Below are 70,355 nucleotides of genomic sequence, written 5' to 3'. Positions count from 1 at the left end.
CACCTCTCTGGTTTCACAGAGAGGGCAACTTTTGGCTGTCCCTGCTGTGGTGTCCCAGAGACGGGAATATTGGAGCTGTCACTGCTGTGGTGTCTGAGAGAGGGAAACACTGGGCCTGTCATTGCTGTGCTGTCATGGAGAGGAGCACGTTGGAGCTCACACTGCTATGATGTCACAGGTAGGGTAACAGTGGCTCTGACATTGCTGTGGTGTCCCAGAGAAGAGGAAATTTGGGCCCTCACTGCTCTGGTGTCACAGAGAGGGGGAAAGTTGGGCTCTAACTGCTATGGTGTCTCCAACAGGGTAATCCTGGGCCTAAAATTGCTGTCCTTTCACAGAGAGGAGCAATTTTGGGCTGTGGCTGCACTGCTGTCCCAGAGAGTGGAACTTTGGGGCTCACACTGCTCTGGTGTCCCAGAGACGGGAACATTGGAGCTGTCACTGCTGTGTTGTCACAGAGAGAGGAACACTGGAGCTCTCCCTGCTCTGGAGTCACAGAGGAGGAGGAAATTGGGCATGTCACTGCCCTGGTGTCACAGGGAATGGAAGAGTGGGGCTGTCACTGCCGTGGAGTCTGAGAAAGGAGGAAATTTGGTGTGTGACTGCACTGCGGTCACAGCGAGTGGAACTTTGGGGCTCTCACTTCTGTGCTGGAAGAGATGAAGAAATAGGTGCTGTCACTGCTGTTGTGGTGTGACGGAGAAGAGGAAATTTGGGCCTGTCATTGCTGTGGTGTCACAGAGAGGAGCACTTTGGAGCTCACACTGCTATGATGTCACAGATAGGGTAACACTGGTTCTGATATTGCTGTGTTGTCACAGAGTGGAGGAAATTAGGCCTCTCCCTGCTGTGTTGTCACAGAGAGGGGGAAATTTGGGCTCTCACTGCTGTTGTATCAGTGAGGGCATAACACTGGGGCTGTCATTGTTGTGGTGTCCCAGTGAGGATTAAATTGGAGCTCACACTTCTATGGTGTCCTAGACAGAGGAACTCTGGGCCTGACATTGCTGTGGTGTAACAGAGAGGAGGCAATTTGGGGCTGTCATTACTGTGATTTCACAGAGAGGGGAAGAGTCGGGCTGTCACTGTTGTGGTTACAGCGAGAGAATGAAATGGAGGTAGTTAGAGCTGTGATGTTACAGACAGGGGAATACTGGGACTCGGAGTGCACTGCTGTCACCGAGAGCGGAACTTTGGGGCTCTCACTGCTGTGGTGTCACAGAGAGAGAAACAGCGGTGTTGTCGCTGCTGTGGTGTCAGAGAGTGGAACACTGGGCCTGACATTGGTGTGGTTTCCCAGAGAGGAGGCAATTTTGGCTGTCACCTCTCTGGTTTCACAGAGAGGGCAACTTTTGGCTGTCCCTGCTGTGGTGTCCCAGAGACGGGAATATTGGAGCTGTCACTGCTGTGGTGTCTGAGAGAGGGAAACACTGGGCCTGTCATTGCTGTGCTGTCATGGAGAGGAGCACGTTGGAGCTCACACTGCTATGATGTCACAGGTAGGGTAACAGTGGCTCTGACATTGCTGTGGTGTCCCAGAGAAGAGGAAATTTGGGCCCTCACTGCTCTGGTGTCACAGAGAGGGGGAAAGTTGGGCTCTAACTGCTATGGTGTCTCCAACAGGGTAATCCTGGGCCTAAAATTGCTGTCGTTTCACAGAGAGGAGCAATTTTGGGCTGTGGCTGCACTGCTGTCCCAGAGAGTGGAACTTTGGAGCTCACACTGCTCTGGTGTCCTAGAGACGGGGACATTGGAGCTGTCACTGCTGTGTTGTCACAGAGAGAGGAACACTGGAGCTCTCCCTGCTCTGGAGTCACAGAGGAGGAGGAAATTGGGCATGTGACTGCCCTGGTGTCACAGGGAATGGAAGAGTGGGGCTGTCACTGCCGTGGAGTCAGAGAAAGGAGGAAATTTGGTGTGTGACTGCACTGCGGTCACAGCGAGTGGAACTTTGGGGCTCTCAGTTCTGTGGTGGAAGAGATGAAGAAATAGGTGCTGTCACTGCTGTTGTGGTGTGAGGGAGAAGAGGAAATTTGGGCCTGTCATTGCTGTGGTGTCACAGAGAGGAGCACTTTGGAGCTCACACTGCTATGATGTCACAGATAGGGTAACACTGGCTCTGATATTGCTGTGGTGTCACAGAGAGGAGGAAATTAGGCCTCTCCCTGCTGTGTTGTCACAGAGAGGGGGAAATTTGGGCTCTCACTGCTGTTGTATCAGTGAGGGCGTAACACTGGAGCTGTCATTGTTGTGGTGACCCAGAGAAGATTAAATTGGAGCTCACACTTCTATGGTGTCCTAGACAGAGGAACTCTGGGCCTGACATTGCTGTGGTGTAACAGAGAGGAGGCAATTTGGGGCTGTCATTACTGTGATTCCACAGAGAGGGGAATAGTCGGGTTGTCACTGCTGTGGTTTCAGCGAGAGAGTGAAATGGAGGTAGTTAGAGCTGTGATGTTACAGACAGGGGAATACTGGGACTCGGAGTGCACTGCTGTCACCGAGAGCGGAACTTTGGGGCTCTCACTGCTGTGGTGTCACAGAGAGAGAAACAGCGGTGTTGTCGCTGCTGTGGTGTCAGAGAGTGGAACACTGGGCCTGACATTGGTGTGGTTTCCCAGAGAGGAGGCAATTTTGGCTGTCACCTCTCTGGTTTCACAGAGAGGGCAACTTTTGGCTGTCCCTGCTGTGGTGTCACGGAGACGGGAATATTGGAGCTGTCACTGCTGTGGTGTCTGAGAGAGGGAAACACTGGGCCTGTCATTGCTGTGCTGTCATGGAGAGGAGCACGTTGGAGCTCACACTGCTATGATGTCACAGGTAGGGTAACAGTGGCTCTGACATTGCTGTGGTGTCCCAGAGAAGAGGAAATTTGGGCCCTCACTGCTCTGGTGTCACAGAGAGGGGTAAAGTTGGGCTCTGACTGCTATGGTGTCTCCAACAGTGTAATCCTGGGCCTAAAATTGCTGTCGTTTCACAGACAGGAGCAATTTTGGGCTGTGGCTGCACTGCTGTCCCAGAGAGTGGAACTTTGGGGCTCACACTGCTCTGGTGTCCCAGAGACGGGAACATTGGAGCTGTCACTGCTGTGTTGTCACAGAGAGAGGAACACTGGAGCTCTCCCTGCTCTGGAGTCACAGAGGAGGAGGAAATTGGGCATGTGACTGCCCTGGTGTCACAGGGAATGGAAGAGTGGGGCTGTCACTGCCGTGGAGTCAGAGAAAGGAGGAAATTTGGTGTGTGACTGCACTGCGGTCACAGCGAGTAGAACTTTGGGGCTCTCAGTTCTGTGCTGGAAGAGATGAAGCAATAGGTGCTGTCACTGCTGTTGTGGTGTGACGGAGAAGAGGAAATTTGGGCCTGTCATTGCTGTGGTGTCACAGAGAGGAGCACTTTGGAGCTCACACTGCTATGATGTCACAGATAGGGTAACACTGGCCCTGACATTGCTGTGGTGTCACAGAGAGGAGGAAATTAGGCCTCTCCCTGCTGTGTTGTCACAGAGAGGGGGAAATTAAGCCTCTCCCTGCTGTGTTGTCACAGAGAGGGGGAAATTTGGGCTCTCACTGCTGTTGTATCAGTGAGGGCGTAACATTGGAGCTGTCATTGTTGTGGTGACCCAGAGAAGATTAAATTGGAGCTCACACTTCTATGGTGTCTTAGACAGAGGAACTCTGGGCCTGACATTGCTGTGGTGTAACAGAGAGGAGGCAATTTGGGGCTGTCATTACTGTGATTTCACGGGGAGGGGAAGAGTTGGGCTGTCACTGTTGTGGTTTCAGCGAGAGAGTGAAATGGAGGTAGTTAGAGCTGTGATGTTACAGACAGGGGAATACTGGGACTCGGAGTGCACTGCTGTCACCGAGAGCGGAACTTTGGGGCTCTCACTGCTGTGGTGTCACAGAGAGAGAAACAGCGGTGTTGTCGCTGCTGTGGTGTCAGAGAGTGGAACACTGGGCCTGACATTGGTGTGGTTTCACAGAGAGGAGGCAATTTTGGCTGTCACCTCTCTGGTTTCACAGAGAGGGCAACTTTTTGGCTGTCCCTGCTGTGGTGTCACGGAGTTGGGAATATTGGAGCTGTCAATGCTGTGGTGTCTGAGAGAGGGAAACACTGGGCCTGTCATTGCTGTGCTGTCATGGAGAGGAGCACGTTGGAGCTCACACTGCTATGATGTCACAGGTAGGGTAACAGTGGCTCTGACATTGCTGTGGTGTCCCAGAGAAGAGGAAATTTGGGCCCTCACTGCTCTGGTGTCACAGAGAGGGGTAAAGTTGGGCTCTAACTGCTATGCTGTCTCCAACAGGGTAATCCTGGGCCTAAAATTGCTGTCGTTTCACAGAGAGGAGCAATTTTGGGCTGTGGCTGCACTGCTGTCCCAGAGAGTGGAACTTTGGAGCTCACACTGCTCTGGTGTCCCAGAGACAGGAACATTGGAGCTGTCACTGCTGTGTTGTCACAGAGAGAGGAACACTGGAGCTCTCCCTGCTCTGGAGTCACAGAGGAGGAGGAAATTGGGCATGTGACTGCCCTGGTGTCACAGGGAATGGAAGAGTGGGGCTGTCACTGCCGTGGAGTCAGAGAAAGGAGGAAATTTGGTGTGTGACTGCACTGCGGTCACAGCGAGTGGAACTTTGGGGCTCTCAGTTCTGTGCTGGAAGAGATGAAGCAAATGGTGCTGTCACTGCTGTTGTGGTGTGAGGGAGAAGAGGAAATTTGGGCCTGTCATTGCTGTGGTGTCACAGAGAGGAGCACTTTGGAGCTCACACTGCTATGATGTCACAGATAGGGTAACACTGGCCCTGACATTGCTGTGGTGTCACAGAGAGGAGGAAATTAGGCCTCTCCCTGCTGTGTTGTCACAGAGAGGGGGAAATTTGGGCTCTCACTGCTGTTGTATCAGTGAGGGCATAACACTGGGGCTGTCATTGTTGTGGTGTCCCAGTGAGGATTAAATTGGAGCTCACACTTCTATGGTGTCCTAGACAGAGGAACTCTGGGCCTGACATTGCTGTGGTGTAACAGAGAGGAGGCAATTTGGGGCTGTCATTACTGTGATTTCACAGAGAGGGGAAGAGTCGGGCTGTCACTGTTGTGGTTACAGCGAGAGAATGAAATGGAGGTAGTTAGAGCTGTGATGTTACAGACAGGGGAATACTGGGACTCGGAGTGCACTGCTGTCACCGAGAGCGGAACTTTGGGGCTCTCACTGCTGTGGTGTCACAGAGAGAGAAACAGCGGTGTTGTCGCTGCTGTGGTGTCAGAGAGTGGAACACTGGGCCTGACATTGGTGTGGTTTCCCAGAGAGGAGGCAATTTTGGCTGTCACCTCTCTGGTTTCACAGAGAGGGCAACTTTTGGCTGTCCCTGCTGTGGTGTCCCAGAGACGGGAATATTGGAGCTGTCACTGCTGTGGTGTCTGAGAGAGGGAAACACTGGGCCTGTCATTGCTGTGCTGTCATGGAGAGGAGCACGTTGGAGCTCACACTGCTATGATGTCACAGGTAGGGTAACAGTGGCTCTGACATTGCTGTGGTGTCCCAGAGAAGAGGAAATTTGGGCCCTCACTGCTCTGGTGTCACAGAGAGGGGGAAAGTTGGGCTCTAACTGCTATGGTGTCTCCAACAGGGTAATCCTGGGCCTAAAATTGCTGTCGTTTCACAGAGAGGAGCAATTTTGGGCTGTGGCTGCACTGCTGTCCCAGAGAGTGGAACTTTGGAGCTCACACTGCTCTGGTGTCCTAGAGACGGGGACATTGGAGCTGTCACTGCTGTGTTGTCACAGAGAGAGGAACACTGGAGCTCTCCCTGCTCTGGAGTCACAGAGGAGGAGGAAATTGGGCATGTGACTGCCCTGGTGTCACAGGGAATGGAAGAGTGGGGCTGTCACTGCCGTGGAGTCAGAGAAAGGAGGAAATTTGGTGTGTGACTGCACTGCGGTCACAGCGAGTGGAACTTTGGGGCTCTCAGTTCTGTGGTGGAAGAGATGAAGAAATAGGTGCTGTCACTGCTGTTGTGGTGTGAGGGAGAAGAGGAAATTTGGGCCTGTCATTGCTGTGGTGTCACAGAGAGGAGCACTTTGGAGCTCACACTGCTATGATGTCACAGATAGGGTAACACTGGCTCTGATATTGCTGTGGTGTCACAGAGAGGAGGAAATTAGGCCTCTCCCTGCTGTGTTGTCACAGAGAGGGGGAAATTTGGGCTCTCACTGCTGTTGTATCAGTGAGGGCGTAACACTGGAGCTGTCATTGTTGTGGTGACCCAGAGAAGATTAAATTGGAGCTCACACTTCTATGGTGTCCTAGACAGAGGAACTCTGGGCCTGACATTGCTGTGGTGTAACAGAGAGGAGGCAATTTGGGGCTGTCATTACTGTGATTCCACAGAGAGGGGAATAGTCGGGTAGTCACTGCTGTGGTTTCAGCGAGAGAGTGAAATGGAGGTAGTTAGAGCTGTGATGTTACAGACAGGGGAATACTGGGACTCGGAGTGCACTGCTGTCACCGAGAGCGGAACTTTGGGGCTCTCACTGCTGTGGTGTCACAGAGAGAGAAACAGCGGTGTTGTCGCTGCTGTGGTGTCAGAGAGTGGAACACTGGGCCTGACATTGGTGTGGTTTCCCAGAGAGGAGGCAATTTTGGCTGTCACCTCTCTGGTTTCACAGAGAGGGCAACTTTTGGCTGTCCCTGCTGTGGTGTCACGGAGACGGGAATATTGGAGCTGTCACTGCTGTGGTGTCTGAGAGAGGGAAACACTGGGCCTGTCATTGCTGTGCTGTCATGGAGAGGAGCACGTTGGAGCTCACACTGCTATGATGTCACAGGTAGGGTAACAGTGGCTCTGACATTGCTGTGGTGTCCCAGAGAAGAGGAAATTTGGGCCCTCACTGCTCTGGTGTCACAGAGAGGGGGAAAGTTGGGCTCTAACTGCTATGGTGTCTCCAACAGGGTAATCCTGGGCCTAAAATTGCTGTCGTTTCACAGAGAGGAGCAATTTTGGGCTGTGGCTGCACTGCTGTCCCAGAGAGTGGAACTTTGGGGCTCACACTGCTCTGGTATCCTAGAGACGGGGACATTGGAGCTGTCACTGCTGTGTTGTCACAGAGAGAGGAACACTGGAGCTCTCCCTGCTCTGGAGTCACAGAGGAGGAAATTGGGCATGTGACTGCCCTGGTGTCACAGGGAATGGAAGAGTGGGGCTGTCACTGCCGTGGAGTCCGAGAAAGGAGGAAATTTGGTGTGTGACTGCACTGCGGTCACAGCGAGTGGAACTTTGGGGCTCTCACTTCTGTGGTGGAAGAGATGAAGCAATAGGTGCTGTCACTGCTGTTGTGGTGTGACGGAGAAGAGGAAATTTGGGCCTGTCATTGCTGTGGTGTCACAGAGAGGAGCACTTTGGAGCTCACACTGCTATGATGTCACAGATAGGGTAACACTGGCCCTGACATTGCTGTGGTGTCACAGAGAGGAGGAAATTAGGCCTCTCCCTGCTGTGTTGTCACAGAGAGGGGGAAATTAAGCCTCTCCCTGCTGTGTTGTCACAGAGAGGGGGAAATTTGGGCTCTCACTGCTGTTGTATCAGTGAGGGCGTAACATTGGAGCTGTCATTGTTGTGGTGACCCAGAGAAGATTAAATTGGAGCTCACACTTCTATGGTGTCCTAGACAGAGGAACTCTGGGCCTGACATTGCTGTGGTGTAACAGAGAGGAGGCAATTTGGGGCTGTCATTACTGTGATTTCACGGGGAGGGGAAGAGTTGGGCTGTCACTGTTGTGGTTTCAGCGAGAGAGTGAAATGGAGGTAGTTAGAGCTGTGATGTTACAGACAGGGGAATACTGGGACTCGGAGTGCACTGCTGTCACCGAGAGCGGAACTTTGGGGCTCTCACTGCTGTGGTGTCACAGAGAGAGAAACAGCGGTGTTGTCGCTGCTGTGGTGTCAGAGAGTGGAACACTGGGCCTGACATTGGTGTGGTTTCACAGAGAGGAGGCAATTTTGGCTGTCACCTCTCTGGTTTCACAGAGAGGGCAACTTTTTGGCTGTCCCTGCTGTGGTGTCACGGAGTTGGGAATATTGGAGCTGTCAATGCTGTGGTGTCTGAGAGAGGGAAACACTGGGCCTGTTATTGCTGTGCTGTCATGGAGAGGAGCACGTTGGAGCTCACACTGCTATGATGTCACAGGTAGGGTAACAGTGGCTCTGACATTGCTGTGGTGTCCCAGAGAAGAGGAAATTTGGGCCCTCACTGCTCTGGTGTCACAGAGAGGGGTAAAGTTGGGCTCTAACTGCTATGCTGTCTCCAACAGGGTAATCCTGGGCCTAAAATTGCTGTCGTTTCACAGAGAGGAGCAATTTTGGGCTGTGGCTGCACTGCTGTCCCAGAGAGTGGAACTTTGGGGCTCACACTGCTCTGGTGTCCCAGAGACAGGAACATTGGAGCTGTCACTGCTGTGTTGTCACAGAGAGAGGAACACTGGAGCTCTCCCTGCTCTGGAGTCACAGAGGAGGAGGAAATTGGGCATGTGACTGCCCTGGTGTCACAGGGAATGGAAGAGTGGGGCTGTCACTGCCGTGGAGTCCGAGAAAGGAGGAAATTTGGTGTGTGACTGCACTGCGGTCACAGCGAGTGGAACTTTGGGGCTCTCAGTTCTGTGCTGGAAGAGATGAAGCAAATGGTGCTGTCACTGCTGTTGTGGTGTGAGGGAGAAGAGGAAATTTGGGCCTGTCATTGCTGTGGTGTCACAGAGAGGAGCACTTTGGAGCTCACACTGCTATGATGTCACAGATAGGGTAACACTGGCCCTGACATTGCTGTGGTGTCACAGAGAGGAGGAAATTAGGCCTCTCCCTGCTGTGTTGTCACAGAGAGGAGGAAATTAGGCCTCTCCCTGCTGTGTTGTCACAGAGAGGGGGAAATTTGTGCTCTCACTGCTGTTGTATCAGTGAGGGCGTAACATTGGAGCTGTCATTGTTGTGGTGACCCAGAGAAGATTAAATTGGAGCTCACACTTCTATGGTGTCCTAGACAGAGGAACTCTGGGCCTGACATTGCTGTGGTGTAACAGAGAGGAGGCAATTTGGGGCTGTCATTACTGTGATTTCACGGGGAGGGGAAGAGTTGGGCTGTCACTGTTGTGGTTTCAGCGAGAGAGTGAAATGGAGGTAGTTAGAGCTGTGATGTTACAGACAGGGGAATACTGGGACTCGGAGTGCACTGCTGTCACCGAGAGCGGAACTTTGGGGCTCTCACTGCTGTGGTGTCACAGAGAGAGAAACAGCGGTGTTGTCGCTGCTGTGGTGTCAGAGAGTAGAACACTGGGCCTGACATTGGTGTGGTTTCCCAGAGAGGAGGCAATTTTGGCTGTCACCTCTCTGGTTTCACAGAGAGGGCAACTTTTGGCTGTCCCTGCTGTGGTGTCACGGAGACGGGAATATTGGAGCTGTCACTGCTGTGGTGTCTGAGAGAGGGAAACACTGGGCCTGTCATTGCTGTGCTGTCATGGAGAGGAGCACGTTGGAGCTCACACTGCTATGATGTCACAGGTAGGGTAACAGTGGCTCTGACATTGCTGTGGTGTCCCAGAGAAGAGGAAATTTGGGCCCTCACTGCTCTGGTGTCACAGAGAGGGGTAAAGTTGGGCTCTAACTGCTATGCTGTCTCCAACAGGGTAATCCTGGGCCTAAAATTGCTGTCGTTTCACAGAGAGGAGCAATTTTGGGCTGTGGCTGCACTGCTGTCCCAGAGAGTGGAACTTTGGGGCTCACACTGCTCTGGTGTCCCAGAGACGGGGACATTGGAGCTGTCACTGCTGTGTTGTCACAGAGAGAGGAACACTGGAGCTCTCCCTGCTCAGGAGTCACAGAGGAGGAGGAAGTTGGGCATGTGACTGCCCTGGTGTTACAGGGAATGGAAGAGTGGGGCTGTCACTGCCGTGGAGTCAGAAAAAGGAGGAAATTTGATGTGTGACTGCACTGCGGTCACAGCGAGTGGAACTTTGGGGCTCTCAGTTCTGTGCTGGAAGAGATGAAGCAATAGGTGCTGTCACTGCGGTTGTGGTGTGAGGGAGAAGAGGAAATTTGGGCCTGTCATTGCTGTGGTGTCACAGAGAGGAGCGCTTTGGAGCTCACACTGCTATGATGTCACAGATAGGGTAACACTGGCTCTGATATTGCTGTGTTGTCACAGAGAGGAGGAAATTAGGCCTCTCCCTGCTGTGTTGTCACAGAGAGGGGGAAATTTGTGCTCTCACTGCTGTTGTATCAGTGAGGGCGTAACATTGGAGCTGTCATTGTTGTGGTGACCCAGAGAAGATTAAATTGGAGCTCACACTTCTATGGTGTCCTAGACAGAGGAACTCTGGGCCTGACATTGCTGTGGTGTAACAGAGAGGAGGCAATTTGGGGCTGTCATTACTGTGATTTCACGGGGAGGGGAAGAGTTGGGCTGTCACTGTTGTGGTTTCAGCGAGAGAGTGAAATGGAGGTAGTTAGAGCTGTGATGTTACAGACAGGGGAATACTGGGACTCGGAGTGCACTGCTGTCACCGAGAGCGGAACTTTGGGGCTCTCACTGCTGTGGTGTCACAGAGAGAGAAACAGCGGTGTTGTCGCTGCTGTGGTGTCAGAGAGTAGAACACTGGGCCTGACATTGGTGTGGTTTCACAGAGAGGAGGCAATTTTGGCTGTCACCTCTCTGGTTTCACAGAGAGGGCAACTTTTTGGCTGTCCCTGCTGTGGTGTCACGGAGACGGGAATATTGGAGCTGTCAATGCTGTGGTGTCTGAGAGAGGGAAACACTGGGCCTGTCATTGCTGTGCTGTCATGGAGAGGAGCACGTTGGAGCTCACACTGCTATGATGTCACAGGTAGGGTAACAGTGGCTCTGACATTGCTGTGGTGTCCCAGAGAAGAGGAAATTTGGGCCCTCACTGCTCTGGTGTCACAGAGAGGGGGAAAGTTGGGCTCTAACTGCTATGGTGTCTCCAACAGGGTAATCCTGGGCCTAAAATTGCTGTCGTTTCACAGAGAGGAGCAATTTTGGGCTGTGGCTGCACTGCTGTCCCAGAGAGTGGAACTTTGGGGCTCACACTGCTCTGGTGTCCCAGAGACGGGGACATTGGAGCTGTCACTGCTGTGTTGTCACAGAGAGAGGAACACTGGAGCTCTCCCTGCTCTGGAGTCACAGAGGAGGAAATTGGGCATGTGACTGCCCTGGTGTCACAGGGAATGGAAGAGTGGGGCTGTCACTGCCGTGGAGTCCGAGAAAGGAGGAAATTTGGTGTGTGACTGCACTGCGGTCACAGCGAGTGGAACTTTGGGGCTCTCACTTCTGTGGTGGAAGAGATGAAGAAATAGGTGCTGTCACTGCTGTTGTGGTGTGACGGAGAAGAGGAAATTTGGGCCTGTCATTGCTGTGGTGTCACAGAGAGGAGCACTTTGGAGCTCACACTGCTATGATGTCACAGATAGGGTAACACTGGCTCTGATATTGCTGTGGTGTCACAGAGAGGAGGAAATTAGGCCTCTCCCTGCTGTGTTGTCACAGAGAGGGGGAAATTTGGGCTCTCACTGCTGTTGTATCAGTGAGGGCATAACACTGGGGCTGTCATTGATGTGGTGTCCCAGTGAGGATTAAATTGGAGCTCACACTTCTATGGTGTCCTAGACAGAGGAACTCTGGGCCTGACATTGCTGTGGTGTAACAGAGAGGAGGCAATTTGGGGCTGTCATTACTGTGATTTCACAGTGAGGGGAAGAGTCGGGCTGTCACTGCTGTGGTTTCAGAGAGAGAGTGAAATGGAGGTAGTTAGAGCTGTGATGTTACAGACAGGGGAATACTGGGACTCGGAGTGCACTGCTGTCACCGAGAGCGGAACTTTGGGGCTCTCACTGCTGTGGTGTCACAGAGAGAGAAACAGCGGTGTTGTCGCTGCTGTGGTGTCAGAGAGTGGAACACTGGGCCTGACATTGGTGTGGTTACCCAGAGAGGAGGCAATTTTGGCTGTCACCTCTCTGGTTTCACAGAGAGGGCAACTTTTGGCTGTCCCTGCTGTGGTGTCACGGAGACGGGAATATTGGAGCTGTCACTGCTGTGGTGTCTGAGAGAGGGAAACACTGGGCCTGTCATTGCTGTGCTGTCATGGAGAGGAGCACGTTGGAGCTCACACTGCTATGATGTCACAGGTAGGGTAACAGTGGCTCTGACATTGCTGTGGTGTCCCAGAGAAGAGGAAATTTGGGCCCTCACTGCTCTGGTGTCACAGAGAGGGGTAAAGTTGGGCTCTGACTGCTATGGTGTCTCCAACAGTGTAATCCTGGGCCTAAAATTGCTGTCCTTTCACAGAGAGGAGCAATTTTGGGCTGTGGCTGCACTGCTGTCCCAGAGAGTGGAACTTTGGGGCTCACACTGCTCTGGTGTCCCAGAGACGGGAACATTGGAGCTGTCACTGCTGTGTTGTCACAGAGAGAGGAACACTGGAGCTCTCCCTGCTCTGGAGTCACAGAGGAGGAGGAAATTGGGCATGTGACTGCCCTGGTGTCACAGGGAATGGAAGAGTGGGGCTGTCACTGCCGTGGAGTCAGAGAAAGGAGGAAATTTGGTGTGTGACTGCACTGCGGTCACAGCGAGTGGAACTTTGGGGCTCTCAGTTCTGTGGTGGAAGAGATGAAGCAATAGGTGCTGTCACTGCTGTTGTGGTGTGAGGGAGAAGAGGAAATTTGGGCCTGTCATTGCTGTGGTGTCACAGAGAGGAGCACTTTGGAGCTCACACTGCTATGATGTCACAGATAGGGTAACACTGGCCCTGACATTGCTGTGGTGTCACAGAGAGGAGGAAATTAGGCCTCTCCCTGCTGTGTTGTCACAGAGAGGGGGAAATTAGGCCTCTCCCTGCTGTGTTGTCACAGAGAGGGGGAAATTTGGGCTCTCACTGCTGTTGTATCAGTGAGGGCGTAACATTGGAGCTGTCATTGTTGTGGTGACCCAGAGAAGATTAAATTGGAGCTCACACTTCTATGGTGTCCTAGACAGAGGAACTCTGGGCCTGACATTGCTGAGGTGTAACAGAGAGGAGGCAATTTGAGGCTGTCATTACTGTGATTCCATAGAGAGGGGAAGAGTTGGGCTGTCACTGCTGTGGTTTCAGCGAGAGAGTGAAATGGAGGTAGTTAGAGCTGTGATGTTACAGACAGGGGAATACTGGGACTCGGAGTGCACTGCTGTCACCGAGAGCGGAACTTTGGGGCTCTCACTGCTGTGGTGTCACAGAGAGAGAAACAGCGGTGTTGTCGCTGCTGTGGTGTCAGAGAGTAGAACACTGGGCCTGACATTGGTGTGGTTTCACAGAGAGGAGGCAATTTTGGCTGTCACCTCTCTGGTTTCACAGAGAGGGCAACTTTTTGGCTGTCCCTGCTGTGGTGTCACGGAGACGGGAATATTGGAGCTGTCAATGCTGTGGTGTCTGAGAGAGGGAAACACTGGGCCTGTCATTGCTGTGCTGTCATGGAGAGGAGCACGTTGGAGCTCACACTGCTATGATGTCACAGGTAGGGTAACAGTGGCTCTGACATTGCTGTGGTGTCCCAGAGAAGAGGAAATTTGGGCCCTCACTGCTCTGGTGTCACAGAGAGGGCTAAAGTTGGGCTCTAACTGCTATGGTGTCTCCAACAGGGTAATCCTGGGCCTAAAATTGCTGTCGTTTCACAGAGAGGAGCAATTTTGGGCTGTGGCTGCACTGCTGTCCCAGAGAGTGGAACTTTGGGGCTCACACTGCTCTGGTGTCCCAGAGACGGGGACATTGGAGCTGTCACTGCTGTGTTGTCACAGAGAGAGGAACACTGGAGCTCTCCCTGCTCTGGAGTCACAGAGGAGGAGGAAATTGGGCATGTGACTGCCCTGGTGTCACAGGGAATGGAAGAGTGGGGCTGTCACTGCCGTGGAGTCAGAGAAAGGAGGAAATTTGGTGTGTGACTGCACTGCGGTCACAGCGAGTGGAACTTTGGGGCTCTCACTTCTGTGGTGGCAGAGATGAAGAAATAGGTGCTGTCACTGCTGTTGTGGTGTGACGGAGAAGAGGAAATTTGGGCCTGTCATTGCTGTGGTGTCACAGAGAGGAGCACTTTGGAGCTCACACTGCTATGATGTCACAGATAGGGTAACACTGGCTCTGATATTGCTGTGGTGTCACAGAGAGGAGGAAATTAGGCCTCTCCCTGCTGTGTTGTCACAGAGAGGGGGAAATTAGGCCTCTCCCTGCTGTGTTGTCACAGAGAGGGGGAAATTTGGGCTCTCACTGCTGTTGTATCAGTGAGGGCATAACACTGGGGCTGTCATTGTTGTGGTGTCCCAGTGAGGATTAAATTGGAGCTCACACTTCTATGGTGTCCTAGACAGAGGAACACTGGGCCTGACATTGCTGTGGAGTAACAGAGAGGAGGCAATTTGGGGCTGTCATTACTCTGATTTCACAGGGAGGGGAAGAGTTGGGCTGTCACTGTTGTGGTTTCAGCGAGAGAGTGAAATGGAGGTAGTTAGAGCTGTGATGTTACAGACAGGGGAATACTGGGACTCGGAGTGCACTGCTGTCACCGAGAGCGGAACTTTGGGGCTCTCACTGCTGTGGTGTCACAGAGAGAGAAACAGCGGTGTTGTCGCTGCTGTGGTGTCAGAGAGTGGAACACTGGGCCTGACATTGGTGTGGTTTCCCAGAGAGGAGGCAATTTTGGCTGTCACCTCTCTGGTTTCACAGAGAGGGCAACTTTTTGGCTGTCCCTGCTGTGGTGTCACGGAGACGGGAATATTGGAGCTGTCAATGCTGTGGTGTCTGAGAGAGGGAAACACTGGGCCTGTCATTGCTGTGGTGTCATGGTGAGGAGCACGTTGGAGCTCACACTGCTATGATGTCACAGGTAGGGTAACAGTGGCTCTGACATTGCTGTGGTGTCCCAGAGAAGAGGAAATTTGGGCCCTCACTGCTCTGGTGTCACAGAGAGGGGTAAAGTTGGGCTCTAACTGCTATGCTGTCTCCAACAGGGTAATCCTGGGCCTAAAATTGCTGTCGTTTCACAGAGAGGAGCAATTTTGGGCTGTGGCTGCACTGCTGTCCCAGAGAGTGGAACTTTGTGGCTCACACTGCTCTGGTGTCCCAGAGACGGGGACATTGGAGCTGTCACTGCTGTGTTGTCACAGAGAGAGGAACACTGGAGCTCTCCCTGCTCTGGAGTCACAGAGGAGGAGGAAATTGTGCATGTCACTGCCCTGGTGTCACAGGGAATGGAAGAGTGGGGCTGTCACTGCCGTGGAGTCAGAGAAAGGAGGAAATTTGGTGTGTGACTGCACTGCGGTCACAGTGAGTGGAACTTTGGGGCTCTCACATCTGTGCTGGAAGAGATGAAGAAATAGGTGCTGTCACTGCTGTTGTGGTGTGAGGGAAAAGAGGAAATTTGGGCCTGTCATTGCTGTGGTGTCACGGAGAGGAGCACTTTGGAGCTCACACTGCTATGATGTCACAGATAGGGTAACACTGGCTCTGATATTGCTGTGGTGTCACAGAGAGGAGGAAATTAGGCCTCTCCCTGCAGTGTTGTCACAGAGAGGGGGAAATTTGGGCTCTCATTGCTGTTGTATCAGTGAGGGCATAACACTGGGGCTCTCATTGTTGTGGTGACCCAGAGAAGATTAAATTGGAGCTCACACTTCTATGGTGTCCTAGACAGAGGAACTCTGGGCCTGACATTGCTGTGGTGTAACAGAGAGGAGGCAATTTGGGGCTGTCATTACTGTGATTCCACAGAGAGGGGAAGAGTTGGGCTGTCACTGCTATGGTTTCAATGAGAGAGTGAAATGGAGGTAGTTAGAGCTGTGATGTTACAGACAGGGGAATACTGGGACTCGGAGTGCACTGCTGTCACCGAGAGCGGAACTTTGGGGCTCTCACTGCTGTGGTGTCACAGAGAGAGAAACAGCGGTGTTGTCGCTGCTGTGGTGTCAGAGAGTGGAACACTGGGCCTGACATTGGTGTGGTTTCCCAGAGAGGAGGCAATTTTGGCTGTCACCTCTCTGGTTTCACAGAGAGGGCAACTTTTGGCTGTCCCTGCTGTGGTGTCACGGAGACGGGAATATTGGAGCTGTCACTGCTGTGGTGTCTGAGAGAGGGAAACACTGGGCCTGTCATTGCTGTGCTGTCATGGTGAGGAGCACGTTGGAGCTCACACTGCTATGATGTCACACGTAGGGTAACAGTGGCTCTGACATTGCTGTGGTGTCCCAGAGAAGAGGAAATTTGGGCCCTCACTGCTCTGGTGTCACAGAGAAAGGGAAAGTTGGGCTCTAACTGCTATGGTGTCTCCAACAGGGTAATCCTGGGCCTAAAATTGCTGTCCTTTCACAGAGAGGAGCAATTTTGGGCTGTGGCTGCACTGCTGTCCCAGAGAGTGGAACTTTGGGGCTCACACTGCTCTGGTGTCCTAGAGACGGGGACATTGGAGCTGTCACTGCTGTGTTGTCACAGAGAGAGGAACACTGGAGCTCTCCCTGCTCTGGAGTCACAGAGGAGGAGGAAATTGGGCATGTGACTGCCCTGGTGACACAGGGAATGGAAGAGTGGGGCTGTCACTGCCGTGGAATCAGAGAAAGGAGAAAATTTGGGGTGTGACTGCACTGCGGTCACAGCGAGTGGAACTTTGGGGCTCTCACTTCTGTGCTGGAAGAGATGAAGAAATAGGTGCTGTCACTGCGGTTGTGGTGTGACGGAGAAGAGGAAATTTGGGCCTGTCATTGCTGTGGTGTCACGGAGAGGAGCACTTTGGAGCTCACACTGCTATGATGTCACAGATAGGGTAACACTGGCTCTGACATTGCTGTGTTGTCACAGAGAGGAGGAAATTAGGCCTCTCCCTGCTGTGTTGTCACAGAGAGGGGGAAATTTGGGCTCTCACTGCTGTTGTATCAGTGAGGGCATAACACTGGGGCTCTCATTGTTGTGGTGTCCCAGTGAGGATTAAATTGGAGCTCACACTTCTATGGTGTCCTAGACAGAGGAACTCTGGGCCTGACATTGCTGTGGTGTAACAGAGAGGAGGCAATTTGGGGCTGTCATTACTGTGATTTCACAGGGAGGGGAAGAGTTGGGCTGTCACTGCTGTGGTTTCAGCGAGAGAGTGAAATGGAGGTAGTTAGAGCTGTGATGTTACAGACAGGGGAATACTGGGACTCGGAGTGCACTGCTGTCACCGAGAGCGGAACTTTGGGGCTCTCACTGCTGTGGTGTCACAGAGAGAGAAACAGCGGTGTTGTCGCTGCTGTGGTGTCAGAGAGTGGAACACTGGGCCTGACATTGGTGTGGTTTCACAGGGAGAAGGCAGTTTTGGCTGTCACCTCTCTGGTTTCACAGAGAGGGGATCTTTTCGCTGTCCCTGCTGTGGTGTCACGGAGACGGGAATATTAGAGCTGTCAATGCTGTGGTGTCTGAGAGAGGGAAACACTGGGCCTGTCATTGCTGTGGTGTCATGGAGCGGAGCACGTTGGAGCTCACACTGCTATGATGTCACAGGTAGTGTAACAGTGGCTCTGACATTGCTGTGGTGTCCCAGAGAAGAGGAAATTTGGGCCCTCACTGCTCTGGTGTCACAGAGAGGGGGAAAGTTGGGCTCTAACTGCTATGGTGTCTCCAACAGGGTAATCCTGGGCCTAAAATTGCTGTCGTTTCACAGACAGGAGCAATTTTGGGCTGTGGCTGCACTGCTGTCCCAGAGAGTGGAACTTTGGGGCTCACACTGCTCTGGTGTCCCAGAGACGGGGACATTGGAGCTGTCACTGCTGTGTTGTCACAGAGAGAGGAACACTGGAGCTCTCCCTGCTCTGGAGTCACAGAGGAGGAGGAAATTGGGCATGTGACTGCCCTGGTGTCACAGGGAATGGAAGAGTGGGGCTGTCACTGCCGTGGAGTCAGAGAAAGGAGGAAATTTGGGGTGTGACTGCACTGCGGTCACAGCGAGTGGAACTCTGGGCCTCTCACTTCTGTGCTGGAAGAGATGAAGAAATAGGTGCTGTCACTGCTGTTGTGGTGTGACGGAGAAGAGGAAATTTGGGCCTGTCATTGCTGTGGTGTCACAGAGAGGAGCACTTTGGAGCTCACACTGCTATGATGTCACAGATAGGGTAACACTGGCTCTGATATTGCTGTGTTGTCACAGAGAGGAGGAAATTAGGCCTCTCCCTGCTCTGGTGTCACAGAGCGGGGGGAAATTTGGGCTCTCACTGCTTTTGTATCAGTGAGGGCATAACACTGGGGCTGTCATTGTTGTGGTGTCCCAGTGAGGATTAAATTGGAGCTCACACTTCTATGGTGTCCTAGACAGAGGAGCTCTGGGCCTGACATTGGTGTGGTGTAACAGAGAGGAGGCAATTTGGGGCTGTCATTACTGTGATTTCACAGGGAGGGGAAGAGTTGGGCTGTCACTGCTGTGGTTTCAGCGAGAGAGTGAAATGGAGGTAGTTAGAGCTGTGATGTTACAGACAGGGGAATACTGGGACTCGGAGTGCACTGCTGTCACCGAGAGCGGAACTTTGGGGCTCTCACTGCTGTGGTGTCACAGAGAGAGAAACAGCGGTGTTGTCGCTGCTGTGGTGTCAGAGAGTGGAACACTGGGCCTGACATTGGTGTGGTTTCACAGGGAGAAGGCAGTTTTGGCTGTCACCTCTCTGGTTTCACAGAGAGGGCAACTTTTGGCTGTCCCTGCTGCGGTGTCACGGAGATGGGAATATTGGAGCTGTAACTGCTGTGTTGTCTGAGAGAGGGAAACACTGGGCCTGTCATTGCTGTGCTGTCATGGAGAGGAGAATGTTGGAGCTCACACTGCTATGATGTCACAGGTAGAGAAACAGTGGCTCTGACATTGCTGTGGTGTCCCAGAGAAGAGGAAATTTGGGCCCTCACTGCTCTGGTGTCACAGAGAGGGCTAAAGTTGGGCTCTAACTGCTATGGTGTCTCCAACAGGGTAATCCTGGGCCTAAAATTGCTGTCGTTTCACAGACAGGAGCAATTTTGGGCTGTGGCTGCACTGCTGTCCCAGAGAGTGGAACTTTGGGGCTCACACTGCTCTGGTGTCCCAGAGACGGGGACACTGGAGCTGTCACTGCTGTGTTGTCACAGAGAGAGGAACACTGGAGCTCTCCCTGCTCTGGAGTCGCGGAGAGGATGAAATTGGGCATGTCACTGCCCTGGTGTCACAGGGAATGGAAGAGTGGGGCTGTCACTGCCGTGGAGTCAGAGAAAGGAGAAAATTTGGGGTGTGACTGCACTGCGGTCACAGCGAGTGGAACTTTGGGCCTCTCACTTCTGTGCTGGAAGAGATGAAGAAATAGGTGCTGTCACTGCTGTTGTGGTGTGACGGAGAAGAGGAAATTTGGGCCTGTCATTGCTGTGGTGTCACGGAGAGGAGCACTTTGGAGCTCACACTGCTATGATGTCACAGATAGGGTAACACTGGCTCTGATATTGCTGTGGTGTCACAGAGAGGAGGAAATTAGGCCTCTCCCTGCAGTGTTGTCACAGAGAGGGGGAAATTTGGGCTCTCATTGCTGTTGTATCAGTGAGGGCGTAACACTGGAGCTGTCATTGTTGTGGTGACCCAGAGAAGATTAAATTGGAGCTCACACTTCTATGGTGTCCTAGACAGAGGAACTCTGGGCCTGACATTGCTGTGGTGTAACAGAGAGGAGGCAATTTGGGGCTGTCATTACTGTGATTCCACAGAGAGGGGAAGAGTTGGGCTGTCACTGCTATGGTTTCAATGAGAGAGTGAAATGGAGGTAGTTAGAGCTGTGATGTTACAGACAGGGGAATACTGGGACTCGGAGTGCACTGCTGTCACCGAGAGCGGAACTTTGGGGCTCTCACTGCTGTGGTGTCACAGAGAGAGAAACAGCGGTGTTGTCGCTGCTGTGGTGTCAGAGAGTGGAACACTGGGCCTGACATTGGTGTGGTTTCCCAGAGAGGAGGCAATTTTGGCTGTCACCTCTCTGGTTTCACAGAGAGGGCAACTTTTGGCTGTCCCTGCTGTGGTGTCACGGAGACGGGAATATTGGAGCTGTCACTGCTGTGGTGTCTGAGAGAGGGAAACACTGGGCCTGTCATTGCTGTGCTGTCATGGTGAGGAGCACGTTGGAGCTCACACTGCTATGATGTCACACGTAGGGTAACAGTGGCTCTGACATTGCTGTGGTGTCCCAGAGAAGAGGAAATTTGGGCCCTCACTGCTCTGGTGTCACAGAGAGGGAGAAAGTTGGGCTCTAACTGCTATGGTGTCTCCAACAGGGTAATCCTGGGCCTAAAATTGCTGTCGTTTCACAGAGAGGAGCAATTTTGGGCTGTGGCTGCACTGCTGTCCCAGAGAGTGGAACTTTGGGGCTCACACTGCTCTGGTGTCTCAGAGACGGGGACATTGGAGCTGTCACTGCTGTGTTGTCACAGAGAGAGGAACACTGGAGCTCTCCCTGCTCTGGAGTCACAGAGGAGGAGGAAATCGGGCATGTCACTGCCCTGGTGTCACAGGGAATGGAAGAGTGGGGCTGTCACTGCCGTGGAGTCAGAGAAAGGAGGAAATTTGGGGTGTGACTGCACTGCGGTCACAGCGAGTGGAACTCTGGGCCTCTCACTTCTGTGCTGGAAGAGATGAAGAAATAGGTGCTGTCACTGCTGTTGTGGTGTGACGGAGAAGAGGAAATTTGGGCCTGTCATTGCTGTGGTGTCACGGAGAGGAGCACTTTGGAGCTCACACTGCTATGATGTCACAGATAGGGTAACACTGGCTCTGATATTGCTGTGTTGTCACAGAGAGGAGGAAATTAGGCCTCTCCCTGCTCTGGTGTCACAGAGCGGGGGGAAATTTGGGCTCTCACTGCTTTTGTATCAGTGAGGGCATAACACTGGGGCTGTCATTGTTGTGGTGTCCCAGTGAGGATTAAATTGGAGCTCACACTTCTATGGTGTCCTAGACAGAGGAGCTCTGGGCCTGACATTGGTGTGGTGTAACAGAGAGGAGGCAATTTGGGGCTGTCATTACTGTGATTTCACAGGGAGGGGAAGAGTTGGGCTGTCACTGCTGTGGTTTCAGCGAGAGAGTGAAATGGAGGTAGTTAGAGCTGTGATGTTACAGACAGGGGAATACTGGGACTCGGAGTGCACTGCTGTCACCGAGAGCGGAACTTTGGGGCTCTCACTGCTGTGGTGTCACAGAGAGAGAAACAGCGGTGTTGTCGCTGCTGTGGTGTCAGAGAGTGGAACACTGGGCCTGACATTGGTGTGGTTTCACAGGGAGAAGGCAGTTTTGGCTGTCACCTCTCTGGTTTCACAGAGAGGGCAACTTTTGGCTGTCCCTGCTGCGGTGTCACGGAGATGGGAATATTGGAGCTGTAACTGCTGTGTTGTCTGAGAGAGGGAAACACTGGGCCTGTCATTGCTGTGCTGTCATGGAGAGGAGAATGTTGGAGCTCACACTGCTATGATGTCACAGGTAGAGAAACAGTGGCTCTGACATTGCTGTGGTGTCCCAGAGAAGAGGAAATTTGGGCCCTCACTGCTCTGGTGTCACAGAGAGGGCTAAAGTTGGGCTCTAACTGCTATGGTGTCTCCAACAGGGTAATCCTGGGCCTAAAATTGCTGTCGTTTCACAGACAGGAGCAATTTTGGGCTGTGGCTGCACTGCTGTCCCAGAGAGTGGAACTTTGGGGCTCACACTGCTCTGGTGTCCCAGAGACGGGGACACTGGAGCTGTCACTGCTGTGTTGTCACAGAGAGAGGAACACTGGAGCTCTCCCTGTTCTGGAGTCGCGGAGAGGATGAAATTGGGCATGTGACTGCCCTGGTGTCACAGGGAATGGAAGAGTGGGGCTGTCACTGCCGTGGAGTCAGAGAAAGGAGGAAATTTGGGGTGTGACTGCACTTGCGGTCACAGCGAGTGGAACTTTGGGCCTCTCACTTCTGTGCTGGAAGAGATGAAGAAATAGGTGCTGTCACTGCTGTTGTGGTGTGACGGAGAAGAGGAAATTTGGGCCTGTCATTGCTGTGGTGTCACGGAGAGGAGCACTTTGGAGCTCAGACTGCTATGATGTCACAGATAGGGTAACACTGGCTCTGATATTGCTGTGTTGTCACAGAGAGGAGGAAATTAGGCCTCTCCCTGCTGTGTTGTCACAGAGCGGGGGAAATTTGGGCTCTCACTGCTGTTGTATCAGTGAGGGCGTAACACTGGGGCTGTCATTGTTGTGGTGTCCCAGTGAGGATTAAATTGGAGCTCACACTTCTATGGTGTCCTAGACAGAGGAACTCTGGGCCTGACATTGGTGTGGTGTAACAGAGAGGAGGCAATTTGGGGCTGTCATTACTGTGATTCCACAGAGATGGGAAGAGTCGGGCTGTCACTGCTGTGGTTTCAGCGAGAGAGTGAAATGGAGGTAGTTAGAGCTGTGATGTTACAGACAGGGGAATACTGGGACTCGGAGTGCACTGCTGTCACCGAGAGCGGAACTTTGGGGCTCTCACTGCTGTGCTGTCACAGAGAGAGAAGCAGCGGTGTTGTCGCTGCTGTGGTGTCAGAGAGTGGAACACTGAGCCTGACATTGGTGTGGTTTGACAGAGAGGAGGCAATTTTGGCTGTCACCTCTCTGGTTTCACAGATAGGGCAACTTTTGGCTGTCCCTGCTGCGGTGTCACGGAGACGGGAATATTGGAGCTGTCACTGCTGTGGTGTCTGAGAGAGGGAAACACTGGGCCTGTCATTGCTGTGCTGTCATGGAGAGGAGCACGTTGGAGCTCACACTGCTATGATGTCACTGGTAGGGTAACAGTGGCTCTGACATTGCTGTGGTGTCCCAGAGAAGAGGAAATTTGGGCCCTCACTGCTCTGGTGTCACAGAGAGGGCTAAAGTTGGGCTCTAACTGCTATGGTGTCTCCAACAGGGTAATCCTGGGCCTAAAATTGCTGTCGTTTCACAGACAGGAGCAATTTTGGGCTGTGGCTGCACTGCTTACACAGCGAGTGTAACTTTGGTCCTATCTTTTCTGTGGTGGAAGAGATGAAGCAATAGGTGCTGTCGCTGCTGTTGTGGTGTGACGGAGAAGAGGTAATTTGGGCCTGTCATTCATTGCTGTGGTGTCACAGAGAGGAGCACGTTGGAGCTCACACTGCTATGATGTCACAGATATGGTAACACTGGCTCTGATATGCCTTGGCAATGGAAAGCTCCGAGCTCCGCGATTTCTCTAGTGAAGTAGCCTTGGAAAGGGCTGGGCCAAAGCTCGTGTGTGCGACTTTGGTGAAGGGAGCCAGCAAGAGGTAATCTGCGGAACATGGGAAAACCCGGGATATTTATAGGGGAGGAGAGGGGTGGGGGGAGTCCGAGATGCATGTATCAGGGTGGGACGGCGGAGGGGAACACCAATGGAGCACAGGGGTTTGACATAACTAACTCAAAGACCCCTCGGAATGATAGTTTGTCTCTCTCTGAGTGAAAGCTTCCTTGCCTCCAGGGGAGAGCCAGCGATCGCAGAGCCAGCGGGTTCCTCAGTGTGATAGATAGAAACTCTTTTGTTCGCCTAAATATATAGATATGATAGAATGCTTTGCGAAATTGTACTTTAGATATAAAGTTGAGAAAGAGGTTTGAAGGCCACTGACTCGCTGAAGTTGGCATAATTAATAACAGCCTAGCAGAAATTCCTGGAACACTAGGACAAGATAAACTTGGAGAGAGAAACAGTGAGAAAAGGTCAATGGAACAGGAGTGAGGAAGACTTGAAGCCTCCCTTCTACGACCACAAGAGAGTAGAAAAAGATCATCTAATGACCAGAGACGCATGCTCAGAAACACCGGAGGAAAGCCACATCACCAGGAGGCCAAAACGAATAAAAGGACAAACACGGAAGCGGGAAGCGCGGCAGCTCCATGGGGAAGAGGTTTCTCCTCCTCCTCCCTGCCGCCCGGCGCCGACTTTTGCTTATTGCTGGCTTGCTATAATTAATAAAAAAACCTTTCCTTATATATCTGTTTCTAGTGTATTTATAACATGCTCCATGCCCTTAACAATGGGCCCACTGGGAAATGGAAACCCCTGGGTGTGCATGGCTGCACCCAATTTGCAAACACAGCCGTGGGCAGTGAGACTTGGACTTCCTGGGAAATTGTTCTGGCTGTGATGGCCCCTGCCAGGGCCACCCCAGAGGCTGCAGGGCTGGACCTTCATGCACTGGAATTCATTAGGAGAAATCAGAAGCAAATGAGAGTTAACAACACTGAAACAGGAATTCACATTCCTCCTGGACACTTTGGTTTGGTAACTGCTCACTGGAGCTTGGCCTTGCAGAGGGTTCATGTCATGGGAAGAGGAATTGATGCAGATTATCAAGGAGAAATTAAAATAATTCTGTAAAAAAAATGAACAAGATTGGATTATTCAACCCCATGACAGGGTAGCACAAATATTGATATTACAGCCTAAAAATGATTGTGGAAAAAGGTCATCCACCTCCAGTCAGCACTGACTGTAGAGATAAAAGGTTTGGATGCACCAGTCCTAATAATTGGGCCAGAATGTGGGTCCAGAGGTCCAAATGGCCCTCCTGAGCCAGCTGAAGGAACAGCTCTGGGCAAAGACAACACGGTTTGAATCCTGAGACCTGGGCAGGAACAATGGGGATATGTCGCTGCAGCCAAGTGTTCTCTGCCAGAACAAGTCCATGGGATGGGATATTGTTTTACAGATGCTGCCAGACCAAATCTCCCTGTTTGCCCCAGCGGCCCCTTGGGAAAATGCTCTGATCCACGGGGCTCCATGGGAAGGCTGATGTGACACTGAGGGACTTCCACACCAATTCCAGCCAGGAGCCTGGGTGCCCCTCAGGGACTGGGACCTGGCTCCTCTCCAGCCTAAGGGAAAAGGACCCCAGCAAGCCTTGTTAGCCACAGACAGTGCTGTAAAGCTGAACAGCAAAGGACCTTGGGGGCATTATTCTGGAATTAAAAAGGTGTCATCTCCATGGACAACAGAATTATTGTTCCTAACGTGAATGAGAGCGAGGAAAAGGAATGAGTAAGCTTGTGATGGTAAAGCACAGAAATCCTTACACATTGTGGCCTCCAACTAGAACAGGGTTTGGTTTGTCCTGAAGGGAGATCTCAGTGAATCCTGTAAAAGTGATAATTGCATTCCTGTGTTCCACAGCACAGTTTTCTCTAAGTGTCCCTGCACTGGCTCCGTTACGAGTCAGAGCCCATTGACAGAGTTCTGGCCACCCCACAGTGTGGGCCCTCCAAGGGAACCCCATTCCTCCCAACATTGGTTGACACATACCCAGCAATTAGTCACATTGAGTAGTTTGGCTACTTGGATCTTTAAATTTTTAAAATAGTTTTGATGACTAATGCCTTGATAAAACTCCAGAGGTGTTTCTGGCAAACAAAGATTCTGGCTGACTCTCAAGATACAACTTACAGACATCAGTAGTGCTTTAGTGACAAGGTTACTCATTCTTTTTCCTCACACTCATTCACATTAGGAACAATAATTCTGTTGTCCATGGAGCTGGCACCCTTTAATTCCAGAATAATGCCCCCAAGGTCCTTTGCTGTTCAGCTTTACAGCGCTGTCTGTGGCTAACAAGGCTTGCTGGGGTCCTTTTCCCTTAGGCTGGAGAGGAGCCAGGTCCCAGTCCCTGAGGGGCACCCAGGCTCCTGGCTGGAATTGGTGTGGAAGTCCCTCAGTGTCACATCAGCCTTCCCATGGAGCCCCGTGGATCAGAGCATTTTCCCAAGGGGCCATTGGGGCAAACAGGGAGATTTGGTCTGGCAGCATCTGTAAAACAATATCCCATCCCATGGACTTGTTCTGGCAGAGAACACTTGGCTGCAGCGACATATCCCCATTGTTCCTGCCCAGGTCTCAGGATTCAAACCGTGTTGTCTTTGCCCAGAGCTGTTCCTTCAGCTGGCTCAGGAGGGCCATTTGGACCTCTGGACCCACATTCTGGCCCAATTATTAGGACTGGTGCATCCAAACCTTTTATCTCTACAGTCAGTGCTGACTGGAGGTGGATGACCTTTTTCCACAATCATTTTTAGGCTGTAATATCAATATTTGTGCTACCCTATCATGGGGTTGAATAATCCAATCTTGTTCATTTTTTTACAGAATTATTTTAATTTCTCCTTGATAATCTGCTTCAATTCCTCTTCCCACGACATGAACCCTCTGCAAGGCCAAGCTCCAGTGAGCAGTTACCAAACCAAAGTGTCCAGGAGGAATGTGAATTCCTGTTTCAGTATTGTTAACTCTCATTTGCTTCTGATTTCTCCTAATGAATTCCAGTGCATGAAGGTTCAGCCCTGCAGCCTCTGGGGTGGCCCTGGCAGGGGCCATCACAGCCAGAACAATTTCCCAGGCAGTCCAAGTCTCACTGCCCACGGCTGTGTTTGCAAATTGGGTGCAGCCATGCACACCCAGGGGTTTCCATTTCCCAGTGGGCCCATTGTTAAGGGCATGGAGCACATCTGGAGATGGGTTCTCCACCAGGACAAGTTCCCATCTCCTCATTTTTTCAACTTCTTTTTTAACAGCCCCTTCACCTGTTCAACCAATCCTGCAGCTTGTGGATAGTCTGGTACATGAAAAACCCAGCAGTCTTAATCACTGTGTTTTTCACAGGAACAGACAAAGCATTCCACATCACAGCATCAGCAAACCCTATAAGAACAGCCAATTTCATCCCTTCCCCCTTTATTCCTTCTATACAATTTGCAAAGCATATTGTACTGACATTTGGGTCTTGGCCAGTCTTTTTTTGTAGTATTTTTAGTGTTACAGTGAGCAGCCAAAGCTAAGAAATTGGTATTGTCAGCATTATTTAACATTATTAATTTTTAATTATGGATCCTTATATATATTATTGTGTTATATATTCATTATTATTATTGTTGTTGTTGTTATTTCACTTGCAGAAACAAACCTGAGCTCAAGACTAAAACCTTCTTCTGGACCTTCATGTGGGAACATTCCAAAAACAATTGTTCCTTCTGTTGGTGCTGTTTCCAATGTGCCTTTAACAAAATCCATCCTCATCTTCTCAAACCCACAAGTTCTTTTCCTTTTTCCATATGCAATTTTTGGATGCATTTTAAGAGTGATTTTCTAACATATGGATATGATCTAGTATCAATATCCAACTGAGACAGACAAAGACTCCTTAACTGGTTTAAGGTTAAAAAGTGTATGTTTATTAGCAGTGCTGGGTCGATGTGTCAGGTCACCCCTTAATACACAAGGCCCCAAATACAGGTGAATACAGGCTTTTTATTTACAGAAGTACTGAATACAAATACATATTCATAACCCAGTTACCACCCACTTTTTGCTTCCTATGCCACTTAGGAAAAAAGCAATTAAGCATGCATAGTTTGATCTTTGAAATGGGTCACTGGTCTTTTTATGGGGAGGGGTCACAGAGGGGAGGAAGGGATATGGCTCTTCCTCCTTCTGACCTTTCTACCTTTTCAATGCAAAGTGACAAATGGACCCTTGGCTGGGCTCCTAGATTCGTATCTTCAATGAGTTTCTGATGTGCAACTGTCTTCTGCTCTTGAAGTTCTTTACCAGATACTGTTTCTCATTAGAAGCCCAGGTGAACAAGCATAAAGCTTACAAAAAATTAGTTATTAGCCAATGATTAAGCTCTAATTTAAGCAGAGCCTCTCTATCTACCTTTAATTTTAGCAAGGTCCATCTATTTATTTTAATTAGATTTAGCAAGGCTTCTTTTTCAATAAGGCCTCAGCTTGTCTAAAATCTTAAATTCTTCAAAGTTTGTGTCTGACCATGCCCCTCTGCTTTTTGTGTGTTTTGTTGTAAGAAGCCAGAACTTTGTGGTTTCAGTCCTGAAGCTAATTCTGCAGCTCCTACCTTGTGGGGAACCCCCCAGCAGTCTGTGGTCTGTTGTGGAGAGCTGGAACTGGCAGGTTCTAATCCTGAGGCTGATTCTGCAGCTGCTGCTGCCTTGTGGGGCTGATGTTGTCCCTGTGCAGGCCTAGGTATTTCTCATGCAGCTTTCTCTTTGGAGGCTACAGGAAAACTTTAGGGGAAAGTATTTGATTATCTTTCCTTGGTTAATTTGTTCGTCACCTCCCTACACCTAAGATGGACTTGATGTGAAAAACTGGGACAGGGTAGTAATTGGTTACTAGAAAAAAAAATGTGATTGGCTTTAGGCAGTGGCATTGCTTGCCACTGAACTGGATCATGTTTGAAGGGAAAATGACTGGAGCAAAAGGAGGGAAAATGGTACAACAACAATTGGCATGGACAGTCCTCCCACAGGGATATACAGAGTCCCTGGTTTTGTTTGGGCAAGCTTTGCAGAAAATATTGGGAGAGTTTACTCCAGCCTCAGGAGTTAGGTTGTTGCAGGATGTGGATGATTTGCTTTGTCAGGGGAACAGGAGAAGGTGGTTGAAGAGGCTACTGTAAAGCTACTTAATTTTCTTGCTAAAAAACAACTTAGAGTGTCTGAAAAGAAGGCCAGTTCGTAGAAAAAGAAAAAGGTCAAATCTTGAGCTCACATTCTAACTGGAGAGTTATGGTGTATTGATTCAGAAATAATACATTTATATTATTAATTTATAAAATTATTATTAATTTATAAAATTAATTTATTCAGAAAGAATACAGGGGATTTTATAAGTACCATTACCCCAGACAAAAAAAAGTTATGGCACTTTTTAGGATTGGTAAGGTACTGCAGACTATGGATTGAAGATTTTTCTGTTGTGGCCAGACCTTTATATGACGTTTTAAGCCAAGACAATCCTAATGTCATGGTATAGACACCAGAAGGAAAGCAAAGCTTTAAAAAATTAAAAGAGAAAATGGTTAATGCCCTAGTCTTAGCTCTTCCAGTCTCAGAAAAGGAATTTAAACTCTATGTGGATGTTCAACAGGGTCATGCTAAAGGAATTTTGGTGCAAGAGCATGGGGGAACACGGAGGCCTGCTGCCTGTTTTTCTAAAATGTTAGAGCCAGTGGCCAGAGGCTGGCCCCATTGTCTGCAGAACTGCAGCCACAGCTCTGATGGTGGCTGAGGCCCGAAAGCTGACAAGGGGAAGGTATCTGATTGTTGAATTTTCACATCAGATTAAAGCTTTGTTGACTGAGAGAGCCTCTGAGTGGATGACCAGTGCTAGGTTATTACAGTATGAATTTTGCTTAATGGAGCAAGAGGATGCAGAATTTAAAAGTGGGGGAAATGGTTTACAAGAGATGGTAAACAGTGGATATGTAAAGCTCTGTCCTTACAGTTGCTAAAACAACTTGATGAAAGAAGTCATTGAGGCTCCCAGGGACAGTGAAGAACCTTCCTAAAAATATATGCTGCTCTGGGTCTTTTTTTACTCTGGCAAAGCGGGCTATTGAGGGTTGTTTGATTTGTGCTAGAACCAATAACAGAGTTACAAAGAAACTTGCCAGGGGAGGGAGGCCTTGGGCTGTATGTCCCTTGCAGAGATGCCAGGTAGATTTTAGTGAAATGCCTCAAGTGGCAAGATTTAAATTTCTCTGCTGATAGTGATAGTAAAAGATTTTAAAATCATAGCAATTCAGGGATATAGAAAGAAAGTTAGGCTTGGCAAACCCTGGGAAAAGTAGGCCCTGGGAAATGTTAGGCCTTGTGCTTGCTAAAGATCATGTGAAACTGCACCTGTGTAACCAGTATATGATAAATGATACAATTGTTAGATGTGATTAGATAGAATTATTGTTAGAGAACATGAGAAACAATGTTAGGGGCTTGAGAGGGGATCATGAGAAATCCATGCTTGGGTAAAAACAGTACATACAATAGAACAATGTAAGTTTAATAATTAATATGTAAGTTATATAACAATAGAGTATAAAAACATGTTCAGCTCAAAACCAAGTTGAGTCAGATTTGGATATGTGTACTCCTGACCCCCAGAGCTCTTAATAAAGCACCTTCATATAATCAGTCCATGATTAGGTGTGTTCCTGAACACTAACAATAGTATATCAGTTGACAGGTTGGCCAGAAGCATTTCCATCCCTTTCAGCAACTACAGAGTCAGATTTTAAAGTATTTTTGGAAATAATAATTCCAAGATATGAGATTGTGGAAGCAATAGACTCAGACAGGGGAAGTCATTTTACAGAAAACATTCTTAAAGGAGTTATGACAGCTTTAAGGGTCCAATGGAACCTCCATACCCCCTGGCACCCCCAGAGTTCAGGCCAGATTGAAAGGATAAATGGAGAAATAAAGAAACACCTTCTGAAGCTAGTAATAAAAACTAAGATGCCGTCAGTCCAGCTCTTGCCACTGGCTTTAGCAAAAATAAGGGCCAGACCCAGGGAGGATACTCAATTATCCCCCTTTGAATTGATGTTTAGAATTCCTTATCCTTGTAATTCTCAGCCTTGTGGGCAGGCAGAGATAAGTGATATATATTGGAAACTGTTTGGAGCCCGGATACTATCTCTTGTGAAATCTCTTTGACAAGAAGCTCAGCTAGCACAGACCCTGCCTTTAGACTTTGCTGTTCACAACATCCAGCCAGGAGATTGAATCCTAGTGAAGGAGTAGAAAGAAGCACCAGCAGCAGCAAAGCAGCGCAGACCTGTGCAAGTGTTGCTGAGGACAGAAACAGCCGTCAGGAGAGCTGAACACGGGCAGACCCATCACACTCGAGTCAAGGTCTCTTAGGCCCCAGAAATTCAGACACCTCAGCTAGAGGAGAAGCACAGGAGGCTGCCACTGATGCTCCACAAAAGTGGACTAGAGCAGTAGCCAGGCCATCAACATCAGGGGAAGCCCCGTGTGCCTCCCACCAACTGGCTGCTGAAACAGTTTGTGTGGGCATCACTTCTCCCAAATCTCCAGCCAATCCTTGCTGTCATTGTTTTCTTTATGTTAGCATCTTTCTGTGCCTTCACTCGCTACAGGTAGTGCAGAAGACAACGTGAAAGTAAAAATTAAGTTAGGAAATTAAATTTCACCATTAAAATGTTTGCCTTAATAATCTTAGCTTTATATTGTCAGCCAGTTGATATTGAAGCCAAAAGTAGAAAAGCAATTTTTTTAACCTTAAGAGATGAAGTAGCAAAAACCTTTAACCTTATAAATTGTTAAGTCTGTGGAAGGCCAGAAAGATCTGAAAACTGGCCATAAGTGGCCAGCCCAGTCAAAGCTAAACAGTGAGTTAGGTCCATAATAAAGAAGATTTTTGAGATGAAGACGGAAATCCATGGCGGCTTCATTCTTCTGAAAAAAGCATTTATTGTCTAAATAGAACAAGAAGTAAATATGTGGGAGAAAGTGTTTGTGACTAGACTTTAGGTTTAGATTGTTAGACCCCCTTATAATTGTTTCAGATATCACGGCAAATAGAATCAAACGCGTGTTCAGTTCACTAATAGTAGCTAAGCAAGGTGTTTCTTCCATAATTACCAAAAAGATTCTGAAGGCTATGAAACAGTGGGGAAAGAGAAGGCTTTTTGGACGCCTTATTTTTAAGCTGCCCCCAAAACAATTTCACAAGCAGGACACACGTTTTAGATGACTATCAGTGGAAGTAGCAACACCAACACGAAACTCAAACCCTTTGTAAAAGGTTCTGCTCCAGATCTAACAGAACAGATCTAAAACGTAACTGCAGGTAGAAAGCTCATGTGACAGCTTAGAAATACAAATACTATCAGCAGAAGAAGGGAGAGTGTGTGGCAAATTATATGATAGATGAAGGGTGGAGAAACAAATTAAAAAAGCAATAAGAAAGTTAACTCATGTGCCAGTCCAAACATGGAAAGAATGAGAATAAGGCATGTTTTGGTGGTTACCTAGTAAACTATGGGTTTAACAAATGCTTTTTCTTGTGCTGTAGCAACTCTAATCTTTTTAGCATGCATGATCCCCTGCTTAGTACAACTTATTCAACATGTGATGAAAAGGATGCCGGTAGTAGCCATCCCTACTACTGCAGGAATAGCTACAAAAGGGCAGAAACTGATGTCATTGCAAATAATTGCAAAACAAAGAAAAAAAAAACCCAGGAACAATGAGCCTCAATGAGTCAATGAAAACTAATGTTTGTAAAGACAATTATTAAAAAAATAAAAAAAAGATTGATAGGAATGAGAGATTTGTCTTCACAAACAAGCTGTGGGTCTGCTGATAGATAAAACTAGCACTGAGATATAAAAGAAACAATGGGAAAGATTCCAGTGATTGATGAATGGAAAAAAGATATTTCACTTTACAAACAAACTGTAGGTTTGCTGATAAATGAAACTGGATATGGAAATACGAAAGAAACAATGGGGAAATACCATAAATTTCTGAGAATTAAAAATTAGGCGGGAGGGTTATACATTAGAGGGGAATGTTAGGTATCAGGCACTCTGGGAAATCTTTACCTCTCAAGTACCTCAGCCAGTGGGGAAAGAGGGAGGGACATGCGGCCAGGAAATTAGGATAAAAAAGAGGCTGCGTCCTCCAAAAAACTTGAGAGACCCCAGGGGAATGGCCCATGGCCTCTCCCTTTATTCAAATAAAGTGAAACGACTCCTCTGTCTCCTTTTTGGACATAAACCTCTGGTGTTTGTGGATTAATTTTCCTGACACCTTCATGTCCCCAGTGAGCAGGGGATGGCTCTGGGCAGGGTCCCTGGCCAGGAGCGGGCCCCAGAACGCCTCTGCCATTCAAGGGCAATCTCGTCTCTGCTCTTTCTCCTGCCCACCTTGCTTTGCCTCTGCCCGCTGCTCCTGGGGCTGCCCTTGGCCAGGCAGCCTCAGTGGCAGCCAGCACTGGCTGCAGCCCCAGCGGGCTCCCCAGGACAAGGCCCAGCAATTAAGAGGCCAAAGAAAGGCCTGGGCAGCAGCAGAACTCTCAGCAGAGTGATTTGGGCAACCAAGGACTAGTCACAAGTGCACAGCAGCCTCACTGGGAATGTTTCCTGACTAAGAGCAGCCTTTCAAGAAGCTGTTTGAGGCTGAGATCAGCAAAACACTCACCCTTCTCTCTTCCAGCAATACCAGATTCCAGCATAGCACATCATCAGGAAAAGTGCTCCACCAGCCACAATGGCCATTAACTTAATCAAACACTGTGTTCCTCAGCAGAAAACTCTTCTCATGCTTCTCCAGATATTGTGAGCTTGTCTGGTGGTGCTGGCTGCATCTCTGGGAGCAATGGGCAGCGTGAGCCCGTGCTGTGCTCCACTGCTGAGCTGGCAGCACGCTGGATACGGCCAGGATGGTCTCTGTTTCCCCAGAGCTGGGGCCTGCAGGCACCTTGCCACCCCTTGGCACAGGCTGTGCCAGCCAACAGAGCCCAGAAGGCTGAGAGCAGAGCCCGGGGTCAGTGCAGCTGCTTGGGCAGTGGCTCCTTCCAGGGACATGGGCCAAACCCATCCCTGAGCAGCCACTGCCACCCCCGACCCTTCCTGCCCCGTGACAGCCCCCACAGCCTGAGAAGAAGAAAAAAGTTCCTTTCTTTCCTATGAAAAAGTTCCTTTGTTTATTCCCACTACCTGCAGGGTCCTGTATATAGTAATGCTCTTGAGAATGTGACTATTTTAAATTTTTTTTGGTTTTGTTTGTTTGTTTGTTTTTTATTGTTTTTTTTTTTTATTTGAGACATATGAGACAGTGTTACTAGTTTTAGATTTGGTAGGTCTGTTTTTTGTCTTAGTATGTTTTCTTATAAATCTACATGTGAACTTCTTTGTAGTTAGGTATTTTTGTTTCCCAAGCAGTTATTTCGACAATCTCTTGTTCACTTCTTAGATAATTTTCCATATATAAACAATTTTGACTCTGTTTTCATAGGAATAAAAAGATCTCAGATAGCTGTATTTTTAATTTTGTTGACATTCTCTCTCCTTGCTCCCAGCTTTTACTATTACATGTTTTAAAACATCCCTGAGGATAGGTAGAGTTATTTGGGAATTGCTTGGTTTAACCTGGGAAATGGATTATTAATTTTGGTGCTCTAAACCTACATTGCTTTCAGCTTCTCAGCCACAGTCCTGATATGTTGCTCACTTCATGGATGCCTGTGTGAATTGAAACAGTGTTTGTGAGGCAGCTGAAGAGTTCAGACTTCAGGGATCAAAATTCCTGGGAGGAAGAGGAGGAAGAAAGCATAAAATCCTGTTTGAAAGATTGTTTTTTCGTTTCTAGTATGCCAGAAGTATGGTAGGCTGCAGCTGTCTTCCAGTATCATTGAATTAGAAAAAAACTCTCTCCAGGGCAAATTCTGCAACACTTTGCCTCACAATCCATCAGCCTTAATTACACAGAGAGGTTGGTGTTAATTACAATCCGATTAGAGCAAATCAACATTTTGTGAATGGCAAGGAGAATTTGCTTCTCAACAGATGAATATGTCCCACTGAATAATGAACAAAATCTGCCTTTACTTGGAAGAAAGTAGGCATGGAGCAATGCAATATTTGTGTTTTATCCAGTGATGAATGGGGCAAGAAGCTGTAACAACTCACCTGTTTTACAGAACACTGTTACCACTGAAGATGAATAAATCACGCGGAAACAGGTTGAGGTGTGGTGAAAGAAGAGCAGAGTTTATTTTTCCTCCCAGGATTTATAGGCTTGTGACCACAGCCAGGGGTTGGATGGTCAGGATAACACTTTCCCCCTGCACTGGCCATCAGAGATGCCCTTCACAAGACGTGTAACAGAGAGAATGTACACATATCTATGTTTACAGTTACTGTCCTGGGAAAGTCCTTAGAAAACTATGTTAGCAAGCTCAGAAGCTGAGTTTTCAGGGTGACATCTCACCCTTTTTGGTTTAACAAAAAGAAATGAAAAAAGAAAAATGAACAAAGAAACTAGCAACATTATAAACAATCAAAAAGAGAAATAACAGGAAAATACAATACTCCATATAATCAGAAGGCTGTAATTTCAGGGTGATATCTCATGCTTTCGTTATTACAAAAAACAAACAAACAAACAAAAAAACCAGAAAAAAACCAGAAACCCCCAAAAATAAATGAAACAAATGTCCAACATCAACACCTGCTTGTGGATGGCTCTCAATCTGGTCACAGAGGCAGAATCCATGGCCAAATTGAAAGGTGCCTGGGAAAACCTATGAAATGCTATGACAGCAGTCTGTAATTCTATTAATTGGGCTGATCCAGCCTCATGACTCTCCAAAAAAAAAAAACAAACTAAAAACAAAACAGCGACATCAATGGAAAGATTAATGTAATAAACTTGAGGAGCAGAAACTGCTCAGAGAACCTCCTCCAGCATCTACTGTGCCTCTGGGGTCAGTGTCAGAGGTGACTTTAAAATCAGAGTCCCCCTTTTAATAGACCAAACAAGGGAGACAGTTGTGTTGTGGTCAGTCCCATCTAGGGACACAACCATGTGAAAGTCCATTAATATTTGGACATCATTCATGCAGTGTCTGCACTGAATGCAAAAAAAAATAATTGCACCTCCAAATGCGGGACTGTTTGTCCCAAAATTATTTTTGACCCTCAAATAATTTCAGAGAGGTTATAGAGACGAGCAGCAGGAAACTGCTTGCAAACTCCAGAGAGGGTTAGAGCCTCATATCATCGGCAAATGCAGGCAAATTTTCACAAGCCTTATGGCAAAACCTCCATTGATATCTCTGTGTGGGCTCAGCATCAATGATAGCTGGCACCAGAAAGGCAAATTTTGGTCTGTCATCGGGATGCAAAGGAATCATAAAAACAATCCTTCAGATCCACGATGAGGACTAGCCAATTTGCAGGAAGCATGGCAGGTGAAGGCATGCTAGCCTGCAACATCCCCATGCTTTCCATCATAGCAGTAACTTTCTGGAGGTATTATAGCAACCTCCATTTCCCAGACTTGTTCTTGACACAGAAAACAGGAATGTCCCAGGGACTGGTTGAAACTCCAGATCACTGTGATCCAACTGTTCTTGCATCAAGTCACGGAGGGTGTCTAGTCTATCATGAGAGAACAGAATCTGCTGAACAAAGAGACAGTCTCAAGTTCTTTGCATGGAATGTGTCAGCATCGGGTCCAAGGGTCACTCCGGGGGCCCGTCAGCAAACCTGACAATCGTGATATCCATGCCAGTGTCAAGAACCCGCAGAAGCTAGTCTCTGACAGCATCTCACCAAGGATGGACAGGGTGTAGACCCATTCAGGATGACCCCTGGCTGTCAGAACAGCAGTCCAGTGACCCAGGGAGGTCCAGGGAACCCGAAGCCACCATCTCCCCACAGCTGGTTCTCAGCTCTGCGAACATAAAACTCAAAAGGCACAAGGTGAGCAAATCCAGGTCCCGCAGGGATAGGAACAGGAGGGGTGAGTGTGGAACTCATGGCAGAAATGCCCCCCAGGAAATCCGAATCAACGTCTCCTAGGTGAGCAATGATGCCTTGAGCAGTGGCATTCAAGCACGCCACAAGAAGAGCACTCATTCCCTCATCCACCGGACCAAAGCATTTGGAAGCACATGGAATGCCTGATACGCTCAGCTGCACAGTCATTTGACAGGAGGACAAAGTCCACAGGACAGCCGAAGAGGCTCCAGCAGCCTGGGACCCCTGGCCCGTCAAGGCCACCGGCTTCGCCCCCGCGGCAGCACCACCTGAGCCAGTGGTAAACAGCTCAGGACCTTGGTCTGCCACAGCCACAGGAGGCGACAGGGGAGGGCCGGCTCCAGCCGCAGGCTCGGGTGATGCCTGGGAACCTGAGGCGGGGGGGGTTAGAGGCAGCTCAGCACAGCCTGCTCCCGGCATGCTGGGGGCAGCACTCGGAACCGCCCCTAACAGCGTTTCTTCAGGGGCGAAAGGTCCAAGAAGCGGTGCCGGCCGCTCCTGCACTGGAACAGCGTGCGCGGCTGCCGGCGCGGAGCCCGGGCCCTGCCCGTCCCCCACCACGGGGCAGGGCACGGCCCAGCCGCAGCAGGGACACGGGACAGACCCTGAGGCATCCCCCAGGCCCCCCGTTCAAGCACCCCCCCATCGGTCTGTGCCAGGAAAGCATACGGAGGAGGTGAGCCCGCCCCGGGCTTCCATCGCCGGGGCGTGGGCCGAGGTGGGTGTTGCTATCCTTCTCCCCGACGGGACCCCTCTGTCCCACCCTCTGTGGTGAGAGCTTGCTCGTCTCAGGGCACAGGCGGCGGAGGGGATCCTGGAGTGGATACAACATGGACTCAAAGTATCTAGACACAGGAGGCTCAAACTTGCTGGAATTATCCCGGGTTTATTGTCTGTCGTCCATCCGGGACAAGAGAGAGAGCGAAATGCTCTGGGTCTTATCTCTTATACCAGGGGGCAGGGGTGATTAGGGGATGCAGGGTGGTCACAGCCAATGGGAAGGGGGGGGAAAGAAGGTTCTCAGGTAGGAACTAACATTACACAAACCAGAGGTGAGTTTTACCCTTGGGAGGTACCAAGATTTTTAGATGCACTACAACAGGTGGGGCTACACCCCCCGGGTCCGCGGCGCCCCTGACAGCCTGCCGGCAGGGATCCAACCCCGCCCCGGGCCTACACCGCCGGGGCGCCGGCTGAGGTGGGGTCACGGCCACCGGTCCCGCGGCGGCTCCGTTCAACCCGCCGGGGGCCCCGGCGATCCCGGGGGAGCCGACCTCGGGACCCGACCTCAGAATGCCGCCGCACCTTTGCCAGATCCCCAGCAACTGGAGCACCCGGGGCTGATAACCGACCAGCAGAGCCTCGATCAGGGAATCGCCTAAAGCCTCCCAAGCCTACTGCAAAAAAATTGCTTCAACCACAGGGAAAAACCCCTCAAGTCTGCCATACTCACACAATCGCTGAACGTCAGCATACGACACATCAGTCCCTCTCTGATCATGCACTGCACGCCATATCTCCAGAACCAGGCCCTCCGTAAGAGAAAGCCCAAAACCATCCATAGCCACAGGCTAGACAGTACCCTGTAACACACGTGCAAGACACGGCGAGGCCACCAGATGTTACCGCTGAGGATCAATAGATCACGCGGACACAGGTCAAGGTGTGATGAAAGAAGAGCAGAGTTTATTTTTCCTCCCAGGATTTATAGGCTTGTGACCACGGCCAGGGATTGGATGGTCAGGATAACACTTTCCCCCTGCACTGGCCATGAGAGATGCCCATCACAAGACGTGTAACAGAAAGAATGTACACATATCTATGTTTACAGTTACTGTCCTGGGAAAGTCCTTAGAAAACTATGTTAGCAAGCTCAGAAGCTGAGTTTTCAGGGCGACACCCCCTCTCTGGGCTGCTGGGGCTCCTGGCAAGCCAGGAGGCTCCCCTTCTCTGGCCTCACCACTCTGGCATCCCAGGAGTTTTGGACGGGCAGCACTGTCTGGGCTCCCTGTTTCAGGCTCCTGGGGTATCCCTGGGCCCCCTTGTTCATGCTCCCAACATCTGCAGGCTTTGGGAGCACCCCCAGCACTGGCACTGCCAGTTTCTGCTGCCCCCATTGCCGCTTTCCCTGCCAGCCCTGCTGGTCCCGGGCCATCCCCACGCGGCTCCGGGCTGACAGTGCAGCCCCTGAGGCGGGCAGAGCAAGCCCCAGCACGGGGGGAGCCTGCATGCTCCGCTCCCTCGGCAGCCGCGCCCAGCCCCGGGCACAGAGCTCCGGCAGCCCCCATTGCCGCCCCCTCCCCAGAGACCCCCGGGGACCCCCGCAGCCGGGGCTGCCTCTGATCCAGGCGGCCCCCGAGCCCGGCTGCGTGGCCAGGGGGGCACGGCGAGCCCGGGGCCTCTGTGCCAGCGCTTGTCCCGCTCTCCCTCAGCCTCTGCCCGGCCCGGTCCCCCAAGCCCCACCAGGCCCCACACGGCCACGGCCGGCCCGGACCGCTCCCCTCGGAGCCCTCTGCGGACACGGCACCGGCCCGGCCACACGGACCCGCCTGTGCCGGGAGCCCACGGGCCGCCCAGCGCTGCCCGGGCCTCGGCCCCGAGCACAGAGCTCTGCCCGGGGGGCTCCCGGCCCGAGGCGGCGGCTCTGGGCCCGCCCGGCCGCTCCCGGCTCCCACAGCCCGCCCGGGGCCGCTCCGCCCAGGCCGGGGCTGCGCCAGCGCTCCCCGCACCTGCGGGGCTGCAAACCGCTGGGCACAGCTCACAAAAACACATTCCCCCAGCCCCACAAAAACACCAAAATCACAACCGGACATCTCCCCCCACAAAAAAAACATCCAAACCCTAAAACCACAAACGCACCGCTTCCACCCTCTCCTCATTTGCCTTCCCAGGGACCCCGAGCCTGCGGCAATGGCCCCGGAGCGGGACAAAAAGCTGCTCCGGCCGAGGCACTTTGAACACCCTGAGCTCTCCTCAGGGGGCCCTACAACACCCGCCTATGGAACTTTGCCGTGCAAAGGAACCATTTTGGTGCTCCCTGCGGAGGCCAGAACTGAAACTTTGTTCCTTTGGCCTCGGCCAAGAGACCCTCGGGCTGTTTTCTGCACACACTTCCAGCCCCCAGCGCTTGCAGCAGGCGCTCCCTGCAAATGTCCCACTGCCAGGGCCCTGGCCTTGCTGTCACTCGCTGGGGCTGGCCATGAACAGAACTCCTGCACTTGCATTTCCAGCTGCTGTGCAACCAGAGCTGAGGGATCTGCAGGTGCCTGAATGCAAAACCTGGCAGAGGAGCCTCTCTCGAGGGGGAAATCTCCCCCTCCTGAGCCAGCCCGGGGCAATGCTGCCATTCTCTGCTGCTGCTGCTGCTGCTGCTGGGGCACTCGGGGCTCTGGCTGAGCAGGAAAGGTGACCCTGAGGCAGGAGCTTTCCTTGGCTGCAGCAAAGGCTCGATGCACCAGGACCTTCCCGGCGCTGTGCTTGTTTGTTTTTTCCAATTAACTGTCCCTGTCAGCTCTGGGCAGAGCTCTGTAACTGGGTGTGACACTTGCCTGTGGCACTGTCGGGGTGGCCAAGGGGACCTTCCCTGAGCTGTGTGCAGAGGAATCCACAGCAGCCCAGGCCGGGGGTGCTCAGTGGCCGCTCAGTTCCGCTGACTGGACGTGGCTCTGGCCGCTTCCCTTGGAGCGTCTCCAGGGAGGGAACGCTGGGGCTGCTGTCCCAGCTGTGGTGTCACTGCCAGGGGAACGCTGGGGCTGCTGTCCCAGCTGTGGTGTCACTGCCAGGGGAACGCTGGGGCTGCTGTCCCAGCTGTGGTGTCACTGCCAGGGGAACGCTGGGGTTGCTGGCCCGGCTGTGGTGTCACTGCCAGGGGAACGCTGGGGCTGGCCCGGCTGTGGTGTCACTGCCAGGGGAACGCTGGGGCTGTCCCGCTCCTGCCCCACCCCATCAGCTCTGCCAGCGCCTCCAGGGGACACAAAGGCTGAGCCAAAGGGTAAGAGCTGCACAAGGGGCTGAGCTGGGATCTGGGACCCATTGGGATCATGGAGTGCAGCCCCCGGCCCTGCACAGACACCCCAACAATCGCAGCCTGTGCATCCCTGGCAGCGCTGGCCAAAGGCTCCTGGAGCTGCGGCAGCCTCGGGACTGTGCCCATTCCCTGGGGAGCCTGGCCAGTGCCCCAGCCCCCTGTGGGGGAAGAAGCTTTTGCTGATCTGCAGCCCAGCCCTGCCCTGGCCCAGCTCCAGCCGTTCCCTCGGCTCCTGTCCCTGCTCAGCTGGGCAGAGATCAGAGCTTGCCCAGAGAAGCTGGGGCTGCCCCTGGATCCCTGGAAGTGTCCAAGGCCAGGTTGGAAGGGGCTTGGAGCAGCCTGGGATAGTGGAAGATGTCCCTGCCATGGCAGGGGGTGGAACGAGATGAACATGAAGGTCTCTTCCAAGCCAAGGCATTCTGTGATTCTGGGATTCTGGGAGAGATGCTGAAGCTCTGGCTCAGCTTTGTAATACATGGAATTGAATCGTGCTAACTAAATTGGAACTATTTGGAAAGTTATTTAGAAGCAATCAAAAGGATCAGTGCTACAATGCAGTTTTGCAGATGTTACATGTTAAAATTGAGGTGCAGGATGTAGTTTAGAAGAGAAGTGATGTCCCAAGCTGAAAACGGCCTTGAGATGAATAAAATTAGAATGACTTTAGGCATAGGGCCTGAAAATCAGTAAATATCAGACTAATTAGTAGACTTACATAACACAACGCTTAGTATGCATGCGCAAACCTGTAAGGTTATCCAGAGGACAATGAGGATGAGGAGAAGCCTTCGCCCAAAGACCCCCAAAAGAAGACTGAAGACCCCTTAGCAACAAGTGAGGCATGTGCTGTGAAGAAAGGTGGCGTTAAGTCAGAAAAATCAGAAATAGGAGGAGACTTACAGGAAACATTAATGAATGTGTATAAGCATACAGTATATAAGTTTAGCTTAAAGTGCTTTGTTTTCGATGTGAGGCAGGGTGTGAAGCCCCCTCCGTACCCCGGTCAGTTTTGCTTATGCTTTCATCATAGAGAATTACTTGTTAATTACATATATAAATTGCATTTTTTTATTAAATTGTATTCTTTTACTAAATTGTATTCTTTTATACCAATTATTATTCAGCTTACTAAATTGTATTCATTTTTAATTAAACTGTTATTAACTCAAGAGACCAAGTTGTCCAAATTCCAATTTCATTTAGAACAGTTTTATCTCACCCAATGTCTGGACCCAGCAGCAGCCATGGGTGGGCTCCTCCCTCTCGCTGTGGCTGTAACTCACCCAGGAGCAGCAAGTGAATCCTGTCCCTCATGGGCCAGCGAGTGCCAGAAAGGAACATTGCTCCTTGGGGAAACACAATGTCCTTGGGCTTCAGCAGAGCATTGAAATGGGCCCCCTCGAGCACCTCAGCTCCAGTGAAATCTCCTTTACTGGGCTGGGCCCAGGAGATCTCCCAGAGCAGCTGCAGAGGAGTCGCTGTCAGGAGGAGGGACATTTCTCAAAGTTTGATGTAGATCAAAACAAGCTCTGTTGGTAGCTCATTTCTGTTAGTGTTCTAAATGAAATTAGAATTTTGACAACTAGGTCTATTGAGTTAATAGTAATTTAATAATAAAGAAAAAATGGATAGAATTTAGTGCATTGAATCCAGTTTTGGTATAAAAGAAATACAATTTAGTGAAAGAGTACAATTTAGTAAATATATTCAGGTATGTATATATATATATATATATACACACACATATATATATATATATATATATATATATATATATATATATATAGTTTGTCAGTAATTAAGTATGATTAAAGCATAAGTAAAACTGACCGGAGTATGGGGAGGGCTTCTCACCCTACCTCATGTACAAAAAAAGCAATTAAAACTAAACTTATATACTGTACGCTTCTACATATTCATTCATGTTTCCTGCAAGTTTCCCCCTACTTCCAATTTTTAAATTACTATTCTTCTATGGTCCATGCTTCACTTGTTGCTAGGGGGTCTTCAGTCTTCTTTTGGTGGTCTTTTGCTTGAAGGCTTACACTCATCCTCATTGTCCTCTGGATAACCTCACAGGTTGCACGTGCGTACTAAGCCTAGTGTTATGTAAGTGAGCATTGCGCTCCACTAATTAGTCTTATCTTTTATAATTTTCAGGCCTCATGCCTAAAGTCATACCAACTTTATCCATCTCAAGGTTGATTTTGTCTTAGGACATTTCTTATCTCAAAACTACATCCTGTACCTTAACTTTAACATGTAACATCTGTAGGGGGGTACATCTGCCTTGTAACACTAATTCCCTTGATTGCTCCTAATAATAACTTTCCAAACAGTTACAATTTAGTTAGCACGAATCATTGCCATTTATTACAGAAGGGTGTGAAAACAGGAGCATTGTTTGGTGTGGCCTCCTCTCTGCCTTTCACACCTTTCAGCGCTTTGACTCAGCCAAGAGCTTTCTCCAAGAGTGCAGTGAAGCAGCTGCTCCTGCTCCCAGCTGTGGCTCTTCCCAGTCTCTGACCCTGCCTGGTTTTGTCCCCCTTGCTGCGTCCTCTGTTCCCCCAGGGGGCTGCCCCAGACTGAGGGATCAGATCCAGGCACTGCTGCAGCTCCCTCGGGACCAGCCCCAGTTTGGTTGTTGCTGGCAGTGCCAGCAGAAGCCGTGGCTGGAGCAGCAGGTGCTGACAGTGGCCCAAGGCCTGGGGCTGGAGGGGTCCCTGGGCTGGGGCTGGGAGGGAGCTGCCCCTTGTTCTTCCTCTGCCTCACACAGAGCTGGGCCAGGCACAAGTGGGGCAGCAGAGCCAACAGGGAGCCTGCGAGTCTCTTCCAGCCGTGCCTGCTCAGAGTTTGGCCTTGGAGCTCCAGGTGGACAAAGGCAGCTGCTCTGGTCCCTCTGCGTGTGCCGGTGTTCAGCACTGCTGCTCCATCAGTCTGTGCCCAGCAACGGGGAAAAGCCTCAGCCCTGCAGGGCGGGGAGCTGCCGGGCTCTGCCTGAGCAGCTCAGCCAGCGCGAAGGGAGCTGCTCCACACGGGAAGCCAGAGCAAAGGGCATGCCTTTTCCAGGACATGTTTTCTGTAGAAAAACAAACAAACAAACAAACACGAAAAAAACATGAAAGATAAAAATTACTCGCAAACGTGTAGTGAAAAATCTTCTATAACTCTGGAGTAAGAAAGAGGTAACTGATCCTTTGAAAAAGAGAACTCAGCTTTGATTTTAGTTCCTTAGTTTGTACATGCGCTAGTGGAAAGGATCCATTAGCTGCCTTCCTTTACAGATTTGATGGATGTTTTCCAATGTTAAGATATTTTACACTGCAGTTAAAGGAATAGGAAATACATGTTCTTCATGACTGTGTCTTGAGTGTCAAAATTTTGCAGTTTCAAACTTGGACCTAAAGCGTTGCAAATGGAAATGATAAATCCCAATGGACTGAGTGAATGCAGCTTTTCCTATGGGATGTGCAGCACTCCAAGGACTTCCTCAGTGGGGCTGTGGGTGCTTGGAGCTTTGTCCTGTGCCACTCCAGGATGTCATGAAATGGGACTTCACCTGCCACCAGCCCAGGTCACGCTCTGCCACCAGCCCAGCTCCTTGGACCTTGTGTCCCCAAAGAAGACACAAGGTGTTTCTGCTGCTCCACCTTTGCACAGATCCACAGAGAGCTGGGATTATCCCAAGTCTTGTGTCTCCATTGTGCCATATTCCTAAAGAACCAGCAGCCCATCCCGACGAATATGGTGAGTTATGTGGATGGTTGTCAGCTCCCTTTCCTGCCTAGAAATCCTGAAACTGCTTCTAAATGCTGTTCCCTTCAGTTCCTGGACACCTACCCACACAGAGCTGGGGAAAAAAATCCCCTGGCCATGGCTTACAAGGTGAGTTATGCCAAAGTTAGAGCTCTGTGGGAAATCTCTATCCATCCCTATCCTTTTAATATATCTATACATGGGGGTGTGCATGGATGTGTCTTGTATGGAAAGGAAGGAGTGTGCAAACAACGTGACTGACACTTTCACCCTCTGTGTTCATTCCATACTCATGGGTACAAAGATATTATGGAAACCTTTGCAAGGACAGACCGTCTGTCCATGGATAGAAAGACATCCAAGAGCCCCTGGCACAGACAGACCCTTCTGTCCATGGATTCAGAGACATCCCAGAGCCCCTGGCACAGACAGACCCTTCTGTCCATGAATTCAGAGACATCCAAGAGCCCCTGGCACTCACAGACATTGCTGCTCTTCAGCCAGTGACAGGATGAGTCCCTGAGCCTGGGGCTTGGCCTTCCTCGTGGTGAGGGGCATCAAGGAAGGCTGCAGTGTGATGGAGATTGTGATGGGCTGGGAAATCACTGGGGGAAAGGAGGGAGCAGTTGTGAAGTAAAAGGCAGGTGGGGGAGAGAACTGTTCAGAGAAGGGCTGAGCTACAGCTTGAGAAAGCTGAAAAATGACATTTGGGGTCATTCCAGATTGATGTAATTTCAGAAGTTATGGAACAAGTTTAATTTTGGGGGGGGTGTCATGTTTTCCTTTGGAGGTGGACACTCTGCAGACTTGAGCTGCATTGCCAAAATGCTCAAGTCTTTGCTGCAGGTCACACCGTTTCTTCTTTGGCTGATCCCGGCCCGGTGCTGAGCCCAGCAGAGCCCTGGCAGAGCCCAGAGCAGCCTCAGCATCCGCAGAGCCCGGCTGCAAGGAGAGAAACCAGAAACCGCCCGTCAGCTCAAGGCTCCTGTCCCCTTGTCCCAGCCAGCCACGGTGCCCAGGCCATGCTGGCTGTGCTCAGCGCTGAGCCCAAAGCTGCCCATCACTGCTGCCTTTGGGAGCAGAGCAGGAGGGCAGGACACGTGCCCAGTCTGCAGCCAGCCACGGCAGATCCAGCCCCTCAGCAGCTGCCCAGAGCGGGATGCTCCTGTGCCCGCTGCCATCTCCCAAAAGCTCTTGTCCCACCCATGCCAAGGAGATGAGGACCCACCTCACACCATCTGCTGCCAGAAGAAAAGCTGGTCCCAAACGATGTCCTCAGCCTTCTCCAAGGGCACGGCCCATCCACACCACACCAAGCACTTCCCGATCCAGACTGGACCCCACCTAGAATTCTTCCTTTAGGAAAACAAACAACAAATTAATGAAAATAGGTTACAGACAAAAAGGGGAAAGAAGAAAAAAGGTAAAAAATCTTATGTCTGTCAGGAGTTTGAGGAAGGCCCAACCCCTCCATTCTAGGGAAAAACCCACCCACGGGTGAGGTGAAAGCCCATGCTTTCTCCCTTCCCCCCTGCACTGTCCCCCAAAATCACGGTGATCCCAAAGCAAAGCAGGGGAGTGGAGCAGCCCAAGCCCTTCCTTGCCTGCACAGCAAAGCAGCCGTGCTCAGGTTCTGGAGTCCCACCTGTGCTCCTGCCATGGGGGTTTGTTTGTGTTGGGCTGGCTGCCCCAGCCCCAGCCTGGGGCACGGTGGGTGCTGGGGGCTGTTGGCAGGACCAGGAGCCCACTTCCATTTCGTAACCACCCCAGCCCACACCCCCAGCCCTGCCAAAAACCAGCTGGGCAGCCACTGAAGAATCAGTTGCATCCACTCCAGCAAAGGGGAAACCTTTGGTTCCCGGCCAATGCACAAATCTGGGAGCATCCCCCTGGGTCTGGACTTACCTGAAAATTCTCTGTGGAGCCTGGCTTTCAAGAAGGTGCCAGAATCAAAGTCCATCATCGCCAGCTGCCACTGGCCAGGTCGAGGAAGAGGTTGTCATCCTTGCTGTTGTCCTCCATGTCCCCAGCAGCAGGAGCAGCCCCACCCGGTGCAGCTTCTCCAGGGGCTCCTTCTTCCCTGGGGTGACACCAGGCTGTCAGGGTTCTGCCCAGGGCCCGGCTGTCACTGAACCAGGACAAGCAAAACCAGCTCAGATGGTGGCCACCAGTGCTGGGCAGAGCAGCTCAGCTCCAGCACAAGGGCTGCGTGTTCTCACTCGATGAGCCCTGTGCAGTGACACAGGCAGGACAAAGAAGTCTGGGTTTCTTTGCTTCTGATTGCCAGGGTATGTGTGGAGCTGTAACTTACCAGGTCCCTGCATCACTGTGCCTGTGGCTCTCTCCCTTCTTCTATGGCTGATGAATATCCTGCATCCAGGGATCACAGAACAGGTCTTCTAATGAGGGCCTGTCCAAGTAGTGCAGGGATAAACACCGCCTGATCAGAACTTGGCAATCTGGGGAGAGAAACCACAAACCACTGGTCAGTTGGAGAAGGCTCCTGTCTGCTTTGCCCCGCTATACCCGTGCCCAGGCCACACTGGATGTGCCCAGAGCTGGGCCTGAACTTTCCCATCAATTCTCTGTTTTGGAGGAGAGCAGGACATGTGCCACCTCCTCAGCAGCTGCCAGAGCGGGATGCTCACGAGCCCGCTGCTATCTCCCAACAATGGTGTTCCCCCCGTGCCCAGAGATGAGGATCCACCTTGGGAGAGCCGTTGTGTCAGCGGGAGCTGGGCCCAGCTGATGTTCCAGCCCCTCCTGAAAGGGTGCTTCCCGCAGACCATCTCATGCAGCAGGATGCCCAGGGTCCAGACGGTTGCTGCCTCGCCATAGTACCATCTGAAGTTGGTCCATTCCGGGGGTCTGTATGATCGTGTTCCTATGGAATACGGATGGAGCTCATCAGGGGGATGCTGCTGCTCCCAGAGCCTGAGCCCAGCATCCCTGGGCATGTGGGGCTGCCCCAGTGGCACACGGGGTGACCTGCTGCCCTCTCGCCAGCACCTGGGACTTGTGTACAAACCCAGGGTTGGAAAAGAAGGCACTGGTGCTGGAAGAGGGCAGCAGAAACCCTGGCAAGGCCCGACCATGACACACAAAGGAAAAACCTGCTCACAGTGCTGGGGAAAAACCATACCCACATCCTCCCTGCTGGCATTGCCCAAAAAATAGTATGAACCAAGGCAAAGCAGGGAAGCACAGCAGTCCAAGCCCATTCTCACCTGCACACCAAACCAGCTGGTGCACAGGTCCTGGCTCTCCCTCTCTGCTACCCCCACCCACAGGGGATTTTGTCAGGCTGGCTGCCCCAGCCCCAGTCCTGGGGGAATCCCTGCTGCCACACCCTGGTTGGGCACTGAGATGTTGGGCCAGGAGATGTTGGGCCAGGAGATGCCGGGACCGGGAGCCTACCCCTGGGTGGGCTCACCTGCAAACTGAGTGTAGGCTGTGTCCTGCAGGTAGGTGCCACAGCCGAAGTCAATTAATTTTGCCTGCCCGGTGTCCAGGTCAACCAGGATGTTCTCCGGTTTTATGTCTCGGTGCAGGACCCCGCAGCTGGTGCAGTGCTGCACGGCCTCCAGCACCTGCCGGAAAAGCTCCCGCGCCTCTTCCTCTGACAGGAACCTCCGTGCCCGAATGAAATGCCGCAGGTCCTGACACCGCTCTGGGCGCTCCAGCACCATCACGATGGTGTTGGGGAGCTCAAACCAATCCAGCAGCTGCACCACACCGGAGAAGCCTGTGGACACCTTGTCCAGCAGCACTATCTCCAGTGGTGCGCTGGTGCCGTCGGGCTGCGGGAGGAGCACGGTGCCGTCAGTGGGGCTGAGCCCGTGCCAGGGCTCGGGGAGCCCTCAGCCAGCCCGGGATGCTCTGTGCCCTCCGCTGGCCCCACGCCCGCTCTCCCTCCAGGTGTCCTGGTGGCTCCCACCCTGCCGGGCCCCGGCTCATCCCCGCCCGGCACGCCCCGGCTTCTGCCGCTGGCCCCGCTCACTCACCAGCTCGCCCCAGTGCCGGACGCGGTTCCGTGGCACCTTTTTGATGGCCACCTGCAAGCCAAAGGGAGCAGCGGATTCAGCTCGCCGCCTACCGTGTCCAGCCCCATCCTCCTCCGCCGACCCCTTCTCCTCCTCCGCCCTCTCCTCCTCCTCCGCCCGCCGCTGGCCCCTCTGCTCACCGGGGCGCCATCCGAGAGCCGAGTGGCCGAGAAAACCCTGCCGAAGCCGCCGCGCCCCAGCAGCGAGCCGATCCTGTAGCGCTGCTGCAGGGCCTCCTGCGCCTTCCCTGGGGAAGAGACGCGGCCGTCAGCGCTCGGCCCGGGGCCAGGAACGGCCCCCGAGCGCTCCCCGACCTCCCCGGGCCGAGCATCCGCAGGCGTCCGCTCCTTGGAACGCGACAGCGGCGGCTCGGGGCCAGCGGCCGCGCTGCCGAGCGGCGGAGCTCGGGCCGGGGAAGCCGCAGCGGAGGCGGCGGCAACGGCTGCACCGCCTGTGTCCTCCGCGGGCCCCGGGAGGAGCCGGGGCAAGGGCCGGGACCAGGGCCAGGGCCGGGGCAGGGCTCGGAGCAGGCGGAGCCAAAGGGCGGCGATACCGCCCCAGCCCCAGGCACTGAGGCCCGCCCAGAAGCGCCAGCGCCAGCTCGGCCAGAGCCGGGCGGAGGCGAGAGCGAGGCGGGACGCCCGGGGCCGGCGCCGGGGCCGGGGCCGGGGCCAGGGGCGGGCCGGGGGCATGTCCCGGGCGGGCAAGGGGAGAGGGAAACTGGGAGAGGAGGGGAACAGAGAGAAAAGGAGATCGGGAATGGGTGAGGGACCGCGGGAGAGAGGGTGGAACAGTGGGAGAGGGAGAGGAGAAGATACAGAAGGGCGATAATGTCGCTTCTTTCGCTGCTTTTTCTCTTTGCGCTGCTGCCGCCGCCGCTGCTGCTGCTGCTGCCGCTGCTGCCGCTGCAACTGAAGCACCGGGGCCGTTTGTCCCCGGGGCCGTTTGTCCGTTGCCCGCTCGGCCCTGCGCCGAGCCCCGCGCTCCCCGGGCAGCCCCTGAGCCTGGCCAAACACGGGAACTTTGCCGTGTTGAGCCAAGAGCCAGAGTCTTGATTCCTGCACAGGGGCACAGCAATGCCCTTGGCTGCTGCTGTGCCTTGTCCCTGCTGAGCGTCAGACACTGTCTGAGCACATTCCCTGAATGCAGAATTTGTACCTGACCCAAGCACTGCACTTGTGTCTCCAGCATTGCTTTCCAAGAAAAACAGGGGAAGGAAAACTGGGTGTCGCTCATGGTATTTTACAATGTCTAAAACTTGCCAAATCTCAGATCTTAGAGGTGAGATCCATTTGGAATGAATGGGATGGAGAAACAGTGCAAGATGAAAAAGGGAAACAGAAAAATAAATAGAGAAAAATAAAGAAAAACATACTGGTAGTTTCTTTTGGTTTTATTTTCATTTCTTAAAAAAGCTGTTTCAATTTTCCCAGAATCTTCTCCACATTCCTGTCTGTTCTTTCCAAAAACCTGTCCTGGAGAACAAGGTGCAGCTCCTGTCTCAAGATGTGCCCCCAGCTGCAGCTTCTCTTGGCTTCCCACACTGTGCGTGCAGCACAACTCTTGCAGCAAAGCAGGACAAATTATCTGAAGAACTTGACAACTTGCTCTTGCTTTTCCTTGTGGACAGGGGAGTTGTGCCATTGCTACGGTTTGCATTGTTACTCTTCTACCCGAAGAAAACATGATGAGCTGCCAGGAATTGTTGGGGAATACAAGCCTGGCTGAATGTGGAGAAAGAATCTCCAGAGCCTGCAGCCAGCAGTGGAGAGCTCATCATTCCAACAGCCCCATGGACATTTTGAAAGTGATCTGGAACATGAAAATGGGCTGACAGAGGGAGTTTGTTTGTGTGTTCAGTGTAGATGATTCTACATCTCTTGCACTGGTACAAATCAAGAGCACAATCAGTTGTTGATAAGCACTAGAACATGATAAGCTGGACCACTGAGTGGATGAAAGAAGGCCAAAAGGATAAATGCAGGGAATGACTTGGTGAACTTTGTCTGTTAAGAAGGGTCATTTTTTCCTAATAATTCCCAATTAATTCCCTTTGCCTTTGTTCTTTTTGGCAAGCTTGTTTGCATGGCAGATTGCCCAGGAAATGAGAACCTGGAGCTTGTGGAAGTGCCTGAAAGGTGCCCTGTTCCTCTGCAGGGACACTCAGGCTGAAACAGGAGCCTGAGGCCTCTCTTGGGAAGCCTCCTCGGAGCTGGAATTTGTGCCATGCCAGGAGAGGAGGAGGGGGAGGAGGATGGGAGCTGTGTGTGAGGAGCAGGAGGTTTGGGCCGCAGGACATTCCGTCTGTGCCGCTGCCCCGCAATGGGCGGGCGTGCCCGGGGCTCTGGGCCTGCCCCGCGTGCGCTGAGCTCCCGACACTGCGGGAGCTGCCCGGGCTGGGCTCAGGTTCCCACTGGGACTGGGCAGCAGGCTGGGCTCCAGCTGGGATCAGCAGCAGCTGGAAATACCTCTGGGCATCTCCACTTGCTGCTGCTGCTCGGAAGAAGCAATGAAGCGACAAGTTCTGTTTTTCCTTTCTCCTGGTGGATTTTTTCATTTGATTTGCCACTGCAGGGGCAATTTCTGTGATGGCCCCTGTCACTTGATTCTATTTCAGCAGCAGCAGCAGCAACAGGGCTGTGATTGAGCACTGCAAATGTCAGCTGTGTGGCTTTCATTCCCCTCGACTTAGTGCTCAGGGACTTGAGAGCATTTCAAGATCTGCTACTCATGATGTCTGAGACAAAAAATCCTGAGTTACTGATCACTAAAGCACAGTGGGTAGCACTGATTGAAAGAGGCAATTGTAGTTTTGCAGATAAAATTCAGGTGGCAAGCAGAAGTGGGACAAAAGCAGACGAGATCTACAATTGCCAAGGCCAAGGCACCAACAGCCTCCTGCTGTCACCTCAGGGTGAGTAAAACAGAGCTGAAAACAGCGCTGGAACCCGATCCTTTCTTCCTCTGAGGGCTGGCTCAGGGCAGCAGAGGCGGGCCCTGAGGAAGCCTGAGGGCTGTTTGTGGGGGATTGTTGCTGTAGTCCAGAATTGCCCTGGCAAAAGCCCTGGGAAGCCGAGGCAGGAGCAGGTGGGAAGGGCCGGCGCTGCTGCTGCTCGTGGCCAGGAGCCCCGGCCGGGCCGGGCCTGCGCCCGCTGCGCTGCGGCTGCTGCTGCTGCCAGAGCCGGGCGGGACTCGGGGACAGGGAATGGACACGGGGGGACAGCAAAGGCCTTGGGGGCTGCAGGGATGTTGGTGCTCGGGCCAGCGCCAGCACAGAGCTTCAGCCCGCAATGAAGCCCGAGGGAAACGCTGGCGAAAGGCTCCATTCAGCCTTTCTTTACTCGGCGCTGTGAAGGGACCGAAATAAAAGGAGAACAAGCAGGGCCCGACCCCTTCTCCTTTGGGAGGAGCCCCGCGCCTGGGGCTGTGAGGGGCCGTGAGGGGCTGTGAGGGGAAATGAAGGGCTGTGAGGGGCTATGAGAGGTTCTACAGGGCCATGAGAAGTTCCATGGAGCCGTGAGGGGCTGTGAGGGGCCATGAGGAGCCTCAGCCCTGGCAGGAAGGGGTGCCACCATGTCCCCAGGGCAGGGCAGCCGTGAGGGGCTGTGAGTGCAGACGTGGCAGCAGAGCGGGCTTGGGGCAGCTCTGGGAGGGGATGAGACCCTTCCCCAGCTCCAAACCACACCAGACCCACCATTAACAGGATTTTCCATCTTGAGAATGCACTTGCAACTTGGACTTGACTGTACAGTTTTATCCCAGTGGGAAAAGCAAGAGACTTTCAGTCATTGTTTTTCAATGTGTGTTTCATTCATATTTCAGTGTGACATCCAGCCATTGTTATTAGTGTCTAAGATTTAAAAGTCTTAACAATGAAAAGTAATACTAATAAATAATAATAACAACAAGAACAAGAAATGAAGCCCTGAATCCCAACAATCAGCTCAGAAACATGCTTTTGTTTGTAGTAAAAGATTAGTACTAAAGGAATAAATGAAAGAGTTTTAATTTGTAATTCAGACAAAAGACGATTCATCTTTTTCCAAGGTTCTGGTCCCCTTCCACCAGGGTCATTTCCTTTACTCTCCCACTTTCTAATAGTTAGAAAGGAGTTAAGCACACCAGAAAAGGCAACAGCTCCTGTTTCAAAGGGAAGCAGCCACCACTCCAGTGAACCTGAATTGTCCCCAGGCACGTGTGTGCACTTGAAGGGTGAGCAGGTGTTGGGAGAGATCTCAAACTCCTTCTAAGGCTGTGAGAAACCCACAAGTGGCAAAGTATCATTGTGGGTCAACTCCTGCTGAAATTCCATTCCCCCACACCCTCCAAAAGGGCAGGCAGGCCTGGGCTCTGGCAGGGTTCAGTTTTGAGTGCCTTGTGTTGCCTGGCAGGGAAGTGATCCTACCAACTCTGGTACTGATGGATTGTGGTATGGCTGCTGAAGGAGGAGAGGGAATCTCAGCAGACAGGAAAGTCTCTTCTTCTCCTTTCTCACTGTAGAAAGAGAAATTCTCTCCAAAGAGAAATGCCTGTGCTGGGTTTCCATGGGACCCCTTCCCTCAGCCCAGTGTCTGACCCACTGTGTGCTCTGCAGGAGCCAAAGCCAGAGGAGGCCCAATATCAGTCACCACATGGTCCCCACACAGCAGGAGAAAGCACTGCTTGCAGTGGGGCTGCTGATCAGTGACCCATCCTGATTCCATCCACCCCACTCCTCTCAACCACAGACACCAGAAGGATCCCAGGAAAGCCACAGTGCTCTACCAGATGCCAGGAGCACTCCCTGCTGTGGCCTCAGGGATGCTGGGTGACCTGGTTGATGAGCATCTCTGGTTGGTGATGGAATGTGTGGATGGAGGCCCTTGACAGGAGGTTGTTTGAGATACGTGTGGGGCTGAAGGAGAGATGGTAGCTGTCAGTCGAGAGGGCAGGGACCCCGCTTGTGAGTCCATTGCCTTGGACACCCTCAGCCACAGGATGTCCAAGAAGTCACACAAGGCTTTGGCACTCTCATCCTTCTTTTCCCCCAAGTTCCTGCTTTCTGTACATTTACAGCAGAGAATCTTGTTTGTTTTTAGAACTAGAACAAAGATCCCAGAGGGAACAAGCCTTGCTGGTTTTAATCAGAAGCATCAGTGAACAGAAGTTGTGTTTCCTCTTCTTTGGTCACATCTTTGTTCCTTCTGAGTGTCCAGGCTGGGCTGGGGAGGTGTCCTCGTTTGCTGCATTTTCTGAGTTCATCTTGGATCCTTTGGAGGGCAATAGGTTGTGCCCTCTGAGGATCCTTTGTGCTCCTTGGTGACCCAGGAGAACCTTCCAGGAGGTTTTTGGGTGAGCTGCTGCTGTGATGTCACAGGAATGTTGCCATGTCCTTGTGGCGTTCCCGTTGCTGTGGGGCACAGAGGCCTCAGTGTCAGAGTGGCTCTGGGTGCCTGCTCATTGCCTGAGGATCCTCCTGCCTGAGGCATTCTCAGCAGCCAGCCCAGCCCCTGACGGGTGTCCTTCTGTCCTGGCAGGGGGACAGACAGTCTGCAGACGTGTGCAGCACAGCCAAAATGATCCAGTAAGTGGTTGCTGCAGTTTGCACTCTGGACTCTGGGGCTTCTTATGGGTATTTTTTAACCCACTTGGCCCCTAAGTCAAGCATTTCCCCAGGTGTACCATATGTGCCTTTGGGATTGCTGTGGGCTTTCTGTTCTTCCTTTGGAATGGATGTGATTTTGAAAGGAAATTGCCATTAAATGCCATATGTTTGGGAGAGCTCCTGCCAAAAGTTTCTTAAAAAAAGGGTTTGTTTCTAAGCCAGCAGGGTGTGCACAGCATTTGGAATGGAGCCTGGGGGGGTTCTGTTCCCCAAGAGGAGAGTCTGTGGCAGTGGACCCTGGCACTCCCTCCGTTTGCTGGTCCAGCCAAAACCTGGACACAGCCAAGTATTTTGTGCTGTTCTCTTGCCTGTTGTGTGATCCAAAAGGACTGTGGCTCCAGGAGGGAAGTTGTGAAAAGAAAATGCTTTCTCTTGGCATTGACTTGTTGTGTGGGAGTTCCCATCACAGGCAGCTTTTTCTCCTAACAGCGTCTGGTTCTGGTGAAGGTCACCTCACACATGGATACTGCGAAGCTCCTTCTTCAGAGAGTGGGAAAGGAACCTGTGGTGTTCAGAGATCCCAGTTGCTCCCTTTCAACACCCATATGAGCCCAGTAAGCTCCAGGATGATTCTTGTCACATGCCAGCACTCCCAGGATGGTCCCAGTTGCCTCTGGCTAGATCAACCCAGTCAGTCCCAGTATGATGCCATTTGCCCCCAGCGTGCTCCTAGTTGCGCCAGTCACCCCCAGTATGGGGGATGATGTGCAAGGTATGTTGCCAGTCACTCTCAGATACTCCCAGTATGAGTCCAGTCACTCCCAGTGTAATCCAAAGATGGATGGATGGGAGGCCTGATGGAATCCTGGAGACCATCGTGACACGCTAGGGCCCCATGGAACCGTTGTGACACTGAGTTGGCTGGGAGTGTTGATGTGCTGCAGGGTAGGAGAGCTCTGCACAGGGACCTGGCCAGGCTGGATCCAGGGGCCAAACCCAACAAGGTGAGGATTAACAAGTTCAAGTGCCGGGTCCTGCACTTTGGCCACAACAACCCCTGCAGCGCTCCAGGCTGGGGACAGAGAGGCTGGCCAGCAGGCAGGCAGAAAGGGACCTGGGGCACTGATGGACAGCAGGCTGGACATGAGCCATCAGTGTGCCCAGGTGGCCAAGGAGGCCAATGGCACCTGGCCTGGATCAGGAACAGTGTGGTCATCAGGAGCAGGCCAGGGATTCTTCCCCTATGCTTGGCACTGGTTGAGCTTCACCTCGAGTGCTGTGTCCAGTACTGGGCCCCCAATTTTGGAAAGACATGGAAGGGCTGGAGCATGTCCAGAGAAGGGCAACAAGGCTACTGGAATACACATCTTGTGAGGAGCGGCTGAGGGAGCTGGGGTTGTTTATCCTGGAGAAGAGGAGGTTCAGGGGAGACCTCATCACTCTCTACAACAACCTGACAGGAGGGTGCAGCCAGGTGGAGGTCAGGCTCTTTACCCAGGGAACAGTCCCAGCACAAGTGGACACAGACTTAAGCTGCACCAGGGGATGTTTAGGCTGGACATTAGGAAATATTCTTCACAGAAAGGATGACTGGGCATTGGAATGAGCTGTCCAGGGAGCTGGGTGAGTGACCGTCCCTGGAAGTGTTTAAGGAAAGACTGGATGTTGCACTGATTGCCATGGTTTGGGTGACAAGGTGGGCACAGGTTGGACTTGATGCTCTCCAAGGCCTTTTCCAGCCTGGTTGATTCTCTGATGATTGTGACCCTGCAGGGCCCTGGGGAAGCAAGGGGCCACTGTGACACTGCGGTGCCTGGTGGAACCCAGAGGACCACAGTGACACTGTGTCCCACATGGCACCACAGAGCCAAAGAGCCATTGGGACACTGTGGGGCTACATGGAAACAAGGAGTCCATGGTGACAGTCGGGGTCCTCGTGGAACCACAGAGGCCACTGTGACACTGCTGGGCCTTGTGGAACCAAGGGGCCACTGTGGAACCAAGGAGACCCTGGTGAGACCCTGGGCCCCAGTGGGATCAAGGGGCCATTGTTCCATTGCAGGGACTCTAAGGGAACTAAGGGAACACCTGTGATATTGTAGTGCCCCATGGAACCAAGGGTGACACTGCAGGACCTTGTGTAACCTGGGCTCCACTGTGGCACTGCACCACCAAGGGATTCCTTGTGGCACTCTGTAAGAGACCCTTTTGGGGTGTGGACGATCCGAGACACGGCAGAGACTTCTATAGTCGAGTTAGATGTTAGTAGTTTATTTCAGGGTGTGGGGAGAAAGAGAGAGCCTACTAGGAGCTAGCAGACAAAGCTCAAAGCAGGCTCAGAGGGAACAATACAAAAGTGGGTAAAATATGAATACATGAGTTCAAGACTTAAGATAGCTAAGAAAGAGAGGAACAGAACAGAAGTGAGAGAGCTGGGGAAAAAACTTAAAGAAGGGCAGAAGGAGCGAGGCAATAGCATAGAAAGAGTGAGGCCAGAGAAACAAGAGAGCGAGCTCTCCTTTACAATATCTTCTATAACCTATACATTTGAATAGTCCATTCTTTTACTAACCAGTCTTTCTAAGTATACTAATACAGTAACATTTGTGTGTGACCTATAGAAATCGCTGCTTTTGCATATTTTTAGTTATCTCAGGGTCCTTCAGATCTTTCTTTATAAGGCTGGGAAGAGGGGTCTTAGCTTAGTTTTATTGGGGGAAAGGAATTGTTCCGGCACACCAGACGGGTTTCTTTGAATTATTCAAACCATGCTTTCATTTGTATTTCTTCCTTAGCCTTTTGGGCTAAAGAGTCATATTTATAATTCCTTTCTAATTCTACCTTCCCAACAGCACTCTGAGGCCTCATGGAACCAAGAGGCCCCTGTGATACTGCAGGGCCTTGTGGAACCATGCAGAGCATTGTGACAGAGCAGGACAGAGCATTGTGGCTCATGTCATGATGGGACCACTGGGATACTGCAGGGCCCCATGGAACCAAAGGGATTTTGTGACTCTGGGAGGCCTGATGGAATCCTGGAGACCATTGTGACACTCTAGGGCCCCATGGAACCGTGGTGACACCGAGTTGGCTGAGAGTGTTGATGTGCTGCAGGGTAGGAGGGCTCTGCACAGGGACCTGGACAGGCTGGATCCAGGGGCCAGACCCAACAAGGTGAGGTTAAACAAGTCCAAGTGCCGGGTCCTGCACTTTGGCCACAACAACCCCTGCAGCGCTCCAGGCTGGGGACAGAGAGGCTGGACAGCAGGCAGGCAGAAAGGGACCTGGGGCACTGATGGACAGCAGGCTGGGCATGAGCCATCAGTGAGCCCAGGTGGCCAAGGAGGCCAATGGCTCCTGGCCTGGATCAGGAACAGTGTGGCCAGCAGGACCAGGCCAGTGATTCTTCCCCTGTGCTTGGCACTGGTTGAGCTTCATCTCGAGTGCTGTGTCCAGTTCTGAGCCCCCAATTTAGGAAGGACATGGAGGGGCTGCAGCTCTGCCTGCACAGGAGGGGCTTCACACCTGGGAGCCCGGCCCTGAGGGCAGAGGCTGGGCTGGGGGGACAGGAGGGAGGGGGCTTGTTCAGAGGGAGGGGCTGCACTGCAGGGGCTCCTATGGACATCTCTAAACTCTCTCTGCCACAGGATTTCTGGGCTTTTGTTTACTCTCATTCCCTGATCTTCTCTCTGCTTCCTGGAGATTTTCCTCCTGCAGGTGTTTCCCTGTGTCTGATCTCTCCCTGCCAGCACCTACAGATCCCAAATCTCTGTGCACTCTCCTTGGCCTGACAGAATGCTGCCTGTTTGCAGGGCTCTGGCTGGGGGCAGGTTCTGTTTGCAGCTTGGAGAAAGGACAGCTCAGACTAAGGCTGATAGGTCCAGCAAAGGTGATGCTGGTGCTGTCCATGGGCAGAGTTGCTGAATGCACATTAGGAATCTCCCATGAGCCTATTGATCACTAAAAGTAACAGTTTGCATGTCTCAGGCACTTGTCAAAATTTATAATACCTTTATTATTTGTCCCCCTCCTCCCTGCTTTTCTCCAATGGTAGGAATTTGAATACATAGTCTTAGGAAATGTCCTCATTTTTATCAAAATCCTTGTCTTGGAAATATTCTATGACTGATCAGAAGGCCTCAGCATGTCAGAGCTTCATGGGCATTCACCTCCCCTACACCACAAATACTCAGAGTTGTACTCACAGGGTCTGTAGGCACTGGCATGTTCCAGCTTTAGGAGATGGCTCCAGGAGCTGCAGCTGCATTGTCCTGCAGCCAGAGGCTTCCTGTGTCAAGGGCTGGGAGGGATTGTGCCCCAGGCACTTCTCAGCACCTTCCCAGCCCTGACTGATTGAAGCTCTCTGTGCCTCTGGGCTGTGCCCTGGGTGGCTGCAGGCAGTGCCCCAGCCCTGCTGGGCTGGGAGAAGAGCTGCTCAGCAAGAGAAATGTGCTTTTGAAGCTTTTCCTAGTTTTCAGGATCATCCTCTGTGCCGAGAGCCTGGCCCAGCTCAGCAGCACAGACACAGCAGCAGGACTTTAATGAGCCTCTTGGGGCTTTGTGCTGAGGCCCTGAACATCAGTCCCTGAGAGGGAGGGGAAGAAACTGCTCAAGAAGTCCAAGTTAGAATCCAAATCCAAAGCTACTTTTACCTTTAATGGGTCCCACTGAGGGACAGCACTGAGAAAGTGTCCCCAGGCCCCAGGCAGGGCAGAGAACAGGAGGCACTGATGACAGGTGGGGACAAAGAGAAGCCAAGTCTTGGTGCCCTGGGCCACAGCAGCCTCTGTGCCAGCAAGGGCTGTGAGGAGACACCTTGTCCTGAGGCCCTGGGGCCTCCTGGCACAGCCCCAGCAAGGCTGGCCACTGTCACCCCCTTGGCCTGCCCTCAGCATCCCCCCTAGGCCACATGCCAGTGGCCTCAGGGATCTGCTGGAAGGAGTCCCTGGGGAGCCTTGCTCAGGAATGGCCCTGGGGGCTCCTTCATGCTCCCAGGGACTGCAGCTTTTTCAAAGGACTTTGGCTTTTGCCTTGGAGTCTCTGAGAGGTTTGTGCAATCATGATCTCCAATTATCTGCTGTAATTAATCCCTTGAGAGGCTTTGTTAGTAACAACACTCAGTGGGGCTCATTAATGCTTCAAGGTACTTAAGGTTCTTAAGGCACTTTCCTTTCTCCTTCCCACTTCTGAGAAAACTTCTTCTGAGAAGTTTGTGCAATCATGGCCCAAATTATCTGCTTTAAGGAGTCCCCTGGGAGCTTTGCATTGACACTGAGTGGGGCTCATCAATACTTTGAGATACTCAGGGTTTTTTCAGCTACTTTGGATTTTCCTTTCCCCACTGAGTCTCTCTGAGAGATTTTTGTGCAATCCTGGCCTCCAGTTCTGTCCTTCAAGGAATCCATGAGGAGCCTGTGTTGGGGATGGACCTCAGTGGCACCCATTAATGCCTCAAGAAACTTTGGGGTTTTTCTGACTTGGACTCCTGGAAAGGTTTGTGCAATCTCCTCTCAGGCCCTGAAGTTAAAGGGCTGAGCCCCAAATGCACCATGGGGCTCATTAGGATGAAGCAAGTCCTAACAAACTATGGCTGTGTCTTGATATCCCTCTGGTCTGGTGCAGTTCTTAGGAAAGTTTCCTACAATAGTTATGGAGAAATAGTTCGATGAGCTTCTAGGAAATATGTTTTCCTATTCCTATTAAAGGGTGTCTTTTATTCCTGTTCTCTTTGGAGCAGAGGTGATTGCAGCATTCAGTGATGGATATTGATCCAGGGTCTCTCCTAAGAAGGTCTGGCCAGGTCAGAGAAGCTGTGTCTTGAGGTCTGACCCAGTGTGGACAACCTTGCTCCACATTCCCCAGCCCCATCCTGTCTCTCTTCACTCCCCTGGGACCTGCTTTGCTCACACAACTGGCTGCACTCAGGCAAAGAGGGGTTTTCCTTCTTTGATTGTAGCAATCTAAAACTCCTGAGTTTCCCCATGGAAAACAGACACCCTCCTCAAGTGTGTGCCAAGCCCAAGGTGCCACCAAGGAGCTTCCCCTTCCCCAAGGCAGAACCATGCAAGGAATGTTTCAGACACACAGGCAGTTCTACAATGAACACAAAGCCAGAGTTGGCTGAAGGCAGAATTAGAGCAGCTGCTGAAGGCCAGACAAGCTTTGAACTCCTTGCAGCTGAAAGCACCAAGTGGGTTGTTGGGAGGTGTGTGAGTGAGCCAAGAGTGAGGGAAGGGAAATGCAGAGAGCCCTGGGAGTGTTTCTGTGCAGACAGGCTGCTGCAAGAGAAGCATTGGTACTTCTCTGGGGGCAAACTGTTAGAAGGGTCGGTGTGGAGTGACCTCCCCAGTGATCTCACAGTACCCCCTGTGATGTCACACAGCCACCTGAGATGTCACAGCCCACTCGCTGATGTCACACAACCTGCTCTGGGATGTCACACCACCATTCTGTGATGTCCCAGCCTGTTTTGTGATGTCACAGCCCCCCTTCGATGTCACAAAACCACCTCGTGATGTCACATTGTCTCCTGTGATGTCACACAGCCACATTTGATGTCATAGTTCACTATATGATGTCACAGTCAGCACTGTGATGTCACACAACCTGTCCTGAGATGTCACATGGCTCTTCTATGATGTCGCTGCCCACTCTAGGTGTTGCCTAGCAAGGCAGACACCCTGGTTCTAGAGCAGCACGGTGGCCACGCTCAGGCCACTCGGTCCAAACCCACAACGGCACCAATGTGATGGATGGCAGAAATGGCGTTTATTGCTGGAGAATTTGACACTTTATAACCTAGGTTCACACAGTTACTCCCATCTGCTTTCATCACAGCTAGGTGCTATTGGCTAATTGCGGAGGTCATTACCATACACTGTGGAGGAGGGGGGTGACTATCTTTCCATTACATCCCAATATCTTCCGAGCCACCAGGCCCAAGCTTCTACATTTCCCCCCTCTTTATGCCTAAGTAAATTTGCTAGAATATAAGGTGTATTAGTCTTAAAAGTTCTAACATTATTTTATAAAGTATATTTATCTCTAAACATTTTCTCTAACTTATCTATATTATAAAAAGTTTTAAAAGTAGATATTATCAACTTGAGTAAAATATAAGGTACACTATACTTAACTAATAGGCTTAAAACTTATAAAATAGACTCCGCAGTTTTTCATTAGTACACATAGGGCACATGCGGTGGCCAAATGTATTCTTAGAGCATCTGCTGTCTTTCTACAAACAGGATGTTGACCCTTTCTAGTCGGCTCTTAACAAAAGACACAAGCCTATTTAAAACACAGAGTTTTTCAATTATCTGCAAGTCTTCATCAATTGTCATTTGTAGCTGAGACAGTCTCTGTTGTTGGGTCACGATGGCAGAGACACCTGTGGCAGCACCAGTTGCTGCCAGGCTAAGCAGCATCGCTATGGTCACACCTGTCACCAGTTCTCTTTTCTGAAGTCAGGTGTTGTGGTTTTAAACTAATAACTAAGAAAATTACTTATTTCTTGCTGTGAGATATGGATTAGAACAAGAGCAAAACAGGCATAAAACTTAAAAGGAAAAAAAAAAAGAAAGTTTATTGACAAACTACAACAATAAGAACACCAGAATAAACTTCTAGAAAAAACCTTTTCATCCCCTATCTACCCACTATTCTCTTGTTCACATGACAACAGAGACAAAAACTTTGGAACTTTGATGGTTAAAACAGTCTCAATTCTTGCTACAGTCTTTTCACTAGTCTTTATAGAGAAACAGAAGTTTCTTCCTGTTAATTTATGGAGTTTCTCACAAGAAAACTATTTTTGTTATAGTTTTCTATTGCCCTAATGTTAGCTGCCCAGAGCTGCTATTATTGGAGTTCACTCCTCCCATTTTCACATCACTCTGAAGTGTGTATGGGCCATGAGTCTAGAGATAGCATTTTTAAGGATAAGTTATTCAAAGGCAAAAAAAGTCTTCTTCATCTGTTTCTGTGAGCTTCACTAGAAAACAGTTTTCTCATTGCCTCTCAAGGCTTCAAATCTCCCAGCACTTCACTATACCATAATTACTCTACTTTTTACTCAAATTTACACTTTGAACACTTTATTCCTCTCTAGATACTGTATCACGAATTAAAGGAGTTCTTTTCAGGACTTCATTGTCCATTTCCATAGTTTTAACAGGGAGATATTTCAGCTTAATTAAAGCATCTTCTTAATTCTCTAGCTTTCCTGAAGCTTCTTTTCTTTCCTGTCACTGGTAGTTTATAAAGTCTCTTTTCATGTTGATCACTCTCTCTCTCTGGATAAAAAGATTAATCCGCAAGTCTCATCTGGGTAATGAAAGAGTTAACATCTTGCCCAGGCTTTTGTAGATGGTTCGGTGATCTCTGCCGAACAGGAGCTGGAGCCGTCTGTGATGGAAAGTTCCTCACGGCTGCTCTGGAGAGTGTAGTCGCTGCTCCAGCCCGCTGCAAGTCCAGGGCCTCTCTCCTTCTTCACTCGGCAGTTTCTAGTGAATGTAGTTACAGCAAAATCTGCAGCCCAGCCAGAGATCGGCTCGGCCCGGCCCGGGCCCGAGGAAAACTTTCCACAGGCCCCCCCTGCCCCCATCTCCCAGCCGGGAGACAGGGCAGGCCCGGCCCCATCCCCGCCCGGCCGCATGGCCTGGGCAGGGACGAGAGGCCTGGAGCTCAGCCACCCTTCAAGCCAGGAAACAAAGAGAACCCTGAGAGCTCTGCTTTTACACTTTAATGTAGGGTTCACAAGTTGGTCCCACTTTTCAATGGCTTAAACCGCTGTCAATTCTCAGCAATGAGCGATAATTGGTCAGGAGAAAAGACTCCAAGCACTTCCCAGCAACTCCAACTCCCTTAAAGATAAAATAACTCCATGACATTGGGTGAGTCTCTCCACTTGCAGGCTCAACCCTTCATCCAGGTGGTACAGGACCCTGGGAACAATCACAACTTGCACACAAAAATTGTTAGAAACACTGAAGTTATAAACTGATAGGCATAGGGTAATCATTGCCGGGTCTGTGCCCATCAGCTGTTGCAGGCTGGAGTCTTGCAGTTTAGGATTTCTTGGTGAGTGAACTCTCTGTCTCCCCTCTGTCACCTGAACTGGGAACGCTAGCGCAGCTGAAGGGACCCAGCTGGCACATGCAGTTTTTACCTGTCCCCAGTCTGCGAGAGCAGTATCCTCTCAGTTCTTTTTTAATGTGGAGAGGGGGATTCTTGTTTATCTTTGTTGTTTCCTCCTCTAAGGACTCAGTCTCCGACCACTCATCTTCACTAGTGTCTCGATCGGAGTCGGAACTCGACTGGCTAGCTACTTCCTTTTTCTTGTGCCTTTTGTTGGGCTCCGGCCCCACCTACATCTCCTGTGGGCGGGCCGTTCCCTCCCTCCTGGTTCTCCCCACCTTTCACTCTGCCCTTCACTCCACCCTTCACTCCGCCCTTCACTCCGCCCTTCACTCCATCCTTCACTCCACCCTTCACTCCGCCCTTCACTCCACCCTTCACTCCACCCTTCACTCCGCCCTTCACCCTTCACTCCGCCCTTCACTCCGCCCTTCACTCCACCCTTCACTCCGCCCTTCACTCCGCCCTTCACTCCGCCCTTCACTCCGCCCTTCACTCCACCCTTCACTCCACCCTTCACTCCGCCCTTCACTCCGCCCTTCACTCCGCCTTTCACTTCGCCCTTCACTCCGCCCTCTGTTTCGCCCTCTTCTCTGGGTACGGAGGAGCCCGCTGGGCCCGAGATCCTGGCTCTCCCCTGGAGAGGAGATACTTCTCTGTAAGAGAGACACAATCTGTCGCTCCCGGGGGTCTTTGAGTTAGATATGTTAAACTGTTGTGTTTCATTGGTGTTCTCCCCTGCTGTCCCACCCCGATACATGTATCTCAGGCTTCCCCCCACCCCTCTCCTTCCCCATAAATACCCCGGGTTTTCCCCTGTTTGGGGGATTCGCTGTTGCCGGCACCCTTCGCCGAAGCTCTGCCTGAATAAAAGGTTTTGCCTTGGTGGAACGCTGGGCCAGCATTCTCGTCCCTGCTCCCTGTGTTGCCTGCCCACCGCTGCCGAGCTGAGCTGGAATCACTCAACTACCGCTGAGCCTGAGCTGGAATCACTCGACTGCTCGAAGCCGCACACGCGCTTCGACCCGGCCCTTCTCAGGGCCGTTTCTCTAGAGAAGTCGCGGTGCTCCAGGCTTTCCATCGCCGCGGCAACTGGCGTCCCAAACGTGAGGCCTTCGAAGGAGCCCTGAAGAAGCGTCTGCCTGCAGTTTTGGCTGTGAAGCGAGTCGCTGTTTGAGCCGCCGCCCCTCGAGGAAGCTTGCTTGCATTTTAGCAAGAAGCCATCCAAGAGACTGCGACCAGGACCCTCGCTGACCATCCGGGGCAAGGAAAGCCCCTGAGGACTGGCCGCCAGGTGACCACCTACCCAGCAGCTTTTTTTTTCACCCGCCGGCATCTGCCGAAGAGAAATTGTAAGTCGACCCCGTGAAGAGTTTTTTTGGGCTTTTTTCTTTTTCTTTTTCTTTGCTGTTTTACTGCTGGGTGGGGAGTGAAAAAGGATGGGGAATGAGTCCTCTGTATGGAGACTGACCCCACCTGAGAGGGACTTTTATATCCAAGTTGTAACTACCCTAAAAGCGGGAAATTTTAAGTTTTCTAAAGGGGATTTAAAAAGATTTATTCATTGGGTTTTTAAACATTTTAAGATTAATTCGGACTCTGCTAAATCAGGAACCTTTTGGGATAATGTGGGGAGAAAGTTATATACAGTTCAAGCTAAAGGCGATTTTTCTGTTGCAAAATTCTTTCCTGTGTTTCAAAATATTATTTTCTCATTGGAAAAAGAGGAAAAAAAAGAAGAGGGAGTTTGGGGTCCCCAGTTAAACCCCCCAACCCTGTCAACCTCTCCAAGTGTCCCTAAACCCTCTTCCCCTATCTGAGACCCAGTTGGCGGGTGGACGTTGCCCCAGGGCACAGGGCTGCTGCCGTCTCCCTGACACCCCCCTACCGTCTCTCTACCGTTACCAGGGCGGCAATGGCCATGACGCTCTGGGTCTTTCCTCTAACCTTTCTCCCATGCCCTCACACCCGGTTGTGTACCCCTCAGTTCCTACCGTTAGCACAGATGGCGCCGGCAGTGTGGCCAGCCCCGCCATTCTGTCTCACTCCCACCCCGGTTTTCCCGCCCTCGATGCCCAAAATGGCCACTTTCCCGCCTTCACCCCTTCTCTTCCTGCCACGTCCTGCTCCCCCTCTCCCCCCACTGCGTCGTTGGGTGTAACCGCGTCGGGCCCCCCATCCATCGGGAAACCCCTCCCCATCGCGGACCCCAGTCCCGACCCTTCGTGCCAGGGCCCCACCCCTGGCAGCGCTCCCGCTCCAGGGTCCCAGTGCCCCGGAGGTTGGGACGGCTCCGGCCGGAGCAGGGCCATCTCAGCTTCCCCACCCGGCCACAAAAGGGCCAGCTCTAGGCACCCGAGCCGGCCCCGCGCTGCCACCAAGCGCCCCCCAGCTCCACTAGGAAATGAGAGTAGTGAATCTTCTTATTCAGATTCTGAGTATGAAGATCACTGGGCTGAGGTGCAGAGGGAAGCCACATGAGCGGGGAACTCAGCTCTGTCATGGAAAATACTTGCCTTTCCTGTAATAATGAGGAGAGACAGGGGAGGGGCACAAATCCCACCACTATAGGGAACTGCAGGAACTTTGTAAAGCTGCCGAGGAACAGGGCAGGGGTTCACATTTTTTTAAACACTTGCTGGAATCCTCCTTCTCTGCCCACATCATGGTCCCCCATGACATCCAGAATGTTATGAACTGCCTTCTCTCCCCAGCAGAGTACATGTTATGGGAGAGGCAGTGGAAATAACATTTAAAGCAATTGGCAGATGTTTATGCTAAAGATGCTAACAGACCTAATTTTACTTCAGAGTAATTAGCAGGAGAAGGAGATTTCCAAAAGCCCCGAGATCAGGCCCGGGACCTGCCTGAAGCAGCTTTACAGGATAGAGCTAATGCTGGTAAGATATCTCCTTTTACCACCCCTGATGATAAAGTGCCAACGCAGTGCTTCACCAATATTACGCAAGGGGCAACTGACTCTTTTATTAAGTATATTGGTAAGTTTAAAGTAGCCATTGAAAAGCAGATAGAGAGCCCTCAGGCGCAAAAAGAATTATTAGTAAAAATAGCAATGGCCAATGCTAATCCGGAGTGCAAAGCAGTTTTGCAAGCCCTCCCGCTGGACCCAGAACCAACCATAGATCAGATGGTTGAAGCCTGCACCAAGCACTCCTCTGCCTCAAGTGAGAATACAGTGGCACTTGCAGTGGCTAAAGGAGTGGCAGAGGGGATATCTCGAGTTTATGCTGCAGACCTCAATACAAGTCGTTGTTTTAGTTGTCGCGAGCCTGGACATTTTTTCAAAGACTGTCCAGAGAGACATTTTACACAACCACCAGCCCACCAATGGTTACCCAGACAAAACTGGCATTCGGGAAACTTCAGGCAGAGCGTGGAACGGCCCCGCGCTTCAACATCAAATCAAATGCCGTACCGCTCCACCCCTCCTGCCAAACCCACCATCCTGCCTCCACAGGGACCCCAATATCAAGCCCAGCAGGTGGAGAGCTTCAGATGGGAACCTGGCGTCAACTGGTAACTAGACCCTCTTTACATAGGAAGGGTGACTGTATTTAAAAAATCCCCACAATAAAACGTGGACCACCAGGCAGTCCCTCTAACATCTTAATACTTGGGGATCCTACCAACTCTCCAGGACAAATTCATATTGTTCCTGATGTTCAGACTATACACCCTGGAGATGAAATTTCCATCTCCCTGACCTGAATAGACCCTCCTTATTATTTAAAGGAAAAGACTCCTGTGGCACAGGCCTTTTTACTTCCTAGTGACTACCCAGATCACGTTCCCCTCAACCCCAGTGCTATGTGGACTCAGGTTGTGGGCTTCAGCAAACCTATTGTGGACTGCAGCCTATTTTGTTATGGAGAAAGGATTCAGTGCCCAGGAATGCTAGACACCAGAGCAGATGTTACCATCATCGCTCGCTCCGAGTGGCCAGACAATTGGGAATTACAACCTGTAGCAGGCATGATTTCAGGAATTGGAGGGATGACAGCTTCCATGAGAAGCAAGTGGAATGTTGTCATCGAAGGACCTGAGGGAAAAATGGCAACCATCAGGCCGTTTGTGGTGAGAGCACCAATCACCCTCCGGGGATGGGATCTCCTGTCCCAATGGGGGGCTTCTCTGTGGATTCCCAGCAGGGATTTTTAATTGGGGTCACTGAGAAGCATGCCACACCTACCATCCCCCAGCTCACCTGGAAACAGCACCATCCAGTGGGGGTTGATGAGTGGCCCCTATCTGAGACCAAACTGCACGCACTGGAAGCACTTGTGGAAGAGCAGCTTGCCCAGGGCCACATCACTGAGTCCAATAGCCCTTGGAACTCCCCTGTCTTTGTCCTACGCAAACCAGGCAAGGACAGGTGGAGACTTCTTCAGGACCTCCGGAAGATCAACGATGTCATTGAAGACATGGGATCCCTTCAGCCTGGGATGCCCTCCCCTTCAGTGCTCCCCCGGGATTGGAAGCTGGCCATCATTGACATAAAGGACTGATTTTTCAACATACCCCTCCATCCTTGGGATGCTCCCAGATTTGCATTCTCGGTTCCCTCCCCAAACAGACAAGCACCTTTAAAAAGATACCATTGGCTAGTCCTTTCCCAAGGGATGAAAAATTCTCCTACCATCTGCCAATGGTACGTGGCCCACATCCTGTCACCTGTGAGGACCCTGTTCCCAGATGCCATCATCCTCCACTACATGGATGACATCCTGGTTTGTGCTGCTGACGATGACTGTCTGCACCGGACTTTACAAAAAACCATCCAGACAATTGAGGACGCTGGATTTGAGATACGTGAAGACAAGATCCAGCACACCTGCCCTTGGACCTACCTAGGACTCTGGATCGGCTAGCGGACCATCGTGCCTCAGCAGCTGACCATCAGAGATGACCCCAAGACCCTGCAGGACCTACATCAGCACTGCGGGTCCATCAGCTGGATATGCTCTCTGCTTGGAGTAACGACAGAAGTCCTTGCACCCCTCTTCAACTTGCTCCGCGGAAGCGAGGACCTCGATTCACCGCGCTCCCTCACGCCGGAGGCCCGGGAATCTGTCACCAAGGTCCAGGAGGCCCTGTCTTCACGGCAAGCCCACCACAATGAGCCCGGACTGCCCTTCCAGCTGGTTATCCTGAGAAGAAACCTCTCTAGCCTCTGACCTGAATACTGTAACTGTGAATATGTTTTAAAGAATGCCTGTTTCCTTTTTTTTTTTAGAAATAACCTACCTCTTACTCAAATCCATGATAAGCCTTAACCCTGCTGTCATCCTGCTCGCTCTGAGCAGCCTGACAGCAGCCTGGATCGTCCCACAGCCACGCCAGAACATCTGGGTGACCCTGGCACAAACACTCCAACAGGAAAACATTTGTCTATCTACTGCAGCAGCAAAAAATCCTATGTCTACTTGCCTGGTAGGAATTCCCTTGCAGCATGATGAATTCACACACAGCTTTAGTACACTGACTCCTGAAGCAGGTAATAAACTACACAGCACTCATGTAGAAGCAGAGTTAAGAAACCCCATCAAAGAGTGGCTACCCCATTTTCCTAAGGCAACCCAGGAACCCCAGGAGTTAGAGCTGCTGGGTTCCTCCCCAGCATCATACTGTGTACACTTTAGGGTCAGTCCTCCAACTCATAACTAGAGTCCGTCTCCTCATTCTTGCAGCCTGTGAGTTCACATGCATCTTCCTCCCATTGGCAACTGGAAGTTTGGAGCCTTTGCTCCAAACCAATGAGAGCCTTCAGTTCACTCTCGATAGCTATTCAGGCCAAATTTCTATATGTCCACCTGGCCACAGACTTTTCAAAACTACATTTCATTTGGTCCCCAAATCATTACAGAGCAAAACACCGCTCCAGGCCCTGACGGTTTTCACAGATGGCTCGGGAAAATCCCACAAGTCAGTCATGACTTGGAAAGACCCCAGGACACAGAAATGGGAGTCTGATGTCCAAGTGGTCGAGGGATCACCACTGATTGCTGAATTAGCAGCCTTCATCAGAGCTTTTGAGAAATTCCAAGAACCTTTCAATCTGGTGACTGATTCGGCTTATGTGGCTGGAATAGCTATGAGAGCAGAACATGCATTTCTAAAAGAGGTCCCTAACCCAAATTTATACAAATTGCTTTCTGAATTAGTATATCTTATCTCCCACAGAAAGCAACCTTACTATGTCATGCATGTGAGGGCACATTCTGACCTCCCAGGTGCCATTGCTGAAATTGTCCCACCAGTTCTTCCACCAGAACGTGCCTGCATTGATGAGAATGTTCAGACTACCCAGAGACCAGGCTAGAGCAATAGTTGCCACCTGTCCTAATTGTCAATCTTTCCAAATACCGGTCGTTAATTCCAGGGTTAACCCCCAAAGATTTAACAGCTGCCAGATATGGCAAACAGATGTCACTCAGGTCCCGTCCTTCGGGAGAGTCAAATACGTACACGTCTCCGTAGACACCTTCTCTGGTGCAGTGTTTGCCTCAGCCCATGCAAGAGAAAATGCCAAGCACACCATTCGACATTTTCTCCTTGCTTTTGCTACCCTGGGAGTCCCAGAACAAATTAAAACAGACAATGGACCTGCTTACACCTCTCACAAATTAAGAGACTTTTTCAATGAGTGGGGGGTGAAACACACCACGGGCATTCCTCATTCCCCTACAGGACAGTCAATAGTAGAGAGGACCCACCAAAACCTGAAAAGAGTCCTTGATCACCAGCAGGGAGGAACAGAGATCATTCCTCCCATTGAGAGGCTCTGTAAGGCTCTATATGTCATGAAATCTCTAAATTGCTCGTCTACAGAGCCTGACCCCCCCTGTAATACGGCACTTCTCTAATTCAACTCATGCCAAACTCATGCAGAAGCCGCCAGTGCTGATCAATGATCCTGAATCACAACGGACAACAGGACCTTTCCCGTTGATTACCTGGGGGAGAGGGTACACGTGTGTGTCCACACTATCAGGACCTAAGTGGCTCCCAGGGAAAAATGTGAAACCTTATTTAGGGCCTACAAACCCTGCACCAGACTCAGAAATTTCAAAGTCTCCTGAGACCCACACAGGTCCAGAAAAACAGCAGTACACTGCAGCCTGGAAATGGAGATGTCGTTGGAGTCCACCGAACCGACCTGCCACCAGACCAACAACCAGACAGAGGCCAAACCGTCCTGCTACCAGGGCCGCAACGAGACGACTGCCAACATCACGCCTGACACCGTGACAGTACACAAGTCTTCTTAACTCCCTCCCCCTTCCCCTTCTCGCCCTCGTAGCCTAGCCCAAATTGCCAGTTTACACCAAAATGCACCTCTGTGCTGCTGCTGGTCATGTGTCCCCAATACACAAAA

General features: G+C 51.2%; 1 protein-coding gene across 4 annotated transcripts; it reads right to left on the bottom strand.

Moving 5' to 3' along the window:
- Positions 1-42,783: 42,783 nt before the first annotated feature.
- Positions 42,784-49,168, bottom strand: LOC147647335 (serine/threonine-protein kinase pim-1-like). 4 transcript variants are annotated; one of them, XM_086872365.1, is made up of 8 exons: positions 48,378-49,168; positions 48,199-48,249; positions 47,628-47,994; positions 46,902-47,078; positions 46,506-46,653; positions 46,100-46,322; positions 45,423-45,550; positions 42,784-45,136 (listed from the first exon to the last, which is right to left on the bottom strand). In XM_086872365.1, exons 1-5 carry the CDS (start codon positions 48,927-48,929, stop codon positions 46,547-46,549), a joined length of 1,254 nt encoding a protein of 417 aa, XP_086728491.1. In that variant the 5' UTR covers positions 48,930-49,168; the 3' UTR covers positions 42,784-45,136; positions 45,423-45,550; positions 46,100-46,322; positions 46,506-46,546. The 4 variants fall into 4 exon arrangements, with proteins under 4 accessions (XP_086728491.1, XP_086728493.1, XP_086728492.1 ...); XM_086872367.1 differs by having other exon boundaries at positions 46,100-46,274; XM_086872366.1 differs by having other exon boundaries at positions 44,918-45,136; positions 45,423-45,546; positions 48,378-49,144.
- Positions 49,169-70,355: the final 21,187 nt, after the last annotated feature.

The sequence above is a fragment of the Cyanistes caeruleus genome, unplaced genomic scaffold, assembly GCF_971803275.1.
Source record: "Cyanistes caeruleus unplaced genomic scaffold, bCyaCae1.hap1.1 HAP1_SCAFFOLD_11, whole genome shotgun sequence".
In the NCBI taxonomy this organism is placed as follows: domain Eukaryota; kingdom Metazoa; phylum Chordata; class Aves; order Passeriformes; family Paridae; genus Cyanistes; species Cyanistes caeruleus.
This window is presented reverse-complemented; position numbering and strand designations above follow the sequence as displayed.

Coding starts and splice junctions, on each gene's coding strand:
- LOC147647335 (XM_086872365.1), bottom strand. CDS start 48,929: ATGCCCCCGGCCCGCCCCTGGCCCCGGCCCCGGCCCCGGCGCCGGCCC. Junction 47,995..48,198: donor TCCGGCACTGGGGCGAGCTG/GTGAGTGAGCGG, acceptor CTCCTCCCGCAG/CCCGACGGCACCAGCGCACC. Junction 46,654..46,901: donor GACACAACGGCTCTCCCAAG/GTGGATCCTCAT, acceptor TTCTCTCCCCAG/ATTGCCAAGTTCTGATCAGG.